This window comes from Chiloscyllium punctatum, chromosome 35, assembly GCF_047496795.1.
Source record: "Chiloscyllium punctatum isolate Juve2018m chromosome 35, sChiPun1.3, whole genome shotgun sequence".
NCBI lineage: Eukaryota > Metazoa > Chordata > Chondrichthyes > Orectolobiformes > Hemiscylliidae > Chiloscyllium > Chiloscyllium punctatum.
This window is the reverse complement of record NC_092773.1, coordinates 68,364,286-68,436,374: the sequence shown is the minus strand read 5'-3', so window position 1 is coordinate 68,436,374 and position 72,089 is coordinate 68,364,286.

Genomic DNA, 72,089 nt, shown 5'->3' with positions numbered 1-72,089 from the left:
GATGGAGAAGGATAAGTGTGCACTGCAGGGTAAGAGTGAGGCATGAATTAGGATGCGTGGCTTGGAAAAATAGTCTTCATGCAAGGGCATAATTGATATGTGGATCTTGTTCAAGGAGCAACTTCTGAGTGTCCTTGATAAGTATGTACCTGTCAGGCAGGGAGGAAAGGGTCGTGTGAGGGAGCTGTGGTTTAATAAGGAATTGGAATCCCTTGTTAAATGGAAGAGGGCGACCAATGTGAAGATGAGGCGTGAAGGTTCAATTGGGGCAATTGAGAGTTATAAGGTAGCCACGAAGGACCTGAAGAGAGATCTAAGAGCAGCAAGGAGTGGACATGAAATTTCCTTAGTTGGAAGGATTAGGGAAAACCCTAAGGCTTTCTATAGGTATGTCAGGAATAAAAGAATGACTAGTGTAGGAATAGGTCCAGTCAAGAATAGTAGTGGAAAGTTGCGTGTGGAGGCTGAAGGGATTGGGGAGACACTGAATGAATACATTTCGTCAGTGTTCACTCAGGAACAGGACATTTTTGACGATGTGAATACTGAGTCACAATTACGTAGAATGGATGGCTTTGAGGTATGTAGGGAAGAGGTGTTGGAAATTCTGGAAAGAGTGAAAATAGATAAGTCCCCTGGGCCTGATGGCATTTATCCTAGGATTCTCTGGGAAGCAAGGGAGGAGATTGCAGAGCCATTGGCCTTGATTTTTATGTCATTGTTGTCTACAGGAATAGTGCCAGAAGACTGGAGGCTAGCAAATGCGGTTCCCTTGTTCAAGAAGGGGAGTAGGGATAACCCTAGTAACTATAGGCCGGTGAGCCTCACTTCTGTTGTGGGCAAAGTCTTAGAGAGAATTGTAAGGGATAGGATTTATGAACATCTGGATAGGAATAATGTGATCAAGGATAGTCAGCATGGTTTTGTGAAGTGCAAGTCGTGCCTCACAAACCTTATTGAATTCTTTGAGAAGGTGACTAAGGAGGTGGATGAGTGGAAAGCGGTAGATATGGTGTAGATGGATTTTAGTAAGGCGTTTGATAAGGTTCCCCATGGTAGGCGACTGCAAAAAATACGGAGGTATGCCATTGAGGGTGAGTTGGAAGTTTGATTAGGAATTGGCTGGCTGGAAAAAGACAAAGGGTAGTAGTTGATGGTAAAGGTTCATCTTGGATTGCAGTTACTAGCGTTGTTCTGCAAGGATCTGTTTTGGGACCATTGCTGTTTGTCATTTTTATTGTCATTGGAGGAGGGGTTAGAAGGTTGGGTGAGCAAGTTTGCGGATGATACAAAAGTCGGAGGATTTGTTGACAGTGAGGAAGGATGTGTCAGGTCACAGCGGGATATAGATAAGCGGCAGAGCTGGGCAGAAAGGTGGCAAATGGAGTTCAATGTAGCCAAGTGAAAGGTGATTCACTTTGGTAAGAGGAACAAAAAGATGGGGTACTGGGCTAATTGTCGGATACTTGGTAATGTGGATGAGCAGAGGGATCTTGGTGTCCATGTACACAGATCTTTGAAAGTTGCCACCCAGGTAAATAGTGCGGTGAAGAAGGCATATGGCGTACTGGCTTTTATTGTTAGAGGAATTGAGTTCCGGAGTCCTGAGGTCATGTTGCAGTTGTATCGGACTCTGGTGAGGCCGCATCTGGAGTTTTGTGTGCAGTTTTGGTCGCCATACGAAAGGTAGGATGTGGAAGCACTGGAACGGGTGCACAGGAGGTTTACCAGGCTGTTGCCTGGTATGGTAGGAAGATCGTATGAGGAAAGGCTGAGGCACTTGGGGTTGTTTTCATTGGAGAAAAGAAGGTTTAGGGGTGACTTGACAGAGGTGTACAAGATGATTAGTGGTTTAGAAAGGGTTGACCGTGATAACCTTTTTCCACGTATGGAGTCAGCTATTAAAAGGGGGCATGGCTTTAAATTACGGGGTGGTAGGACTATAACAGATGTGAGGGGCAGGTTCTTTACTCAGCGAGTCGTGAGTTCATGGAATGCCCTGCCAGTAGCAGTGCTGGACTCGTCCTCTTTGTGGGCATTTAAGCGGGCATTGGATAGGCTTATGGAGGATAGTGGGATAGTGTAGGTTAGGTGGGTTTGGATCGGCCCAACATCGAGGGCAAAGGGCCTGTACTGCACTGTATTCTTCTATGTTCTATGTTCTATGACACTGGGAAGTGAAGTGAAAGAAAGTGCCAACCATGCATTTCAACTTTGTCTCTGTGCAACGCATCTGTGGAATTCAATGCTCAGGATGAGCAATATCGAACGCCTGGTGAAAATACAGCACAGTTATTCATATGAACATTGGGTGATTAGTTAATGGATCATAAGTGGCAGAAATAAAGTGGGTGACAGTGGGCAAGGGACTAGGTGGAGCAGTCAGACTTTGCCAGCCCAATCATGAGAATCAGAACATTAAATAAAGGCATTGCCAGATCACGTAATGGTTAGTTATATCACATTGTCAGATCATATTACAGAAGGAAACCAGACACCATAAACCCAGAGGTGATATATATTCACTAGGAAATCTGTGTCGACCAACTTAGTGTTCTGTTCAAAGTAACGCAGCAATATTCCGAGATTAAAACGTTGTGAAAACAACAATGGTGCATTGATTTGTAAACCCAGACCAGGTATCTGAACAGCATGGAGAGCTGTGTCCGCGACGTCAATGCATTGCTCGTTAACACAGCATTGAGTCACTGACCAGCGTGGGAAAAATATCAACCAATTGCTGCGAGTGACCAAATGTACAGATCCCATCCATTTACAGCTCCATATCTCCATTAAGCCATAACAAGGGGTTCTGAGGTTGTAAACATCAATGCCAGAGAGTTGTCATGGGAATCATTTTGAATATCGACAAATCAGAGGGTACAGAATATAGGGACAGAAGGGGAGACTGAGAAGCAATGTCATCGAAGGATGTATTCACAGGTTTAATAATGCTGAAAGGAAGTCATTTCGACAGCATCTTGCAACATGAGACACTATTTCTAGGATAGATTGGTGAACGGGGGATAGGTGTGAGTTCATATGATCGAGTTTTGTAAATTGTAGTGGGATCAGCAGAGACTCGAATTATTGTGCTAAATCGATCAATAATTTGTCACAGTGTCACTTTCATTGAGCGTGGCGGGGGATTGCCTTCACAAGGCCTAACTACTCTCTTCATTACATCATCTCGAACTCAACTTATTCACTAACTGTCTTACCCTGTCTTGTCCCACTCATTCAACACCATCCCGATTCTCCCACCCATCATGGCCGGAGCTAATGAATGTCGCCCGGATGCCCCTGAATATTCCGTGATCCATGTCACTGGTGCCATCTTAAAATGGTCAAAGTGTGGACGGTTGAACTTTCTTAGTTTGGAGTTGCCCTTACATCGCAGATAAGGGGCAATTACATTACAATTTGTCTGCAGGGACAAGGAGGACATGATGGATGGGCTAGTATAGAGGAGGACTATTCTCTTCCCAAATGGGGCCACGCCACGGTGCACACCAAGCATGGTTTCAGCTCAACACCAAGCTCAGTGCAGAATTTGGTATCTGCAGATTTATCCAGCAATACAGGGAAATGATCAATTATTCTCCCCACACTGCAATCATAATTGTCACCGTATTGTCTCTGCTCCCCAGCACTTGCTGTACTATTTTATTGTGGGAGAAAGGGAAATAATTTTGAGTTTGTAAGCTATTATTCCCAGCTAAGAAAGAACGTGCCAAACATAACAGAGATGACTCAAGATATACAGAAGTATTGACTGTGATCAAGTCATTTTCGAATCGGAGGAGGCACCAAACAATCAGCGAATGGGATGCTCTAACTCAAAATACACTTCACTTCCACATGCATTAGCAGCAATCCCAAGGGATTTCTTGTCCGGGGTAACCCTATCTAAACCAGTGCCTTCGCAGACAAGATTTCTACAAACAACGTAATATTGAAAACCATACACTATGAGACACTGTGCTCAGGCTGCGATGATTTCTCAACTGATCATGTGTATGATACCATTGGTATTATTCGCTTTTTGCGATATTATTAAACTATCGCTCATCGTTCGACCTGTATTGTCTTGTAGTCTTCTATTTGCGAGTTGTAACCGTTTATAAACTGCTTACGGAAGTATCTGAGTGGAGACGGTATGACTCATCAGTGAGGAGCGCCAACTCTCTGTCTGAGCAATGATTGACCTCTTCCCACAGATAAAGAGAAATAAACAACTGTCCCAGGCGTGGGCTGAAGAGGATCGGGACAACTTGTCCAATGTTTCTGAAACATCCACGTCCGACGACCCGAGTAAAGTGTAATGGTCAGTGAAGGGCAATTCTCAATTTAAACCAACCAACAGTTTATTGTGCCTTGGCACAACTTAGAAATTGTAGCCCCAATTCATTTTCTCTTTTGTGTTGAGGTAGGACGAATCGAATCTGCATGGTCATGATGAGCAGTCGGGTGGGCTCGGAACACATCGCCGCCACCACCTGCCAGAAAGTGAGTACGGATGCTCTCTCCTATTCCTCCTCCTGTGAACAGCTCAGATAATGAACCTAATTAGCGATACATACTGGTATCTCTCCACTTTACCTGACATCTTCAACATTCTGTGTTCATACACACCAACTGCCCTATGCTTCTGCATTCCCCTTATAACTGTGCAGACAAGTTACAATTGTCCTTCAAAATTCTTCCGACAAAATGCATGAGCTTACACGGCTCTGAATTAATCCTCATTTGCCATATGCACGAACACTGCACATACTTGTTACTGCCCTGTTGCAGTACCACACAGTCATCTGCAAACTTTACAATTCTTCCAGGTTTGGTATCTGCAAACATTGAAATACTAATACACGAGCTGGTGTGATCAGGCGCAATACTAAAACACTGCCCAAGGGCATATGCACAGACACACTCACATATTCAATGACACAAACACACAAATACAAACACACACAGACACACACAATCACGCACACGCGCGCACACAATCACACATATACACACGCGCACGCCATCAAGAGGATTTTCGTTTTGCTGGGGGCATCAGAGTGTAACATGCTCATGTGGATAAATGTCAATGCTCCCTCTGCAATGACGAAATTATTTGCCTTTGGGCAGACTTGCTGAATGCACAGATTAAACAGTATTTCCAATTCAATTATATCTCAGGAATGCAGAGAAAATCAAGTTGAATATAGATATGAATTTCATTGCATTTTCTGTTAATTCGCAATGTCTAGTGATAACGAATAGAAATAATGTTACATGTGGGAAAGCATTGAAAAGCCCAAAAACGGACCAGTAGAGGGTGGTATTGCCTCACATGAAATAAAATGGGCAGAGAGAAAGATAGAGGGGTAAAGTGAGACAGCCTTTCAACCCCATTTCAGTGACCCACCTCAACACAAAAGACTTCATATTGTACAGAGATGCAGAGACCGAGATACAAACGTAAATGCGCACAGTAATTCTGGAATACACATAATATGTACAGAGAGTGAGATACATACAGAGGGGTAGACAGAGACATGTGTAGGCACACATCAACAAACAAAGACGATACGAAATATACCGATAAGAATTTGGACACACAAACACACAATCAGTCACAGAGTTACAGATTTATCAGCCCATTTAAGTCAGTGCAAACCATAAACTCAAACTAATCCAGTCGTGGTTGCCTGCGATTGACCAAAAGTTAAATTTTGTTTTTGAAATTACTCTTATGCTTGTACATAATCAGATGTATTTTGAATGTTTTATCTTTACCCACATTCATTACTTCTGCCGGCACTTCATTCCACACATAAATCACGAGCTGGATAAAAAAAATGCATCTCTTGGGTCCTGATAAGTTGTACCTGAGAAGTCTTTGGAAGCTGGGGAACAGTTTAATTCACCTCTTGTTAAGTTTTTTTTTATCATCAATTGCTCCAGGTGAAGTGATGGAATGCATGAGGTCAGCTCAAGTAGTGCCGTTACTTAACAAACTGGGAAGGAAAAGCGAGTGAGGAATGGACCCGGGGAGCCTTGCATCAATGGTGTCCAAGTCGTTGGATCGAATGCTGAATAGCAGGATTTACATTTATTTGGAAAGTCACGAGCTGATAAGGGGTAGGAAACTAGGCTAGTTAAATGGGAAATCGCATCTCACTAAGTTGATTATATTTTTGACAAAGTAACAAGGAGGATTAGTGAGGGCATAGTGCTGGATGATATTTGTCAGGAGGTCAGTAATGCATTCGAACGCCTCCCTCATCATTGAATCCGATGCAATGTCAGATTAAAGGGAATAGACGGAGTACCAACCATTTGGATGCAGAACTGCTTTGAAGGTAGAAGAGCGAAGGTGATGGTGTAGTGTTGCTTTTCAGATTAATGGCCTGCAACCACTGGTGTGACGCAAGGAGGTGCAGGACTCACGACGTTTCGTCACTTATATCAAGTAATTGGATGTGAGCATAAGAGGTATAGTTAGTTCGTTTACAGACGACATCAGAATTGGAGATGCAAAGGACACGAAGTAAGATACCTCAGAGTACAACGGAAACGTTTTTAAATGGGCCAATGAGCCTAGGAGTTTCAAACTGATATTAATTAAGAGAATTGTGAGATTGAACTTTTCGAAACGGCAAAATCAGGGTCGGCCATATACAATTCATGTTAATGCCCTGGGGAGTGTTGCTGAACAAATAGACCTTGGAGTTCCTTGTATGTAGATTTGCAAATTGATAGAATAATGAACAAGGCGTTTGGTGTGCCTCCATTTCTTGGACAGTGCATTGAACATAAATGTTGGGTGTTCGTATTGCAACATTACAATATATTGGTTACGTTACATTTGGAATACTATGTGCAATTCTTACCTCCATACTGAAGGATGAAGCTAAGAAAGTTGAAATTGCTCAGATAAGATTTACAAGGATGTGACCAGTTTGAAAACTTTGAGCTAGGGAGAGGCTGAATAGGCTGCGGATGTTTTCACTGGAGGATTAGAGGTTGAGTACGCACGTTAGAAGTTTATGAAATCACGAGTGGCATAGTTGGAATGAATAGCTAAATTCTTTTCCCTGGGGTAGCACAGTCCAAAGCGAGAGGTCAAAGGTTGAAGTTGGGAGCAGAACGAATTTAAGGGGATCGAAGGGAGAACCATTTCACACAGAAAGTGGTGCATGTGTAACGAGCTGCCAGAAAACGTGGTGGAGGCTGGTACAATTTAAACATTCAAATGATATTTGGATAGGTACATGATTAGGAAGGGTTTAGAGGGTTATGGACCAAGGATTGGTAAGGGGGACTAAATTAATTTACGAAATCTGGTCGGCAAGGACGAGTTGGATAGAACGGTCTGTTTCCATGTAGTACACTCTATGACTCTATATGTTTTGGAAAACGTTTCTCCTCACAATATAAAACTGCCCTCCTCGTCTTGATATCTATTCCCGAGGGAAAAAGCTTCAGCAATTGAACAGTAACTATGCCCCTGATCATTTTATAGACCTCTATAAGGTCACCTCTCAACCTCGTACACTTCAGTTGACAAAGCCCCAGCCTATCCATCCTCTCCTTTTAATTCAAACACTCCATTCCGGGGAACAACTTTGTAAGTCTGTTTTCAAAATTTCCCAAACTTTATAATATCCTCCGTATAACAGGGCGACCAGAAATGAACACGGTAATCCAGGGGAAGCCTCACAAATTCACTACACTAGCTGAAAATAACTGTCCAACTGCTATACTCAATGATCTGATCAATGAAGTCAAGCATTCTAAAAGCTTTCTTGAACAATCTGTCTGCATTTACACAAACTTCAAGCCATTGTGTCTGATACCCAGGTCTCTCTGTTCTGCACATGACACAGCTGGTCCATTAACAAGGTTATGTTGTCCTTGGTCATTTTTTTACAGTGAGGTCGTAAAAGACACAGACTCTGAAAAATCTGAATTGATGGGTTTAAAGGCCATTTTGTTTGAAACGAATAGTCTTAAGCAACAGGCATTGACGTGTTTGAAAGAAAGACCTTTTCTCCACCGACAGGGATGTGGTGACCATTTCTCCCAGCTCAGCATTTGTCAGGTGTGGATTTCTTTATCACAGATGTTTTGAAGTTGCTGGGCCCAAACAAGCAGCTCCAGTCTGGTGCTCTCTCTCTCTGATTTCCCTTATGTAATGCCCCGCGTTTGGGTTTACATTTTGTACCAAGGGGTGTTTATGCGAATTGTCGTAAGTAATGGGAACAGCATCATTAACGTGGGATAATTTGTTCTGTTTTCGGATTAGTTCAGTTATTCTGTATTCTGTTCCCTTTTGTTTGTGCCTCATTCAGGAATGATGCAACAAATTATGTTTTGTTTCAAACCAGTTGCATGTCTTCTGCAATATCCACTCACACCTGCTTAAAAGAATGAGTGCCACACGGCACAGGCTCTCCCGTTTCGTACCACACTGCACCAATGTCCCCATTTATTCCTGCATTACCACAATTATACCGTTAGCTGACGTTTCCCATTGTTGTTTTCCTTGAAACAAATTAAAGTGGATAAATCTCCAGGAACCAATCAAGTGTACTGTAGAACTCTATGCGAAATCAGGGAAGTGATTGGTGGACTCCTTGTTGAGACATTTGTATATTTGATAGTCGCTGTTGAGGTGCCAGAAGTCTGCAGGTTGGCAAACATGCCACCGCTATTTCAGGAAAACGGTAAGGAAAAACCAGCGATCTGTGGAACTGTGAGCCTGACGTTGCTGGGCAAGTTGTTGGAGGAAATCCTGAGGAATAGTATTCAGATGTTTTCAGAAAGTCAAGGGCTGATTGGGGATTGTCTGCATGTTTTTATGCCTGGGAAAGCATTAACTTGATTGAGTTTTTGAAGAATTAACCAAAGAAGATTGCTGAGGGAAGAGCAGTGGATGTGATCTCTACGTAAATCATTAAGGTGTTCGAAAAGGTTCCTTATGTTAGACTGGTTACGAAGGTTGATTTCATGGAATACAGACAGAATGGCCATTCAAATGCAAAAGTGGCAGAGGGTAGTGGAGGAGGGTTGCATTTCAAATTGTACGCCTGTGACCAGTGGTGTTTCCGAAGAATCAGTCCTGTATCCACTGAACATAATTGATTTAGATTAAGTTTTGAAGATGACACCAAAATTGGTGGTGTAGTAGACATCGAAGAAGGTTAATGAGATGGACCAATCTGTCGATAAATGGTCGATGGAGATTAATTTAGTAAAAATGTGGGATGCTACACTTTGGAAAAGCATATCAGAGAAGGTCTTACAGTCTTTATGGTACGTTTCTCCGGTGTGTGCTGATCAAAGAGTCCTTTGTGCACAGGTTTGTAGTTCCTTGAAAAAGGAGTCGCAGGTATAAGGCAGTGAAGAACGAGTTTGGCATGCTATCCTTTATTGGTTAGACCACGAAGAATATGATTTGGGAGGCAACGTTGGAGCTGTTCAGGACATTGATGCGGTCACTTCTGAATTATTTCACAATATCAGATGGATATTGTGAACCTTGAATGGTTACAGAAAAGATTGACAACGATGTTGCCAAAGTTGAGGATTTGAGCTACAGTGAGATGCTAAATAGGTCGGGGTTGTTTTCCCTGGAGGGTTGGAGGCTGAGCGGAGAATTTACAGAGATTTATAATATCATGAGCGGTGTGGTTAGGATCAATAGACAAGGCATTTTCCTTGGTATGGTAAAGTCCAGCACGAGAGGGCATAGGTTTCGGGTGAGAGGGGACAGATTTCAAAGGAGTCTGAGGGGGAACTCAGACATGCAGAACGGAACGTCATGTGAGTGTGTAATGAGCTGCCAGATTAAGTGGTGGAGGCAGGTACAATTACAACATTGAAAGACATCTTGATGGGTATATGAATAGGAAGGTTTCGAATGATATTGGCCAAGTACCGTCAAATAAGACCAGATGACGTTCAGTTCTCTGGTCGGCATGGACGAGTTGAACCTTTTGTCAGTCCCATACTATGCATCTCTACGAAACTATCGTTGGAAACATTTCTTTCTGAAATCCCTGTCTCTATGGTGTAACAGGAGGACCTGGTATTTTTTGTTATGTTGAATAATAATGTTGGGTATCCATAGATCAAGTAATCCTTAGTTTAACCATAACGTTATTAAGATCGCAATCTAATCAACTGAACGAATTGGTTGCCCGAAGGGAGGCAGCTGTGGGTTTAAACCTCAGATGTAACAATTTGTATTTTAGTTTTTACACTATGGCACTGTGGCAAGAGTGGTAAATTCAGCATTCACCCAAACAATGGGCATATCATTGAAACATTGTTCATGAAACTGACAGGGAATTCTCAGGACTTATCCAAAGTAAATAGACAGAAGATTCTAATTTTTAAACATGCACAGAGAACTTACACTTTCGTGAAGTTAAACGCAGGGAGTTGAATGTTTATTAAACACCATGACATTAACGCAATTTGAAGATGAAATAGTCTACTCCGGCGTCAGACATTGGACCTTTGCGCTCCAAGCCCACACCTAATCTCTCACTGCTCTGCAGAATTAAGTGAAGTGATCGTACTACAATAATTTCAAATTATGACTGACAGCAGACGTCAAAAGCTTATGACTGCTCCGTATCTCTTTCTCTTCGTCCATCTCTGAATAACTTGCCCTTCTGTCTGTCTGCACATCATTCCGAATTTCTCAACTTCCCCCTTTCCCATCCTCCTCCATACATTTGCCTCAAGGTACTCTGACTCCAAACTTTAAGTCACAGGGTGCAACCGGGAATTCAGCAAACAGGATAAAAAGGACTTGTGAGGTGTTTTTTTAAAAAGAAAAACATGATTAGGTTCCATTCTCACTTTCAGGTTATTTTACAGTGAGTTTAGCAATCAGAACACAATGTTTCTCTAATTTCACCAAGGAAAGCGTCATGAATATCAGAAATAAAAGCGTAATACCAGGACAGTTGATTCACTTGAGGCCATTCGCCGAAATGCCTGTGACTATAAAGTATTAATGTAAATCCCTGGAGATGAAATAACATTCCACTGAACCTTTCAGTCCCACTGGACCCACGGCTAAGTCATGTTCATTGAATTGGCTGAAAAATCTCAGCAGGTCTGACGGAATCCCTGAAGAGAAATCAGAGTTAACATGTCGGGTCCGTTAACCCTTCCTCAGAACTTATAGTAGATGAATATGTATAGGTTTATGTGTAGAATATAGTGTGAAGTTCGGGAATTGGCCGCGAATGTGAGGAGGAAACAATAGCTGATGATAGAATCCAAAGAGACAGAAGAGCAGTTGGATCAACAAAGGAGTGATAATGCTCCAATAGAAAAGGGTGAATAGCTGTTAATGTGTTCGGTTCGAGGTTAACACTGAGATTTGTGTAACAGCGGGCTGTGTGATAACTAGGTTTGGCGGATGGGTTGGGAGCCAGGACATAGGAGATTTTAGATCGAAAATTATTGCAGTAAATATTGAAATCGGAGGGCTGCAAGGTTTCCAAGTGGAGAATGATTTGTTGTTCTTCCAAATTGTGCTGAGCTTTACTGGATCATTGCAGCAAGACTGACGCAGACATGTTGGCCAGGTAACAGAGAGTTGTGTTATATTGGCAGACAACTGGAAGCTCAGAACCTTTTCTGAGGACAGAGTGCAGATGTCCCGCGAAGCATTCACACAGTCGACGTTTAGTTTGCCCAGTACTGTTTGTGACAGGGTTCTTAATGGAGTCCAGCCCATCTCCCTCGGACCCCACACCCGCACTTATTATCAGACGTCATGGTGAGGCAGGAAGCCTCGGAGACTTCCCTGAGGGTGAGGCAGCCGTATACAGGGAACCATTGGATTGGTCAAGCCGTCTCCAAATTAAAAGCCCAGCGGCAATCCTCCAACCATTCTTTCTTTCTTTCTTTCTTTGTTTTTCTTTCAAGACACATTATCTCACAGATATATTTGGAAGCATTTCTTCCAGCTGCTGGTTAATTATTTCTGTGGAAACTTAGCTAAACTTTGTTCATGATGAGAAATAATGTCAGCAAGATTTGTAACCATTGGCTTTTTAAGCCCAGAACCAGAACGACTCGACCAATAGTTAACGCAATGATGGTGCTCCAAAGCTACAGCCATGATTACAACACAGGCAGACAATTTTCGGCTCGGCCTGAATGCGTTTCCAAAATGAAACGGAAGTGATTAAGTAAATGGCATAGAGGCTGCAGTATTGCTTTGTATGTATCCACACATCGGGCTGCTTCCTGGTGTAATGATGTGTTTCTATTGGTGGAGATCAGACTGCCGATATCTCTCGACAATGAAATTTCCAGCCTGTATTTTGGAATATGAAAACTGGTAAAGACAATCATCCTATTAGTAACTGAAATCTGAAGCTTGAACTCGCTAACACCCGCAATGCGGTGATCTTAGAAGCTTTGTGCACCTCTGTCTCTGTGGTTAATTTGCCGTTGGGTGTTGATTAAAATCATTGTGCCTTGACAATGGGAATAATCTGAGATTTAGGTCCAGACCACCCAGGAGTTGTGTTCGGAAGCACTTTAATTGACAGAGCTTGTCAACTATTTAGAACTCTCTTGCGTAAGCAGCAGTGGGCACAGGATCATTCCTTAAATTTAAATCTGAGATAGATAATAAAGGTGCTATGTGCCATGCGCTAAATACAGTTCGGCCACAGAACAGCCTTGATATTTTTGAATGTTAGAACAGGCACAAATGGGGTGAATGGCTTACTCCTGTTCCGATGCAGCCACAATATTAACTGATTTATTTTTCGAGATTTCCGTGCTGTAAATTGGGGCATTGATTGCAAGAAAATATCTTCAAATATTGACTGTTCTTTGAATATCTCATACAGATACACAACAGTATCTTACATATGCAACAGCGAAACAAGTAACTGACTGTTTTTCTACACATGAAGCATTGGAAAATGTTTATTTTTAGGTTCAAACAACCCGAATAATTCCTTCAGTTCCGTCTGCTCAAAGCTTCTACGACTGGGAATAGTTTTCGTGATCTGTTCTGAAAGGAAACGGATTTAAAATTTTCTGTCAGCCTTCCCCACTTTAAACTCATGGATGAAATGTGTCACTGCCGGAGTTTGTCGTATCGAGGTGTTTTCTCCAAATCTACCAATGCTCTGTCTGTTCTTCTTTTCCGCTTATACTCTATCATTTCTGGAGTTAATGTCGTGTGCACCCTGGTTTTTGATTATCTTCATAGTGACCAATTAACTCCAGTAATGACCGGGAAAAAATAAGTCACTGTTTCCAATCCCTGCTCCAAGGTTCATTCCTGCCTCTGCCACACCCACCCAGCTCCCAATCGCTCTCTCTTGTTGATCACTGAGAATCAACCCAGATGGTTAAGTCTGGGCTTGTTTAGGAACGTAAAACCTGAAGCTTTCTCGCGCTCAGAGCAAGCACAAAACCCTCTTACTTGGAGTTCTACGTCGCCACTGTGTAATTCTAAACTCCCCATTGTAATCGAGCGTGTGCATCAAGTCCGTATGGCTCCAGCTGACAGTTCGTGTCCTCCCTGCCGCAGTTTATCTCGGCCAGCCGCTTCACAGCTGCACAGCGCATGCACGTGATTGACAGCAGCACCTGCCCAATACGAATAGGCGGAGAAGAGAGCGAGACTCCAGCGAATGAGAGTAAATGAGGGACGGGCTGATTCTGCTAGTGGCATGGAGATGTGAGGGTGAATGTTATCTCTGTCCCCAGTCAGAAAAATGCAGAATGAAAATGAACTATTCATCTCAAGGACTGTCTCGGTCATTTCGAAGATGGGGGGATTCCAGCACAATCCGTGCAGATAGCAATGTGAAAGCACTACCAATAAATAGTCTTCAGTCAAAAGTGTGAAAGGTTGGTCGAAGCACAGACTCCATGAGTCACAACAAATGTTTGAGTGCGTTCGACGATTCTAAGATTAGCAGCAGATAAATAATGGAACAGATGGCGATTCTTTGACCCTTTGTGTCTACCCTGCCGTTCAATATGATAATGAATGGTCATCATACTCAGTGAAGCTGCTCTCGTGTAACTATAACATTGAGAATGACGAATACATTTTTAAAATATGTCTGTTATGTCGAGTCCACAAACGCTGAACAAATACAAACCCCACCGACTCAAGTCAATCAAGTCAGTGATGGAAGGTTGTCAGCTCCGAGGTTGTTCTCACTCAGCAATTAGCAACTCATTGATGCTGAGTTCTCCATTAGGACCACACCGCCTTTGTCTTCATCACAGAATTAGTACAACATGGATTAAACACTGAATTCCAGAGACAAGCTGAGACTGACCGCCGTTGATATTATAACAGCACCTTTGAGTAAGGCATAAAAGAGCTATTGCAGAACGGCTGCCAATTGAAATCAAAGGAAATTATCCACTGGTTGGAACCATACAGCTCAAACATTTGTAAATCTTGGTGAACCATCATCCCAAGCCCAGCACATCAAAGCAGGTGTTAATCAGGGTCGTGTCCAAGGCCAAGACATTCTGTGCTGCTGCAATGACTTTCAGGCATGAAAAATGTCACCGTTTTTCTCAGAGATCCATAAAATGATGGAATCTCTCCAGTGTGGAAACAGGCCATTCGACCCAGCAAGCCAATTCTGACTATCTGGAGGGCATCCCACCAATAGTCGCCACCCGTTCCCAACATCTGTAAACCCTACATTTCCCATGGCTAATCCATCAACTAGGCATCCTGGGTACTGTCCAGTTCTGCATGGCCAATAAACCAAAACTGCTCAACTTTGGAATGTCAGTGGAAACAATAGCACTTGAAGGAAACCAAAGTCGACATTGGAAAAGATTCATAACTCAACACAGACAGTTATACGTGTTTGGAAATGGACCCGGTTCCTAACTCTGTGAGACTATGATGACACAATTTACAGCACAATTTGGGACTCCTCAGATGAACAATCAATGCCTGTCCGAAAGTTAGTGAAGAAAATCTTTCACTTCTCTGATCGCTGTTTGAAGAATCTTATTTTGAACGAATTGGCTGTTAAATTAAAGGATCAACATGCCACTTGCTTCATGCAACCAAACTCCTCCAGTGCCTTCAGGAGAGTTTGCAAAATCGGTATCTGACAGACACATTTGATGATATTCCATTGAATGTCTGAAAAATGAGTACAATTGAACAAATAAAACTAATAAGGGGAGGGGCAGACAGATTTCGTGACGAAAGAGCAGAAAATCCTGCTGAAGCTAGGCTATAATGAACAATCTGAGATTCTAACGATTGCAGAATGATAGCTGTACAGGTATCTCAGGTGGGTTATTATAAATAACAGACGCAGGGAACAATACAGTCAAACGTGAAGATATCATAGAGAGTAAAGAACAGGAGATTACAAGCGTGATGAGGACATGGACGAGTTACAAATCAGATGCAAATTTTAACGTTTGTTATTTTCTTGAACGTGAGCTTGGGATTGACGTACAAGTTGAACCTGGAGCGAGCATGTGCATGCACGCCAGAGTTTTGTGTGATCTTATATTTATGGTTGAGCGAATGATATTTAAGGTTAGTATGAGAGGCTGACCAGGGACATGGAGAATTATCTGAGAAAAAAAATCCTTCCAGGGATGGGATGAAAGCACGCAATGATCCGGAGAATTGCAAACAGATTTCAGGATGGCGTGGAAATATGATGAGGAGCTCATTGTGTTTAAAACAGTGACACAGATTTTGAACTGATTGAGACTGGTGCAGTCTCGATGGCCATGGAGATGGATTGAACTCTCTTGTTATGGCACGGAATAAGTAGTGATTTTGACGATTTTTAACTGGAGCAAATAGCGTAAAGTAATCATCGCCAGGCAATTAATCCAGAGACATAAGTTACTTTCTGGGGATATGGTTTTGAATTCCACAATAACATGTAGAACCCGAGTTAAGTGTTGAAAAAAACCCACCTTATTCAGTGAAGTACGGTGGGAAGGATAACCGGTCCACAGTCAGTGTAGTCAACATGTTACACAGCAGAACAACAGCAATATGGTTGATTTAACTGCTTTTGATGGGCAGGAAACGCTGAATGAGCCAGTGACCCCACAGCCTTGTGACTAAATAAAACATCCAGTGGTGTGATATATGCAGTCTGATTATTTAGCAATCGTGGAGTAATGGAAACACCAGGAAGTGTTCCAAAATAGAATTGGGCCATGCCAATGGATGTGTGAAAACTAATGCCGGGATTTTGGCTGAGGTGATTTACTGATGTTGTGTCGGTGACAATAAGGGGAGCCTCGCGGCATCTTTGAGGGACACTAAGTACCAAAATTTTGGAGTTGGCTTTAACTGAATGAATGGTAAAGGTGGATATCGAACGAGAGGGACAAGACCAGACAAGAGGAAGAACTGTCACGAATGTCAGTGAATTAATAGAGGCTGGATGCTCAACGATTGAGTGGAAAAAGTTTAAGTAATTGTTGCTATTTCTTAAGGGAATGAAGCTCTGGATGTCGCAGAGGAACTGGAGAAAATTGAGAGTTCAGAGCTCAGAAAAAGTGGAACTTCAGAGACAGTTGCTGGGAAAGAAAGGACGTGGAAAAGACAATTGCTCGAACTGTCTCAATCTGAATGACAAAGATGCTGCATGAGCTTCTCAAAGGGTGGAGGACAAAGAAAGGGAAATCACTTCTAAATAAAGAGAGTCCATGAAATAATCTCGCATGGATTCATCTCACATACAATACCTCACCGAATGAATTTTGCAATTCCAAATATATTTCATCTATTGGTTTCCACATTATCTAAACTGTTGTTACCTTCTCTAAATATTTTAATATATTTGTCCCTTAGGATTTCATTTTCGCAAACCATGCTGATTCTGCTGGATTGTTTCATGCATTTCTAAATATTCTGTTATTCCAATTCGTGTAATAGATTGTTGGCTTTACACAATCACGGAACAGATAGTGAAATCCTGTTGAATTAATCGAGCATTTTCACGACCTGGACACACAGAAAAGGTGATAAATAACTGGTAATTACTATTTTAAAAAAACAACTGACTGTGATGTCTACCAGAACTGCCACGCAGTTTGCTTTTAGAGCCTTCATGTGAGAGGAGGGATTGAGCGGTGATGGGGCGGAGGTTTTCAACAAGGAGGCGGTGATGAATGAAAGGATTTATTAACCAACAGCACAACCATTACTTTTTTGCCTTCCCCAAAACCAGTCACTTGCACCATTAAAAAAGAGCATGAAAGCAGGAGTTTGTGCGTATAACCTCTCTAATTGTCCCCCCAAGTCACAATGTCCTGTCATCGAGTGCTGTATGAATGGAAATTTCCTCGAATCAAGTCTTTGCTTGAGCGATGGTTGGAATAATTTCAATAAAAAGTGCCGTAGAGCTTTAGAACTATGTTCAAAATGGCAGTTGGTGCGCAATCATTCAGCTGTTTAGCTTTAAATCTGAGATGGATGAATGTTTCACACCAGCCATGTTTTCATTCAATGGCACAAAACGAAATGGCATAATCCTAATCATTTTTTCTCTGAACGTTGCTGGCTTCAGTGTCCGTTACAAACATCCTCATTCCAATTGCCTCACTCGCTCCGAAAACTGTCAGACTCAAACCTTTCACAACTTTAGTAGAATGTATATATGAGCTTTTGTTGGCATTGCCAAGTCTTTACTGTGATGTTCCATTTTCAATTCAGTTACACCTTCCGACTTCAGCAAAGACTCCATCTGCTCTAAATCTCACCTAATCATTTGTTATCTCGAGACAGAATGGCCGTAACACACTCCTGATCTACTTCCCACTTTGAACCTTCTCTTTAACTTTCATCTCTCCGAACACTATAATGCCTGTGTGCTCACTCACACTGAGTATTGTACTCCCCACACTGAACTCAGTAACCTCGCCAGGTGAGAAATAACAATATTTTAAGACCTTGTTGTCGTTAATTTCAAATCTCTCTATGATAGCGGTCATTAAAGTCTTTGTACTCTCTGTAAGCGAAACACTTCTTCAGACGATCTGCACCCACCTAATTCTGGACTGCTGAGCATGCTCAATCACCACCAAAATTGTGGTTGCTATTTCAGTACGAAGCTCCAATAAAGCAAATAAAGTAGTAAATAATTAAAATACATATGCCACTCCAGGGGGTTTTGTGATTTCTCGATTAAATGGCAGCTCATAGACCCCACTGTCGTTCAAAGTGACCATAACCACAGCAACTGTTAATTGTTTGAGGAATCCAGGTTCACATTGACGAATTGGAGCATGATCTCCGAATCACTTCAGGAATCCGGAAATAACTTATGTGGACTCTCTGTTTCAACAGACAGTACCACTCCATAGATTAACTGCCTCTGTTGACTATGAGTGAGGCATGTCGAGAAAACCGGAGGGTGTTGCTGAAGTACAAACAATTTTGAGATTCTTTTTCCCTGTGTGAATGAGAGTGGTGGCTGTTAGGAGGATGAGCAAACTGAGCACTGCGGTAGAGGGAGACATTCAAGATGAAGAAGAAAAGTGAAGTCGTTATCAGGAAGAGACGAGTCACAGAAATGAACGGTGTACTCTGTTGCCAGAATCGAGAGCCCGAAGGCTGTTTTGGTTACCTTGTGTCCAGATTTAGGATCTCGTATCTGGACTGCAGAGGAACATTGGAGTGTGAGAAGATCTAACCCCTTTTCCTTCTAGAATAAAAGAGGGACGAGTTTATGATGAACGAATATGACTTGAATAGGGCTAAATTACAGAGGAGAACCAACAACATGAATGAACTCTGTGTTACTATCTGATCCAGTCGCGAATCGGGACAAGGGAAGCACGATTAAAAAGGCACATGAATGACTGAAAATTTTGTTTAGGTCGTGGTGGGGAGTTTGCAGGTTTGAATGCATTGGACAATGGCGTTCGTACTCACTTTCGCCAAGGAACTGTGCCTTAGGGACGTGATCTAACTCAATGATGCTCGGATTAGAGTTTAGATTAGATTAGATTACATTACAGTGTTGAAACAGGCCCTTCGGCCCAATAGGGCCACACCGACCCACCAAAGCGCAACCCACCCATACCCCTAACCTTCCACTATGAGCAATTTTGTATGGCCAATTCACCTAACCGAGCACATCTTTGGACTGTGGGAGGAAACCGGAGCAAACCCACGCAGACACGGGGATGAACGTGCAAACTCCACGCAGTCAGTCGCCTGAGGCAGGAATTGAACCCGGGTCTCTAGCGCTGTGAGGCAGCAGTGCTAACCACTGTGCCACCGTCTAGGGCTTGTGGATAGGACTTCAATATAAATTGTGCAAATAGTTTCACTTTAGCGGGAAACTACTGTAAAAATAAAAGTGAATGGATGGCTGAACACAGGTTAAAGTACCTGCAAAATCTTTAAAAATTTGGATGCGTTTTTAGCAAAAATTGAAATTGGCATGCACAATGTTGTAGGTGCTGTAGAGATGTGGCTGCAAGGGGAATGAAGTGAAGTAGAGAGGAAGAAGAAATTTGTAGAATGTCTGTAAGTTTTTTTTGAAGCAGCTTGTGGGAACGCCCAACAGGAATGGGCAATTCTGGATTTAGTGATGTGTAATGTGATTCGGAATCTGAAAGTGAAAGAAACCATTGGAATCAGTGACTTGAAAGAATAGAGTTTACTCAGCAGGTTGAGAGAGAAAAGACTCAATCAGATGCAACAAGATTGAAAATAACGGGAACCTCGCATGGCAGACAGTGCAGCAGAAAGGACAGGAGTTTCTTGGATGACTCAGAAGCCACTGCAGAAATTAATTCCACAGAAGAAGAAATAGACGGAGGAAATGATAAGGCAACCATGGCTAACAAAGGAAGGCAGGGACAGCATGAAAGCAAAAGAAAAAGAAAAAGCATGCAGTGTAATAAAATTTTGTTGCAGCCAGAGGTTTGGAAAGGCATTAGAAGCAGCATAAAATTAATCAAGAAGAGAAATTTGGGGACATAAGAAAGAGTATGAGAGTAAGCTCGCTAATGAATTTTCATGGAATATTTTAGATATCTAAATGTTTACAAAAGTGGACATTGGAATGCTAAAAATGAGGGTGGAGAAACAATGATGGGGAATAAAGAATCAGCAGAGGAACTGAATAGGCAATTTGCATCAGTTTTCAGAGTGGAGGACACCAGCAACGTAACGGAATTTCAAGAAAGACATGGGCAGAAGTGAGATTAATGGCCATCAACCGTAGGAAAGAGAGCTAGGTCAGTTGAAAGGTCCGAAGATGGATAAATCACTCAGACCGAATGGACTACAGACCAGAATGGTCAAGGAGGCAGCTGAGGGTCATGATGCATTAGAAATCTCTGGAGTTAGGAGGGTTCCCAGAGGACTGGAAATTAACAAATGCAACACCGCTGTTTAAGTAAGGAGGGAGACTGTGGTAGGGAACAATAGGCCGCGTACCTGACCTCAGTTGTTGGTCACGTTTTAGTGTCCCCTTTTAAATATGATTTTGCATGGTAGTTGGAAGCGCATGTTAAAATAGGACAGAGGTTTGTCGAGGGGAATTCATGCCTGACCTACCTGGTGGATTGCTTTGAGAAAGTAAAAATCTAGTTCTCCAAGGAAGAGTCAAAGGACGTAATCCATTTTGATTTCCTGAAGGCCACACAGCAGGATGTTAAATGTGATAAGAGATGGTGTTGGTGCCAAGGGAGAAGATTGGTTTATTGGCAGGAGACAGAGAATCGGGTAAAAGATGTCTTTTACAGAATGGAACAGGCGGTAACTTGCTGAGTTTCGCGGGGGTCAGTGGTCGGACCACAACTATTAATGGTTTACAATAACAATCTGAACAAAGTAATGTAGGGCATTACTGAGATGTGTGTGGATGACACAAAGATGTAGAGACAGGTCATTAAGTGGATAGGTTGCAGGAGGATTTGGATAGGCTCAGACAATGGAGAAGAATTGCAGATGGAATATTATTTGGGTAAGTGTAAATAATGCAGTTTGGTTGGATGAAGAAAGGCGTAGACCATTTTCTAACCGGGAAAGGCTTCAGAAATTTAAAGCACAAATGAAATTGCAAGTCCGAGTTCAGAAATGCTCATAAGGCTAACATGCAGGTTCAGTTGGCAGCGTGAGTCGGCGGGAGCAGACATGAAACTTTTGACGTGAAGTACTGAATTTGGCTGGTTGTGTTATCTGAAACAACAATTACATCATGTCTTCCAACTGTCGCCCTCCCGATTCGTAAGGTACCAGATGTGGTTTTTGTTTTTTATTTTCTTATGTCTCTTTGGGAAATTAGAATCGTGGGAATGGCGGTTCTGGCAGTTGAAAGTGACATTGGGAGCCAAATATTGATTTATGGACGAAGGCATAATCATCAGACCTTTCAGCTGCTATTCTTGCCATTATATGGCTCCTCTCTTACACGTGGGTTCTTATTACGGCAGCAAAGGAATTTGTGGACTCCCAAGTGCCAATTTCGAAAGTACAAACTCCCTCTGTTTCTATCTTTTCCTCTCTCTCCTTTTCCCTGTCTCCACTCTCATTTTTTCTCTTTTTTTCTCTCTACTTCGCACTCTCCTCTCTTTTTTCTCTTTCATTTGTTTTCCGTCATTATTTCATATCACTTTTATCTCTCCTTTGCTCACGGAAGGACACAGCTCCTGAAACAGTTTGTTGGCTAATTTCAGCAGCTTGGCTTTCGTCACCTTTAACAATACACCCAAGTCACTTCTTCCACTCCACCCCTTCTCCGATAACTCTTGGGGACTGAAAGAACCATGGCTATCCCAAGCACTGTTTAAAACCACCAAGATCAAAACACGGAACAAAAGTCACGAACGAAAAAACACTTGTTGCCTTCGACTCCAACAAACAAAATCCCAAATTGATCTTCAGAACAAGTCGCGAACGAGACCCCAGACTGTAATGTGCCAGACCAGGTCCCCAATAACACTTATAGAAGGTAGCACAGACTATAACTTTGCTATTTTTAAGCAGGTGTGAGTGGATATTGCAGAAGACATGCAACTGGTTTGAAACAAAACATAATTTGTTGCATCATTCCTGAATGAGTCACAAACAAATGGGAACAGAATGCAGAATAACTTAACTAAACCGAAAACAGCACAATTTATCCCACGTTAATGATGCTGTTCCTATTACTTACGACAATTCGCATCAATACCCCTTGGTACGAAATGTAAACCCAAACGCGGGGCATTACAGAAGGGAAATCAGAGAGAGAAAGCATGAGACTGGAGCTGCTTCTTTGGGCCCAGCAACTTCAAAACATCTGCGAAAAAGAAATCCACACCTGACAAATGCTGAGCTGGGTGAAATGGTCATCACATCCCTGTCGGTGTAGAAAAAGTCTTAATGGACCAGCTGTGTCATGTGCAGAATAGAGAGACCTGGGTGTCAGGCACAATGGCTTGAAGTTTGCGAAAATGCAGACAGGTTGTTCAAGAAAGCGTTTGGAATGCTTGACTTCATTGATCAGATCATTGGGTATAGCAGTTGGTCAGTTATTTTCAGCTTGTGTAGTGCATTTGTGAGGCTTCCCCTGGATTACCGTGTTCACTTCTGGTCGCCCTGTTATATGGAGGATATTATTAAGTTGGGGAAATTTTAAAAGAGACTTCCAAAGTTGTACCCCGGAATGGACTGTTTGAGTTAAAAGGAGAGGATGGATCGGCTGGGGCTTTGTCAACTGGAGTGTACGAGGTTGAGAGGTGACCTTATAGAGGTCTATAAAATGATCAGGGGCATAGTTACTGTTCAATTGCTGACTCCTTTTCCCTCGGGAATAGATATCAAGACGAGGGGGGCAGTTTTATATTGTGAGGAGAAACGTTTTCCAAAACATATAGAGTCATAGAGTGTACTACATGGAAACAGACCGTTCTATCCAACTCGTTCTATCCAACTCGGTAAGAATTGCACATAGTATTCCAAAAGTAACGTAACCAATATATTGTAATGTTGCAATACGAACATCCAACATTTATGTTCAATGCACTGTCCAAGAAATGGAGGCACACCAAACGCCTTCTTCATTATTCTATCAAATTGCAAATCCACATACAAGGAACTCCAAGTTCTATTTGTTCAGCAACACTCCCCAGGGCATTAACATGAATTGTATATGGCCGACCCTGATTTTGCCGTTTCGAAAGGTTCAATCTCACAATTCTCTTAATTAATATCAGTTTGAAACTCCTAGGCTCATTGGCCCATTTAAAAACGTTTCCGTTGTACTCTGAGGTATCTTACTTCGTGTCCTTTGCATCTCCAATTCTGATGTCGTCTGTAAACGAACTAACTATACCTCTTATGCTCACATCCAATTACTTGATATAAGTGACGAAACGTCGTGAGTCCTGCACCTCCTTGCGTCACACCAGTGGTCGCAGGCCATTAATCTGAAAAGCAACACTCCACCATCACCTTCGCTCTTCTACCTTCAAAGCAGTTCTGCATCCAAATGGTTGGTACTCCGTCTATTCCCTTTAATCTGACATTGCATCGGATTCAATGATGAGGGAGGCGTTCGAATGCATTACTGACCTCCTGACAAATATCATCCAGCACTATGCCCTCACTAATCCTCCTTGTTACTTTGTCAAAAATATAATCAACTTAGTGAGATGCGATTTCCCATATAACTAGCCTAGTTTCCTACCCCTTATCAGCTCGTGACTTTCCAAATAAATGTAAATCCTGCTATTCAGCATTCGATCCAACGCCTTGGACATCATTGATGCAAGGCTCCCCGGGTCCATTCCTCACTCGCTTTTCCTTCCCAGTTTGTTAAGTAACGGCACTACTTGAGCTGACCTCATGCATTCCAGCACTTCACCTGGAGCAATTGATGATAAAAAAAAACTTAACAAGAGGTGAATTAAACTGTTCCCCAGCTTCCAAAGACTTCTCAGGTACAACTTATCAGGACCCAAGAGACGCATTTTTTTTATCCAGCTCGTGATTTATGTGTGGAATGAAGTGCCGGCAGAAGTAATGAATGTGGGTAAAGATAAAACATTCAAAATACATCTGATTATGTACAAGCATAAGAGTAATTTCAAAAACAAAATTTAACTTTTGGTCAATCGCAGGCAACCGCGACTGGATTAGTTTGAGTTTATGGTTTGCACTGACTTAAATGGGCTGATAAATCTGTAACTCTGTGACTGATTGTGTGTTTGTGTGTCCAAATTCTTATCGGTATATTTCGTATCGTCTTTGTTTGTTGATGTGTGCCTACACATGTCTCTGTCTACCCCTCTGTATGTATCTCACTCTCTGTACATATTATGTGTATTCCAGAATTACTGTGTGCATTTACGTTTGTATCTCGGTCTCTGCATCTCTGTACAATATGAAGTCTTTTGTGTTGAGGTGGGTCACTGAAATGGGGTTGAAAGGCTCTCTCACTTTACCCCTCTATCTTTCTCTCTGCCCATTTTATTTCATGTGAGGCAATACCACCCTCTACTGGTCCGTTTTTGGGCTTTACAATGCTTTCCCACATGTAACATTATTTCTATTCGTTATCACTAGACATTGCGAATTAACAGAAAATGCAATGAAATTCATATCTATATTCAACTTGATTTTCTCTGCATTCCTGAGATATAATTGAATTGGAAATACTGTTTAATCTGTGCATTCAGCAAGTCTGCCCAAAGGCAAATAATTTCGTCATTGCAGAGGGAGCATTGACATTTATCCACATGAGCATGTTACACTCTGATGCCCCCAGCAAAACGAAAATCCTCTTGATGGCGTGCGCGTGTGTATATGTGTGTTTGTGTGCGCGCGTGTGCGTGATTGTGTGTGTCTGTGTGTGTTTGTATTTGTGTGTTTGTGTCATTGAATATGTGAGTGTGTCTGTGCATGTGCCCTTGGGCAGTGTTTTAGTATTGCGCCTGATCACACCAGCTCGTGTATTAGTATTTCAATGTTTGCAGATACCAAACCTGGAAGAATTGTAAAGTTTGCAGATGACTGTGTGGTACTGCAACAGGGCAGTAACAAGTATGTGCAGTGTTCGTGCATATGGCAAATGAGGATTAATTCAGAGCCGTGTAAGCTCATGCATTTTGTCGGAAGAATTTTGAAGGACAATTGTAACTTGTCTACACAGTTATAAAGGGAATGCAGAAGCATAGGGCAGTTGGTGTGTATGAACACAGAATGTTGAAGATGTCAGGTAAAGTGGAGAGATACCATTATATATCGCTAATTAGGTTCATTATCTGAGCTGTTCACAGGAGGAGGAATAGGAGAGAGCATCCGTACTCACTTTCTGGCAGGTGGTGGCGGCGATGTGTTCCGACCCCACCCGACTGCTCATCATGACCATGCAGATTCGATTCATCCTACGTCAACACAAAAGAGAAAATGAATTGGGGCTACAACTTCTAAGTTGTGCCAAGGCAAAATAAACTGTTGGTTGGTTTAAATTGAGAATTGCCCTTCACTGACCATTACACTTTACTCGGGTCGTCGGACGTGGACGTTTCAGAAACATTGGACAAGTTGTCCCGATCCTCTTCAGCCCACGCCTGGGACACTTGTTTATTTCTCTTTATCTGTGGGAAGAGGTCAATCATTGCTCAGACAGAGAGTTGGCGCTCCTCACTGATGAGTCATACCGTCTCCACTCAGATACTTCCGTAAGCAGTTTGTAAACGGTTACAACTCGCAAATAGAAGACTACAAGACAATACAGGTCGAACGATGAGCGATAGTTTAATAATATCGCAAAAAGCGAATAATACCAATGGTATCATACACATGATCAGTTGAGAAATCATCGCAGCCTGAGCACAGTGTCTCATAGTGTATGGTTTTCAATATTACGTTGTTTGTAGAAATCTTGTCTGCGAAGGCACTGGTTTAGATAGGGTTACCCCGGACAAGAAATCCCTTGGGATTGCTGCTAATGCATGTGGAAGTGAAGTGTATTTTGAGTTAGAGCATCCCATTCGCTGATTGTTTGGTGCCTCCTCCGATTCGAAAATGACTTGATCACAGTCAATACTTCTGTATATCTTGAGTCATCTCTGTTATGTTTGGCACGTTCTTTCTTAGCTGGGAATAATAGCTTACAAACTCAAAATTATTTCCCTTTCTCCCACAATAAAATAGTACAGCAAGTGCTGGGGAGCAGAGACAATACGGTGACAATTATGATTGCAGTGTGGGGAGAATAATTGATCATTTCCCTGTATTGCTGGATAAATCTGCAGATACCAAATTCTGCACTGAGCTTGGTGTTGAGCTGAAACCATGCTTGGTGTGCACCGTGGCGTGGCCCCATTTGGGAAGAGAATAGTCCTCCTCTATACTAGCCCATCCATCATGTCCTCCTTGTCCCTGCAGACAAATTGTAATGTAATTGCCCCTTATCTGCGATGTAAGGGCAACTCCAAACTAAGAAAGTTCAACCGTCCACACTTTGACCATTTTAAGATGGCACCAGTGACATGGATCACGGAATATTCAGGGGCATCCGGGCGACATTCATTAGCTCCGGCCATGATGGGTGGGAGAATCGGGATGGTGTTGAATGAGTGGGACAAGACAGGGTAAGACAGTTAGTGAATAAGTTGAGTTCGAGATGATGTAATGAAGAGAGTAGTTAGGCCTTGTGAAGGCAATCCCCCGCCACGCTCAATGAAAGTGACACTGTGACAAATTATTGATCGATTTAGCACAATAATTCGAGTCTCTGCTGATCCCACTACAATTTACAAAACTCGATCATATGAACTCACACCTATCCCCCGTTCACCAATCTATCCTAGAAATAGTGTCTCATGTTGCAAGATGCTGTCGAAATGACTTCCTTTCAGCATTATTAAACCTGTGAATACATACTTCGATGACATTGCTTCTCAGTCTCCCCTTCTGTCCCTATATTCTGTACCCTCTGATTTGTCGATATTCAAAATGATTCCCATGACAACTCTCTCTGGCATTGATGTTTACAACCTCAGAACCCCTTGTTATGGCTTAATGGAGATATGGAGCTGTAAATGGATGGGATCTGTACATTTGGTCACTCGCAGCAATGGGTTGATATTTTTCCCACGCTGGTCAGTGACTCAATGCTGTGTTAACGAGCAATGCATTGACGTCGCGGACACAGCTCTCCATGCTGTTCAGATACCTGGTCTGGGTTTACAAATCAATGCACCATTGTTGTTTTCACAACGTTTTAATCTCGGAAGATTGCTGCGTTACTTTGAACAGAACACTAAGTTGGTCGACACAGATTTCCTCGTGAATATATATCACCTCTGGGTTTATGGTGTCTGGTTTCCTTCTGTAATATGATCTGACAATGTGATATAACTAACCATTACGTGATCTGGCAATGCCTTTATTTAATGTTCTGATTCTCATGATTGGGCTGGCAAAGTCTGACTGCTCCACCTCGTCCCTTGCCCACTGTCACCCACTTTATTTCTGCCACTTATGATCCATTAACTAATCACCCAATGTTCATATGAATAACTGTGCTGTATTTTCACCAGGCGTTCGATATTGCTCATCCTGAGCATTGAATTCCACAGATGCGTTGCACAGAGACAAAGTTGAAATGCATGGTTGGCACTTTCTTTCACTTCACTTCCCAGTGTCATAGAACATAGAACATAGAAGAATACAGTGCAGTACAGGCCCTTTGCCCTCGATGTTGGGCCGATCCAAACCCACCTAACCTACACTATCCCACTATCCTCCATAAGCCTATCCAATGCCCGCTTAAATGCCCACAAAGAGGACGAGTCCAGCACTGCTACTGGCAGGGCATTCCATGAACTCACGACTCGCTGAGTAAAGAACCTGCCCCTCACATCTGTTATAGTCCTACCACCCCGTAATTTAAAGCCATGCCCCCTTTTAATAGCTGACTCCATACGTGGAAAAAGGTTATCACGGTCAACCCTTTCTAAACCCCTAATCATCTTGTACACCTCTGTCAAGTCACCCCTAAACCTTCTTTTCTCCAATGAAAACAACCCCAAGTGCCTCAGCCTTTCCTCATACGATCTTCCTACCATACCAGGCAACAGCCTGGTAAACCTCCTCTGCACCCGTTCCAGTGCTTCCACATCCTACCTTTCGTATGGCGACGAAAACTGCACACAAAACTCCAGATGCGGCCTCACCAGAGTCCGATACAACTGCAACATGACCTCAGGACTCCGGAACTCAATTCCTCTAACAATAAAAGCCAGTACACCATATGCCTTCTTCACCGCACTATTTACCTGGGTGGCAACTTTCAAAGATCTGTGTACATGGACACCAAGATCCCTCTGCTCATCCACATTACCAAGTATCCGACAATTAGCCCAGTACCCCATCTTTTTGTTCCTCTTACCAAAGTGAATCACCTTTCACTTGGCTACATTGAACTCCATTTGCCACCTTTCTGCCCAGCTCTGCCGCTTATCTATATCCCGCTGTGACCTGACACATCCTTCCTCACTGTCAACAAATCCTCCGACTTTTGTATCATCCGCAAACTTGCTCACCCAACCTTCTAACCCCTCCTCCAATGACAATAAAAATGACAAACAGCAATGGTCCCAAAACAGATCCTTGCAGAACAACGCTAGTAACTGCAATCCAAGATGAACCATTACCATCAACTACTACCCTTTGTCTTTTTCCAGCCAGCCAATTCCTAATCAAACTTCCAACTCACCCTCAATGGCATACCTCCGTATTTTTTGCAGTCGCCTACCAAGGGGAACCTTATCAAACGCCTTACTAAAATCCATCTACACCATATCTACCGCTTTCCCCTCATCCACCTCCTTAGTCACCTTCTCAAAGAATTCAATAAGGTTTGTGAGGCACGACTTGCCCTTCACAAAACCATGCTGACTATCCTTGATCACATTATTCCTATCCAGATGTTCATAAATCCTATCCCTTACAATTCTCTCTAAGACTTTGCCCACAACAGAAGTGAGGCTCACCGGCCTATAGTTACTAGGGTTATCCCTACTCCCCTTCTTGAACAAGGGAACCGCATTTGCTAGCCTCCAGTCTTCTGGCACTATTCCTGTAGACAACAATGACATAAAAATCAAGGCCAATGGCTCTGCAATCTCCTCCCTTGCTTCCCAGAGAATCCTAGGATAAATGCCATCAGGCCCAGGGGACTTATCTATTTTCACTCTTTCCAGAATTTCCAACACCTCTTCCCTACATACCTCAAAGCCATCCATTCTACTTAATTGTGACTCAGTATTCACATCGTCAAAAATGTCCTGTTCCTGAGTGAACACTGACGAAATGTATTCATTCAGTGTCTCCCCAATCCCTTCAGCCTCCACACGCAACTTTCCACTACTATTCTTGACTGGACCTATTCCTACACTAGACATTCTTTTATTCCTGACATACCTATAGAAAGCCTTAGGGTTTTCCCTAATCCTTCCAACTAAGGAAATTTCATGTCCACTCCTTGCTGCTCTTAGATCTCTCTTCAGGTCCTTCGTGGCTACCTTATAACTCTCAATTGCCCCAATTGAACCTTCACGCCTCATCTTCACATTGGTCGCCCTCTTCCATTTAACAAGGGATTCCAATTCCTTATTAAACCACAGCTCCCTCACACGACCCTTTCCTCCCTGCCTGACAGGTAAATACTTATCAAGGACACTCAGAAGTTGCTCCTTGAACAAGATCCACATATCAATTATGCCCTTGCATGAAGACTATTTTTCCAAGCCACGCATCCTAATTCATGCCTCACTCTTACCCTGCAGTGCACACTTATCCTTCTCCATCACTAAAGTAAAAGTCACCGAATTGTGGTCACTGTCCCCAAAGTGCTCACCTCCCTCCAATTCTAACACCTGGCCTGGTTCGTTACCAAGAACCAAATCCAGTTTGGCCTCACCTCTTGTTGGCCTATCTACATATTGTGTCAGGAAACCCTCCTGCACACATTGGACAAACACCGACACATCAAACGAACTTGAGCTATAGCTTTCCCAATCAATATCTGGAAAGTTAATATCCCATAACAACCACCCTATTACTTTCACTCTTCTCCTTAATCATCCTCGTAATTCTTTCTTTTACTTTTCTCGGACTATTAGAAGGCATGTAAAAGACTCCGAACAGGGTGACCTCAGCTTTCCTATTCCTAACCTTCAGCCCAAACTAACTCAGATAGCGAGTCTTCATCCATCGTCCTTTCCACCGCTCTAATTCTATCTTTGACAAGCAATACCACACCTCCCCCTCTTTTACCCCCACTTCTGACCCTCCTAAAACATTTAAACCCTGGACCCTGCAACAGCCAATTCTGTCCCTGCTCTACCCATGTCTCCGGAATAGCCACAACATCGAAGTCCCATGTACCAACCCACGCTGCTGGTTCACCTTCCTTATTTTGAATGCTTCTTGCATTGAAGTATACACACTTCAAGCCACTTTCCTGTTTACAGGAACCCTCCTTTGAGATTTATGCCATGTTCCTAACCTCCCTACACTCCACGTCCTGCACCCTAAAGCGACAGTCTAGGTTCCCATGCCCCTGCAGAGTTAGTTTAAACACCCCTCCCCCCCACCCCCAAGAGCACGAGCAAACCTCCCGCCAAGGATACTGGTGCCCCTCAGGTTCAGGTGTAGACCATCCTGTTTATAGAGGTCCCACCTTCCCCAGAAATAACCCCAGTTTTCCAGACACCGGAATCCCTCCCTCCTGCACCATCCCTGAAGCCACGCATTTAACTGTTCGCTCTCCCTATTCCTCGACTCTCTATCACGTGGCATGGGTAACAAACCAGAGACAACAACTCTATTCGTTCTAACTCTGAGCTTCCAACCTAGCTCCCTGAAAGCCTGCCTAACATGCTCAGCCCACCTAATTTCTATGTCATTGGTTCCAATGTGGACCACGACTTCGGGCTACTCGCCTTTTGTTTGTTTTGGATTCATTAAATTTGTCAAAAAGTCTTGTCCTCAGTTACTTAAGAACTTCGTGTAAATTTGTGTACTAAACTTATGTTCATTTATACAAAGAGCTAGTGTCCATTTTTGGAATAAACTTGCGTTCATTTATGCAGAAATGCCTTCAGTTGAATAGTATTGGAACCATGTGTGTGGTCTCTCTGGGTATGAAACTGCAGCATTGTGTCTGTGTGTATTCCAAGTTTGGGTCCAGTGTGAATTGGGCAGGGACATGAACAGACCTGAGCTAAAGCATTCGTTTGCTGCTTTCTCCCACACTCGGTCTCATCCCACAAAAGTGATTGCAGTTGTGTTTCATACCTGTGGGAGGTGTGTTCCAATAGAGGGTGCGAGGACCAGAGTGGATGAACTGGGATGTTGGAGGAGATGGGTGTTGAGCGACAAACCATAACTCATTTGGCAGGTGGACTGACCGAGGTCAGTATCTGATAGTCTCTGACTACCAGTGGATAAGGAATTATTCAGCATGTAGTGTCATCGAGACATTGCCGGAAAATGAAAGGAAGGATCTTTTCAAGTGGTTCCTCGAGCATGCTGTCAATATCAACAAACATTAAGACTTTCATTGGGTGGCAGTGAGAAGGACAATGCCTGTGAGATCCTCAGTGTCAACCTGAAATGGAGACAGAGACAGACGGGTAATAAAGTGTCCACTGCCGTCCACTGGAAAGCCACTGACGCTCATGGTTAATTTCCCTGCAGCCCCATATTCCCCATGTCCTTCAAGAACCCCATCACATCCTCCCAGTCCTTCCAACCAGAAAGCATCTGTTGAATGATGCCTCCTTCCATTCGCATTGTTATGGCATGGCTTGCTTATTCCATGACCGTGGTTTCCAACCCACTGTGATTGACTAACCTGTATTCGACCTATCACCCGTACTTAACCCCTTGTCCCTTCCCGTCACACAGAGCAGCGTGATCAAGTTCTCTTTGCCATCACGTTTCATCCCACAGGCTTCTGCATTCAAAAGATCATTCCTGATCATTTCAGACAAATCCAGCAGAGTGCCAGCACCAAGCATATCTTTCCCTCACTTCCACGATCTGCATTTCTCAGGCATCATTCCCTTTGAAACTTTCAAGACCATTCCACAACCACTAAATCCATCCACCTCTCCAAGGCACCTTCCGATGTAACTGCGGAAGGTGTGAAACCTGGCCCTTCACCTCTCCCCTGCTCACAATCCCAGTTTCTAAACACTCTTTCCAATGAAGCAGGATTTCATCTGTACCTTCTCCAATCTTGTGAGTTGTATTCGCTGCATCCAATGTGGCGTATTCCTCCTTGGAGATTCCAAAATCAGACTGGGTGACGGCCTTTTCGCAAACTTCTGATCTATACACAAGCATTATTCCAACAATCTCATAAACGATCATTTAAATGCAGGATCCTGCTCGTATGCCTGTATCTGTCCTTGGCATGCTGCAATGATCCTGTGAATCACAGCATAAACTGGAGGAAGAAAGCTCATCTTCAGACGAGGCACTTTTCAGATTTCTGAACTTAATAAGGTGTTCAAATTATAAACCATTTCTTCACTTTCATTTAGCTTGTGACCTTGCCCTCTCTCCCCACCCCTTATCCCAGTGTCTGCCCTTTCAGATCTGACAGTAAGACAGAGCATTGCTCTGTCTTTCTCACATCCTGATCGCTTCATCTGAGCAATCAGCATATTTTGTCCACCAGCAAACACTGCACCCACGAACCTCCCCCAAAATATCATATAAATGCTGCCCCCTCCACTCTTCTTTCCAGTGCTGATGAAAAGTGATCGTGACTTGAAACGTTCACTTCGTCTCTCTTCTGTGATGCTGCCTGTCCCACTGAAATCTCCAACATTTTTTCTCATTACAGATGTCAGCATCTGCAATAAATTTCTCGTGACATGATCAAGAAGTTTGCAAATCATATGAAATTCGTAGCATAGTCAATAGTGAGGGGGAGAGCATAAACTGGTGGAGAAAGTCAATAGATTAGTTAGATGTGCAGAGCAATAGGAAATGGAATTCAATTCGGAAAATAATGAGACATGATGTACTCAATGTGTTTGTGAACCCAGCGCTTTTAATTCAAAGTGGAAAATAGAGTTATTGCACAAAGAACATAGTTCCGTATAGCACAGTACAGACCTTTCAGTCCTCGATGTTGTGCCGACATTTTATGCTCCTCTAAGATCAAAGTAACTTGCATACCCTTCATGTTACTGTCATCCATGTTCCAATCCAAAAGTTGCTTAAGTGACTTCAAAGTATGTGACGCATTTACCACTGCAGTCAATGCATTCCACTCAACCACCCCTCTCTGTGCAAAGAACCGGCCTTTGACATCTCCCCTAAACCTTCGTCCAGTCAGCAAGAATTATGCACTCCGTGATAGTCATTTCCGCCTGAGGAAAAAAGTCTCTTGCTCGCCAAACTATCTATGACTCTCATCATCTTGTACATAACTATAAAATCACCTCTCATTATTCTTCGCTCCAATGAGAGAAGCCCTAACTCCATGAAACTTTCATCACAGGATATGCACTCCAGTCCAGGTACCATCCTGGTAATTCTCCTCTGCACCCTCTCTAAAGCTTCTACATTTTTCCTATAACGAGGCGAAAAGAACTGAATACAATATTTCAAGTGGGTTGTAACAAGAGGTCTACAGAGCTGCAGCACAACATTGCGTATCTGAAACTCAATATACCTGCATATGAAAGCCAGAACATCATACGTCTTCTTTCCAAATCTCTCAACTTGTTTGACATCTTTTAGGGATGGATGCATGGACGTGGACTCCAAGATCACTCTAATCGTACACACTGTCAAAAATTCGGCCTTTAACATTGTCATCTGCATTCAGATTCGACCATACAAAGTGAATTATTTCACACTTCTCTAGGTTGAACTGCATCTGCGGATTCTCAGCCCTGCTCTCCATTCCTTAAATGTCGCAACTCAACTTACAGTACCCCCCACACAATCCACAACTCCAAAAACCTTCGTGTCACAGGCAAATTTACTAAGCCACTCTTCCACTTCCACATTCATGTCATTCACGCAGAGCCACCAATGGTCACTGAGCTTCAGTCTGAATACTTTCCATCTCCTCTCACTCTCTTTCATTCAATGACCGAGGAAATTCTGTGTCCATGTGGCCAGATTTCCCTGTATCGCATCTCCCCTTACTGACTGAACCTCTTTGGTAATTTCCATATCTATAATATGCACTGCTCGACCTTCATTAATGTGTTTGTCATATCCTCTAAGAATTCAGTAAATCTTGTGAGGCATGACCCGCACCGCACGAAGCCATGCTGACTAACTATATTCAAGCCAATCTTTCCCAAATAATAAGAAATCCAGTCTCTCAGATTCCTCTGCAATAATATGCCCATCATTGAAGTAAGATTGTCTGTTCTGTAATGATTAGCATTAAACCTACTTCCTTTCATGTTCAAGGCAATAACATTGGCCATCTTCCAATCATCTGGTACTACTCCAGTGAACAGTGAAGATGCAAAGACAATCGCCAAAGGCGCAGAAATGTCTTCCCTCGCTTCCCGTAGTAAGGTTGGATATATTCCATTTGGACCAGGGGAATTATCTAACCTCATGCTGCCAAACTTTCCAGCATATTCCCGTTCTTAACATCAACCTGTTCAAGCATTACAGCCTTTCACGCTATCGTCACAAACGTCAAGATCCTCCACACTCGTGAATAATGAAGGAAAGCATTCATTAAGGAAATCGCTGTACTTATCCGACTCCAGGTACCAATTCCTTCCACTATCCCTGATCTGCACTGTCCTCACTCGGCCATCTTCCTTTTTCTAACGTAAATGTGGAATGCCTTGGGGTTTCCCTTAATCCGAATGGACAAACCGTTTTCATGACTCCTTCTTGCTTTCGTAAGTCCATTCTTCAGTGTTTTCGTGGTTACCTTTCATCCTTCTCAAGCCGTGTCTGATCCTTGCTTCCTCAGCCTTATGTAATCTTCCTTCTTCTTCTTGATGAGATGTTCCACATCTCTATCATCCAAGATTCTTTCACCTGATCATTTCTTCCTTGTCTCATTGGTACAAATCTATGCCAAACACACAGCAAGTTCTCCAAGAACAACCTTCACATTTATGTCATGAATTTCTCTGAGAATACAAGCTCCCAATTTATGATCGAACGTTCCTGTCTAATGGCATCATAATTTCCCCGCCCAAAATTTTTTTTTACCCCATACTGTCTGGTCTAATCCCTTTCCATAACTATAGTAATGTTAGGAGAGTTATGATCACTTTCGCCAAAATGCTCTCCCAATGAGAGGTATGACACCTGACCTGCTTCATTACAAATCTCCAAATCCAATATGCAGCCCCCCACCCCCCTTCCCCAGTCGGCCTTTCTACATATTGAGTCTGGACTCATTCCTGGGCACATCTGACAAAATATAATCCATGTTATGGAAGTTAGAGTTGACCTTGATTAGAACCCCTTTACTTCTGCACCTTTACAAAACTTGATCCTCCGAGTCACTGTTGCTGTTGTGGGCTGTGAGGAAAACACCCAGTAATGTGATTGCTCCTTTCATGTATCTGACTCAAACTCATACTGACTCAGTAGACAAACTATTCGCGATGGCCTCCCTTTCTGCAGCTCTGATACTATCCATGCAAGGCAATGCCACTCCCCCATCTCTTTGTAGTCATATATTTATTGACTGGAAGGGGCAAGTTGTTCTGAATATCTCCCGGCTGTGCAGTTCATGCTTCTGTGTCAATGTGTGAAACATGCTTCTCAATGTGACAAACAAATGCAGAAAGTGGTGTAAAAACGCAGTAGATCCGGTGGCATCTGTGGAGAAAAATCAGATTTACCGTTTCAGGTCCAGTGACCCTCACCATCAGTAACCAACAATTTCAGATTGTGTTTCGTATTGCCAGCATCTCCAATTCTTCAACTTTTTTTTTAATCTCTCCCACTGTTACTGGTCTGACGGAGGTTGGGGTTGGTTGGTGATTTCTGATTGGATAAAGCAGCCGCTGTACTGCCAATCTGATTGATTGCAAGTGCCAATGTCAGAGTTTGACTGCTCTGATTGCCTGAAAGGATGTGAGCCAAAGTGTGTTGTGATGTGATTATCGGATTGGTTAACATAACTGTCAGTCATGTGTAGGCTTAGTCTGATTTGTTGCTACAGCTCTCAGTAATGAGTCAGGCCTCCCAAAAAGTCTGTGCCGTCGTGCAGACGAAAGGCAGAGCTTTCTCAATGGTTCAGCTCGCCATTGCATGTCGGCAAAGCTCACTGATTGTCTACCACGGTTCTCTGGGTGGGGGAAAACCAAAAAAACAATCCGCAGAAGTGACAAACTGAACTCAATTTGGAGAATTGTGAAGTGATGTTTTTGGGAAGGGACCAGGCAATTACAGTTATACATAACGAACAAAAACAGAAATTGCTGTTAAAGCTCAGAGGTTCTGGCACTACCTGTGGAGAGAAATCAGTGCTATCCTTTCGGGTCGGAAGACCATTCCTCTGAAGTCGAAATTAACAACTCATCTGAGAAAAGGCAAAGTGACAGGTTGTCTCGAAAATGGAGGCTGATGCAGAAGACAATGGGTGAAGGCAGTTTTGTTTTTGGAAATTTGTTTCCAAAGCGTCTTCTCAGAGGTTGGTAGTGGTTCCTGTTTTTCCTGTTATTACAACAGACGCAATTAACACATGGCATAAAAAATAGCCAGATCTCTGATAGCGAGGATCAATTTCTAGCTTGGGCGACTTTCTGAGGAGAATTTGTACACATTTCTCGTGTCTGCTTTGGTTTAGTCCGGTTGCTGCGGTTTTCTGCCACAGTTCAATGTTGTGCATGCTAGGTGGATTGGCCATGCTAGATAATCCATCGTGTCTTGGGAATTACAAGCAAGGTAGATTAGTCTTAGTAAATGCAGGGTTATGTGGATTGGGTGGGTTGCTCTTCGGGTGGTCGGCGTTGTTCGGTAGGTAGAATGGCATGGTTCCACACTAAAATAATTCGATGATTCTGTGCAATGGTCACTCACATAGAGAAGAGGCAAATACAACTCTGTCTGGAGCTGTGTGAAGTGATGTGTTTGAGAAGAGAAAAAAAACAACACGTATTGCGGCTATGCAAGAATGGGGAAGCACAAATGTGGGGCAGTGCATAATTATTTTGGGCAGACAGAGTGCAAAATAGATAGCAATGGACAGAAATAAGAGGTAACGTCAAGTACACGGAATCGGAGACGGATATAGTAGGATATGCTTGCACAGAGGTAGAGGAAGAGGAACGAAAGACAAAGACCGAAAGAAACACAGTGAGAGGTGGCTGGCGGCACAAAAGGAGAGAAAGCTGCTTGACTGCTCTGTGAGGCCGCTTTTCGAACTTTGTCATCAACTCTAGGAAGACATTGTAGGTTCAACAGGTCTGTTTCTTGCTTTGTCTTTTCTGGCTTTGTCTTTTCTCTTGCCTAGGTCATGCTCAGCTGTCGGTGCCATTTCATTTGTTTTTTGAGACATTGTAGCGATTGATAGAACTGACTGCCTTCCTCTTTCAGAGGGCAGTTAAGGGTCTACCAACTTCCGTTGAGATTGGATTCAAATGTAGGCAGACCTGGTGGGGATGGCAGATTTCCTTCTCTGACGGACATCTGTGAGCCAGTTGGATATTTTTGGAAACCAACAATAGTTTCACAGTCATCAGTGTATTCTTAATTCAAATAATTTCTGTGTGAAAGATTCTGCAATCTGCCGTGGTGGGACTCGAATTTGAACATTACTTGAGTTCCTGGGTTAATCTGCAAATTAATCCAGATCAAAGCAGCCCATTAACCCGTCACTCACACCTCTATGACTTCTGACACCAGCTAAACCCCTCCTTATCTACTTAACCACCTCCAGCCCAGACACCCGTCCTCTCCCACCTCTTTGATTGCTCACCCACCAGTTATACCTTTCCATATCTCTGTAACCTTCCACAGCTCCAAGACCCCTCTCACCTCAATATCATCAGCTACACCCCTCCATATCTCTGTAACCCTCTCTAGCCCCAACACCTCTCCACTACCAACACTATGACCTCCAACACCAGCTGTACCTCTGCATATCCCTGTAATCTTCACCAGCCCCTCAATCCCGCCCCCCATTTCCATGGCCTCTGACACCAGTCTGACCCCTCAATATTTCTGCGACCCGCTCAAGTCCCTATACCCTGTCCCCTCGCTTTCTATGGCCTCTAACACCAGACACACCTCTTCATATCTCTGCAACCCTCGACAGATCCTCTTTCCCTCCCTCCAACCTCTATGATCTTTGACATCAGCTGCACCCCTCCATATCTCTTCACCCCGTCTCCATCCCCCACCCCACCACTCCTTCCTCTATGATGTCTAATACAAGCTATATCTCTCCATATATCTATAACCTTCTCGAGGTGCTTCACCGTTACCCCCTCACTTCTATGACGTCTTAAACCGTCTGCAACTCCCATATCGCTAAAATACTCTCCAGCCACTACACCAAACTCCACCAACTGCTATGACATCTCACACCAGTTGGACATCTTCATATCTCTATAGATATCTCCTGCTTTCTCCCCTACCTTCCTAACCGCTTGATCTCTGATACCAGCTACACCACATCGATACCTCTGCAACCATCTGCAGGCTCTACACCACTCCCCTCCCATCTTATGACTTCTGACACCAGCTACACAGCTCTATATCTGTATAACATTCACCAGCCTCTCCCACTCGCGCTTCCTACTACCATTACCTCTGACCCCAGCTACACCACTCCATATCGCTGTAACCATCTCCAGCCCCTACACCCCTCCCACCACTATGACCTAGGTACCTTCTCACACCAGCTACACCCCTCAAAACTCTGCACCCCTGTCCAGCCCCGATACCTCTGACCTCCCACATCTGTGATCTCCAACACTGGCTGTACCCCGGCATATGTCTGTAACTTCGTACAGCCCTTTGTTGACTCCACTACTACCCCATGACCTTTGACACTAGCTTGACCCCTCCATATCTCGGTAACCATCTCCAGCCCCGACACATCTCCCTATCTCTGCAACCCCCAATTACTCCAGCTCTCTACTTCTGTACAATCCTCCAGCATCTACATGCTTCCTTTTATTTGTAGCAACCTGTAGCCTAACATGCATCTTTGTCTCTGCCAACTGCTTCAGCACTTACTTGCCTCCGTTTGTCTGTAACGTTCTCCAATGCCTATAACTTGCCCCCTTTCTCTAAACTCAACCTGCCCGGACACGTTTCCCTTTCTTGAACCTCACTAACCCTTACACACATCCCTATCTCTGCACAATATTCACATCTTCATTTATCTATGCCTTCACCTACATCAGAGGAGAGGACGTTGAGAGGGTTGAGAACAACAAGTTCCTCAGAATGAAGATAACCAACAAACCTGTCCAGGACGGCTCGTGTTGATACAATGGTTAAGAAGGCACATCAACACCACTTCTTCCTCAGGCACCTTAGGAAGTCCGCCATGTCCATAAGAATCTCAAGATCTTTTACAGATGCACCATGGAAAGCATAGTATCATGGCGCATAACGGCTTCGGCCGGCAACCATACAGCTGAGGCCTTACTTAAACTACAGAAGCTTGTGTGCAGATCCGAGCTCATCACGAAAGTCACGGTTTCATCCATGGACTCCACTTACACAACTCATTACCAGTTGAAAGACTGCCAACAAAATCATGCTCCCTCCAACCTCAGTAATATCCTCCTGCAACATCTTCCGTCAACCAGAAGATGCAGAAGCATGATCAGGCACCATCAGTTTCAAGAACGGCTTCTTCTCTCTCCCGTTATTAGAATGTTGGATGGACTCCCTAACTTCAAATTGAGCTCATCTTGTTTATATTGATTTTGCTTCATGCATCGATGGGCAATGAAAACATTGTGCCTCGCTTTATCGAAGCACTCTATGATGCGTATGCTCGATTATTATGATCCAACAAATGCTGCTTGCAAACAAAGCACTGTACGGAGGTTCACCTGACTACAGTAAATCAAATTAAATCAGTCAGGCCCAAGGCGAAACCCGATCTCTGTAACACTTGCGAGCACAAACACCCAGCCGATCTCTGTTAACTCTGAGAGCACCTGCATCCTTTCCTATTTCCGTAACTTCTTCCAGCATTTTCATCTCTCTCTATCTCTGGTAACCACATGCACCCTGACATTTTTCCTTATCTCAGCAATGATCTCCAGCAGCTACACTCCTCCATATATAGGGAATTAACTCCACAATTTATGTCATTCTCTATTTCAGTGATATACTCGAACCCAACAATGCTTCGTTTTTTCATCATCTGCTCAAGTCCATTCACACCTACTGTTACACCCTCTGTTAGGTCCTCCAACCCAAGAGCCTCCTTTCTTGTGTAATTCCACGCAGCAGTAATGTCCATCTATGGAACTTCCGCCAACACCGACAAATGTCGAAATCTCTGAAAACTCCTCCAGCGGTCATACATCTCCCTATCACTGTCATCTCCTTCAGATAATCCTGCCCTCTCTATCTCTGCAAACTCCTCTCGTCCTTGCCACTCCGGTCATCGCTGGAACCTCCTACAGTCCCTATACCATTCAATATTACTGTTATCTGCTCCAATCCCCGTAAATCGACCTCGCACTGCTTCATCGTCCAGCCTGTGCAACGTTCCTTATCGTTGCAACCTCTTCCAGCTACGACATCCCTTCCTATTAAATGCAGAATGGTAGGCTGATCAATACTACAGGCGATGGCACGGTCCACGTGCCTGTTCTGGTGGTTGCAAACATGCTTATGGAGAAAATATTTAAACGTTAGTGCCCGGATGCTCCCCCCCCCCACAATCCCGCCAACACCCAACCCTCCCCCCTCCCCTCCACCCCCCCCTCCCCCAAACACACACACACCTTTGGCTGGGTTATTTGTAATGTTGCTTTTTTAAAATTCTGCTTTTGTAACCAAGTTGATACCTGAGAATGGGGACATAGTACACTGTTTACTGTTCTCACGTGTTTACATTCATCAGGATACGTGACAATACAGCCTAATTCTGGTTCTAATTCGAGCATTGAATCTCCAGGGAGCGAAATGCGTTAACTAAATGGTTCCATTATTTGTACTCTTTTAACAAGTATTATTAGTTTGTTTTATATGCTTCACTTTGAAAGAAAGTGTTGACAATATCATTACGTAATTCAGTAAGACAATGCTTCCAATTGGAAAGTGACATTTTGAAGAACTGGCAATGAGCCTATCTCCAAAGTACGAGCGATGGGAACTCTTCTCAGCCATATTGTCTTTAATCAGCTATTGACAGAAGTTTTGTTCCCTATCTCCTTCATAAAACTGTAGGATTCCTACAGTGTAGAAGTAGGCCTTTTATTCCCCACGACGTACACACCAACCGTCTGAAGGGTAACCCTACCAAATCCATTCCCCGACATTTACCCCTGACTATAGCACCTCACCTGCACATATTTGGATTGTGGGAGGAAATCGGGGCACCTGAAAGAAACATGGACAGACACTGGGAGAATGTGAAAACTCCACACGGACAGTCGCGCGATGGTGAAATCGATACTGAGGCCCTGACATGAGAGGCAGCAGTGCTTACCACTGAGTCATCATATCCTTGCACTAACAGTAATCATTCAATGTCGGTTTGAATGTAAAACCCCTCACTGGAAAATTTACTCTTCTCTCCCGATACTTCTGTCACCCAACATAGATAACAATACTTTTCTTATCCATCAGCAGCGTAAATGCTGATCACAGAACTTCATCATTTCAATAACAATACGCAATTTGACATGGATGCTATGTTTTATTACTCACGAGCACAAACACTGACCAATCTTAGATCACGAGAACGATATTTTCATCTGAGACACAAGGACTGCGCAAACATCAGATGATGATTTAGGATTATAAGGAGCTATTTCTGCGAATAGAAGCAGGAACGTTCTGTCGTGCGACATGTCCCAACCACTTTCGGACAGTCATGTATGAAAATGCTTCAAAGTGTCGAAAACGTTCAAAGAAAATTCAGTCAGCAGTGGTCTTTGCTCAATGTATTTCATCATAGTTAAAATGACATTGAACTGAGTTCAGCAATTGACATGCCATTTCTTTCTCGCACTATCTCTCTTACACTCTCACGCATATTCTCTTATTCAGTCTCAACCCGAAAAACATCTGCCAAATGTTTACATATCCAACGATTTTACTTGTGCATTAATCTGAATTTTCTGGTAATCATAATCTTGGCAATCAAAATGGTTTGTTCAGGCATGTTTCATCAATTAATTCAGCGGGATTGTTTTTTAATGTATCGACCAAAATTTATTTCCCTTCAGCATTTTATTGTAGCTGCTTTCCTGTGCCACTACAGTCGCGACAGTGTCGTAAAAAATAGTTGAAGGTATGATGGGGACAGGAGAGAGGGAATGTCCAGGAGTTTGACAATGGCACACCGAACGAATCATCCTAGATACGGAGGGCTGTTCTGTCAGACAGTGAGATAACTGGCAGCGATATTGAACAGAAGATTACCTCACCTCTCTATATCTCACAGCAGCTGTCAATCCAGCTGTGCTAACTGACCTCCTGCAGCTTTGCGAGCTGGACGGCTGTTTCTGCGATGTAGAGTAACACCAACAGTGTGGGTCACTTCCCACACTGGCTGATATCACCATAACGTTCCTAAATTCCCACCATCACCACTCACCTGGGACATGGTAACCCTCAGATTGAACTCACAACCAGTCGTTTATCATTAATAAGAGAGCAGCTTTATTGTCCATTGGGGTGATGACAATTTTTTTGAATGATGATACATAAAAGGCAGGCTGAGTAGGGAACATGCAGCGAGAGGTGTTCCCATGCATCTACTGCCTTTGTCTTTGGAAATGTGACAGTCACTATTTGGAAGATGCTACTGAACGAACATCAGCGATTTTCTGCAATGTGTATTGTCAATCATACATAATGCTTTCACTGAACATCGGTGGTGGATGGAATGCATGTATGCAGATATTTTACCAAATATGGCACCAATCAATTTGATTTGTGACTTGCACAGGAGGTGGTGGAAAGGCTTTCGGTGTTATGTGATGCATTGGCCATGGCAGCGTTCTTTCTCTCTGACCTGCCCTTGGAGCTACAGTATTCAATCAGTGAGTCCAATTCATTTTCCGCTCAATAGTAACTCCAGGTGTTTGATCACAATGATTCACAAAATCAAAGACTCTGATTGTCAAGAGGTGGTACTTTAATGATCTCGTATTCGAGGTCGTAATTGTTTGACATTTGTGTGGTACGCATTTTAATTGGCACTGATCAGCACAGCCTTGGATGTTTCTGAGATTTTGCATCATTGCGGCATGGAGTGCTGCAGTATTCAGGAATACTGCTGAGGATTGTGCAATTATTCGCAAACAGTGTACCTTATGGCTCTTTTAATTGACAAGAGGTAAGTTGTACAGTTACAAAAGACTGTTAGGTTCAGAACACAATCCTGAGGATCTTATGCAGTGTGGGCCTTGAGCTTATATGACTAACCTCCGAAAACAACATCAATTTCTTTGAGCATGGAACACGTGGAGCCCAGTTTGGCTGTGGACAGCAGTTTTCTTTCCCTAAAGGACATTTATGAATTCGATGGGTTGTTACTTCAATTGAACATAGCTTTATGTCAATATTAAAAGTCATAAAATGAATGGATTTAAAGCTGGCTTCCTGCCTGAATTTGAGACCAACCTAAAAGTTTTGTGCCAATTACTCAATAAAGATATAAGGTTTATTATTATTTAGCAAATTATTAACTTGTTTCTACTTGATCCCGAGAAAATGTGAATGCAGTCAAAATAAGACCAGGCAATGGCATTACCATTGACTGCGAACAATTAAGAGAAAATCAGGATGGCTTAGTGTATTTGCTCAGTGAGGAAAAAGTAACTGTTGATGATCAGAGGAATTGTTTCCCCATGCAATGGAAAGTGTTAAGTAATAAAAGTCGAATGTAAAAATACATTTTATGTGGGGTGTGTGTGTGTGTTTGTGTGCGAGAGAGAGAGAGAGTGTAAAACACCTAATTCATTCTTCTGAATTATGAGTGTTATATGCAGTGACTTAGTGTTTAGCACTTCTGCCTCGCAGCACCATGGACCTGGTTTACTTCCACTCTCTACGACTGTTTGTGTGGATTTCGCATGTCCCCGCAGTCTCTGTCTGGGTTTTGGATGATCCAGTTTCCTCCCAGAGTCCAGGGAAGTGCAGATTGAATGAACGAGACGTTCTGTCCTGCCCATAGTGTCCAGAGATGTGCAGGAAAGCTGGATTGGACAAGGGAAATGAGACGTTTCAACGATAGGGTAAAGGGTGGGTCAAGTGGGATGCTGTACAATAGGTCGGAGTGGAATCGTTTTACAAATGGCTTGCTTCCACAGTGTACAATTCTCTTTTTCTGAAATTAGCTTTTACTTAGTCTGAAAGGACTTTGCAATGTGTTTCTTAAAAAAAAAAGAATTCGGAAATCAAGATTCTTGGAACACATTTTGTCTTCCCTTTGTATGGTTGGGAAACTGAATGGGAAGTGAAAGAGTTAAAAAAAATGAAACTCGCTCAATCTCTCACCATTTATATGATGCGAGCAGATATTGCAGATTTTGGAGACCTTAAATGTGTAAAAGTTCTGATTTGCGTAGGATATATAACCAAAGGAACAATGGAAAAAATTAAAGGGTCTCTTACTGAAACTTTCAATTCCTCCTCAGCTACGGTGGGGAGGGGATGGCGGGGGGTGTGGGGGGGTGGGTGAGGGGCGGGGTGTGCCAGAGGACTGGAGGACAGCTGGTCTGTTTCCATTGTTCAAGAGGGGAGTTGGAGATCGAACAGGAATAACAGGCTACTGAGTTTGACATCAGTGTTCAGGACACGATTGGAGAAAAAAAACCAAAGGATAGAATTCACCTCCATTTAGTGCGGAATGTTTTCAGCATGGATAGTTCGGACGGTTTCGTCAGAGGGGGTCATGCCTCATAAATCTGGTGAAGTTTTTCGATGAGGTGGCCAGATCTCTAGATAAGGGTAGGGCAGTTGAAGTAGTTCATAGGAATTGATCATAGCCTTTGACATGTTCGCACATGGGGGACTGAGAATGTGTGTGCGTGAGTTTTACGGAGTGGGTGTGGCTGGGGAATAGGGAGATGCAGTTGAGGAGATTGGGAATGTGAAATAGGATTTTCGATGACACTAGCATTGTCTGGGTCATTGTCATGGAGGTATATATTCTTAGGTGACAGATAGAAATAGATAGATTGGTCAGATGGGCAGATGAGTGGTTGATGAAATGTAATCCTTCTGAAATGTTAGATGAAGCACTTTAAAAGAAACGCAGTCACCAGAAAAGGGTGTACTCAATGAATAGCCCGACATTAGGAATATCAGAGGATCCGAAAGGACTTGTGGTGCTGTTGACAGATCCCTGCAGGTGGAATGACAGGATACTGGGGTAGTTTAGAATGAGTATAGGACACTCGCCTTTTTCAGTCGATACATTGATAATAAGGAGAAAGTGATGATTGCAGATGCTGGAGATCAGAGTCAAACATTGTGGCGCTGGGAGAGCACAGCAGATCAGATGGCATCCGAGGACTTGGAAAGTCGAATTTTCGGGCATAATGCCTTCATCAGAAATGTAGGAGGATTATAAAAGGAGAGGGCATGTTGAAGCTGGACAGAACTTTGTTTAATCCACAGTTGGAGTATTGTGTGTAGTTCTGGAGACTGCACCATAGGAAGGGTGTGATTGCACTGGAAGAAGTGCAAAGGAGATTCACCAGAATGGTGCTCAGTTTGCAACAATTTAGCTGTGCAGAGGGAGGTTGGATAAGTTCGGAGTGACTTATCTCGAGCAGGTGTATAACTTATAAGGGGCATGGACAGTATGAATCCAAAGCAGCTTTTTCTCTCAGTCGAAATGTCAGGAACAAGGTTACATAATTCTATGTGAAAGGCAGTAGGTTCATAGTGGACATGAGGGAAATTCGTTTCTTCCAGAGGATGGTATTGACCTGAAATGCACTGTCTGGGAGGGTGCTTGAGATGGGAAAACATACACAACTTTAAAAATTACTTGGATGAGCGTTTGAAATGTCATAACATACAAGTCTATAGGCCAAGCGGTGGAAAGTGGGATTAATGTAGATTTAGATTCTTTTTTTTGGGATGAACACGACGGGTCGAAGGGTCACTTGTATTATGTATCATTCTGTCATTCTGGATACTGAAGTCAAAGGTCTCAATCTTTTCTGTTTCGTTTTTGCATTTGTTTTGCGAACGATATCACTTAGTACACGTTCCAGCTGTTGTGGTTTCTATCAGCTTCAGGTTCTGATTGAGAGTGCTCATTCACAGATAGAATTTCCCAAATGTTTTGTAAATTGGATTAAAAAGGAAAATAGGGATACAACAATATGCAGTACAACAGCTTTTAAAAAGGTCAACCGCGCGAACTATTGAATGACTTTAAAGCCTGATCAAAATGTATGCGGTCACTTAAAAGAATATCGAAAAATATTTTGGTATTGATGGGACGAACTAGACATGATTTTGTACAAGCATTGAAGTTTGAAGAAGATTTACAATTAATATAAGAGATCTAACAGGATCAGATTAATCTAGTCTTTGGGGTATTTCAATTACAGGCTTAAATCTCAATTACATCACAAATTTAAAATAAACCTTCTGTCATAAGTTGTTTGTTAAAACTGTTGGATAAAAATTCAATATTTCCCAGTGGAGCACCACATGATATAAAATAATATCTTTTGAACTGTGTCAGCGCCAGATAATTCTCCAATTCACACGGACTGTTAGCAGCAGGACATCAAAGGCTATTTCACAAACAGCAAAATGTATTTTCCAAGGATAATGATCGCAAAACTATACTATACCATCATAGCCATTTTTGGTATTCCTGGTAAGTCTTGAAACAATTTAGTTTTAACAATCTCTGCATTAAATCATACTTACTTCCACTCTATGATTAATAGTTATTTCCTTTCCATTTAGCATGGCAAATACCGATGGCAGATGACAATGTCCCCACTTACTGATTTTAATGTGAATAGTTTATTGATGAGGACGCTCCTCAGTAATGTGCAGCATTACCTGTTTCTCTATACCGCGCAGAATGGGTTTGGCACTGAGGCCACACCGATGGAATTTGAATGAGCACTGGCCCTGGCTGGTCGAGAGAGTGTTGAAGAAGACCAATCTCGCTCCGTGGTAGCTCAAACCCTACCATCAGTCAGATGGTTTTTGTCACGACCGACATCTTAGTAACCTCTGAGTAAGGTGTTTCGATTTCCTTGATGAAAAGGTATTTTGTTGGTGGATCTCTCTCAGATATCTTGTTCCAAATGGGAGAGCAGATACCAGGTGGGCAATGTTTGGAGTGTGTAGGTCATTGCGGAGTGATAAGTGAGTGTCAGCACAGATGGCTTTGAACATCTTGTGTGTTTTCGTCAATCAGTGGGTGTGTGGGACCACGGTATATGTGAGGACCGATTGCTGGGAGGGATTTTGAGCACAGGGTACCAAATATGATGTGTATTTCTCGATTGTTTCTTTCCATAAAAAAACATGTGAGTAGTGCCATTTGGAAAAAGATGGACAATACTGTCGGGAGGAATTGAATATGAAAAATAATGAGATCTTGAATCTTGTGGCAGCAGCAAAACAACAGTGGTGAAACAGGTTTGTCAAACAAGATATTTCCCGACTTTCCCTTTGTTGTGTTATATTTCGATATTCCCCAAACGATACTGGTCTATATGAATGGTATATAAGGGCTTTTGATTGGGATTGTTACTCCGTATTTGGATCTGAATTTAAGTTTATATTTATGATTATTTTTATTCTCGTCGCTGTTATTTTTCCGGTTCTGACATTTTGGAGATGAACATCTTGGATATAATTTAGACTAATTCACTGTGAAACTGTTGTGTTTTCGTTGGACTTTGTCAATTTTGAGACATTCCTGTTATTGTACGATAGAGGACTCAGACCGTTGGAGATTGTGTGGTACAACAGATTTTCCCTGATGGAAGAGAAGTCGGTTTGGGGTGACTGAAGTACAATTTAAGATATTTCAGATTATCTTACTGCTCCAAGGTTCCAATAGGCTCAAGAACATCGGGCAAAATGGAGTAAAATTTAGCCCTGCTGCGTGTGCCGATGTTCAGAATTGAAGGGATTGGTGACTTAGACAACCTACTAGGGTCACTAATTGATTTCTAATCCATCAGCAGCACACTGCTCAAATAATATGTACTGTTTTGTGGACCCTGCTTTGAATGACGCACTTTGCCACATGGTGTGGGGCATCAATACAATTTTCATGCGCCGTGTCTGTCCAAGCAGTGATTTTGATTAACATCACACAGACAAATTTATATAGGGGTATAAATGCCAACAATTATAATTGCTTTGCTATATTGATGCCATATCGATGTATTTCAAGATCTTGTTGGCCGATTTGAGCTAATCTACTTCTTAATAACGTCACATGTTCCTTGTTTTCTGAATGATCGGAAAGCAGAGGTGAGTGGGAATGAATACTCACCTGTGTTTACTATGTGGGAACTTGTTTATGACTAAACCTATGCTGGGTGTGGATGACCATTCTGGGCATTGACCCCACGCAAGGCAGTTCAGCACGTTCAGCTCCTTCTGCTTCGATGAAATGTTTCATATTTTTCGAATCACTGTTAAAAGTGAGGTGATTTATTGAAGATCACATTTAGGTGCTGAACTATCCTTGGATGTTTTGAGGCAATTGAGGGTTGAGATTATCTGGATGGTGAGAGTGAAGTAAGAATACAGGGACCTGCTGTTTTGTCCAATTGTCAGGGTTGCCACATCAACACTGCTTGCTGGGATATATCTGGCACTGCGTTTGTTGCCTCACGGGAGTTGATCAGGCAACTTGATGCAATAATTGCCTGTCTTCTTCCATTCCAAAGTGGTTCACGTGAAGGAAAATGGAGACTTGTCAGTCAAATAAATACTATTTCGTACCCAATAAGCCTCTGTAAGTTTCAGAGAACACAGATTACATTCATCATGCCAGAGGTTAGTACAACACAGCACACTGAGTGTTCTGGGGCAAAAACATTCTTTGATGGGCTATTGGAGTATAATCGTGTCTTGAAGTTTGGTCTTTCCTTCGCCAGAGCATCTTACACCGTGATATGGAGTGCTGCCTGAATGCTGATCCATCGACATGCATAATGGTTATATTTATCCCTCCACTTAATGGGCACTGGACTGGGGCGGTACGTGTTCTTCATGCGTGATATTAATGTTTGCGGTTAATATTTCCAAACCATCTCTGTCGTGTCGCTTCTCAATTGAAATAAAGAAAACCATTTGTCTGCAGCTTTTAGGCACTATATTATCCCGCGATCGACTGGAATGTTGTGTCCAATTGGTCTAGATCTCCAGGAATGAATCTGTTTGAAATGCTTATTGATTGTGTAATTGTACTGAACAAGGATCACGAACTTCAGTCCAGATCCCCTGGCTCCAATGGCCACATGGTACGAGGATGATATTCCATTGTCGAATTGCACTGAGAGTGGTTAATAGCTCAAATAGAAATTTCTGACACAGCATTCTTGCGTTTCTGTGGAGACCTGTAAATGCAGCATTGTCGTAAGTGTGGAGCACTGAGAGGAGACGACCTGTGACTCCAATTTTAAGTTTTGCTAAGAGTATCTTTTACTGTCGATCTATATTGCATGTGGTTCAATAAATTGACACCCAGTTCCAGTGACAGAGTGATTCAGTGAGCTTCTTCAAATAGAATTTTACCGAAAGTGATTTCCTAACTTAAGAGGAACAAATGACCGGAGTGTGAAAGCGTAACTGGGAGCATCACTCAAAGGAAAATTATGCTGAGTTGGAATTATTAAATGGAGCGGAATAATTTACCGCAGCGTTCTTCAGCATGCAGAAGTATCTCTGACTGCGAATTTAGCTGTTTGTGGGGAAAAGAATGATTTATAATTTCAGACAGCAAAGGCAGTTATGACCAGAAGAATATGAAACAGTGAGTGCTTCGTTTGGATGACCTTCCTCATTTCTGTACTGTCCAGTGATGAAGTTCTTAATGCAGTTTGTAAATATACAATAGTTTGCTACAAGGAAAATATTCGCAACTGGTAAATTATGTTTGATTCTAAGTTTACAAAGTGAAATGTCCCATTGAAGATAAATAGATGCAATATTTTCCGAGAGCAATAACGATCATTCAACAAAATGCCATTATGACATATCATGTTGATTCAAGCAATGTTGCTGCTGCTGATTAATCTTCCAGTAAATTAGGACAAGTTGTGAAACAATGGCGATACTAATGTCTTGTCTGAACATTAATAAGTATGTATGTAGAGTTGGAAATGTTGTCACGACTTGCCATCTGTATCTGGTTAGAAGAAGATTATCAGTTGTTAAATCTGCAATTCATAATCTGCCTACAGTTAATTGTTCAGAGATCGCTGCCCTGCACTTTGTGATGTGTGGCTTCATTCGGAGGAAGAGCTCTCGATGAGAGCTGTTCATCAATCAGTTTTAAGGCAACATATAAAAATAAAAATAGGAATAGCAATAGGAAAAAAGTCTGTTTCAACAAATAACTAAAATTCCGTAATTACATCACAAAGCGCTGTGTATTCTCTAAGGTAAAAACAATGACTGCAGATGCTGAAAACCAAATACTGGATTAGTGGTGCTGGAAGAGATGAAGGGCTTTTGCCCGAAACGTCGAATTCGCTGCTCGTTGGATGCTGCCTGAAATGCTGTGCTCTTCCAGCACCACTAATCCAGCTGTGTATTCTCTACCCATCTGCCAGACTCCATGTCACTTCACAGCTAACAAATCCAATTTCCTGATTTATAAACATTTCCCTTCTTTTAGCGTCATAATGGCAAACATTCCGACTCTCTTGGAGTCAAACTCTGTCACTTGCTTGTTGCATTTTGACCTCTGACCTTCCCAATATTCTCATGTTAAATCTGTCGTACGCCACACTTGGGACTGTTTGCCTTGCATTTACAGTAGGATTGGCTGTCTGTTTATCAATGAATTGTGCCTATTTTTACAGTATAATTTTAGTTCCTGAAAAAAGATTCAATTCTTTCACATACAAATCACAAATAGTGATTCACAATATGGCAGCCCTCAAAAACAAACTAAATGAGATTACATTCTAGTAATCTCATTCTCCCAGGTTTCATCCTGACCACAGGTGAAAAAGGTTTTGGCTTTTGGAACGCAATCATCTCAACTGTCGAACATCGCTGCAGCAAATATTCAGGGTCATATACTAGGCACCAAAATATGTATCTGCCTCAGCAATGCCTTTCCTTACACCATCGTTTCCAAATAAAATATATTTTCTTGTGATTGCACAATTGTTAGCACCATGTATGATGCATTAGGTAAGGAAGAGGTCTGTGCCAATATACAGTAAGATAAAATTTCGTTTAATCTGATAAGTGACAAACGTTGGCTTCAAAACGAAATGCTAAATTTTGCAATCCTATATGTATGTAGGGTGTCTCCAATTCTTTGCTTAACTGATCCAAGGTGTCTTTGTGGTGGATGTTGTGGTCATATGGGAAACCACAGCCTGTCTGTTTAGTCGATGAAGCATATGAAATCAACCACTGCCGACATCCAAAAGAGAATACCTTATCGTGTTTTCATGAGCAATCCGCTGATCATGTTCTTCCCCATGTCTTTTACAAGTGCAAATGATCCATTTAGAACGTGTTTTCTGTTATATGGTTCAGATCCTTTAAACTTTACATTACAGAGTACAACAATCATCTCTGTGTCATAATGTACAATCTGCATGAATAATGCTCAATCAGCAACTTGAAATCTCTTCTTGTCCTTTCTCTTACAGTTAGTCTCGTGGTGATTGTAATTTTAGCTCGGGGCAAATGTGGTCTTTCCACATGCAGCAATATCTATCTGGTGGCCATGGCAATGTCTGATCTACTGTTCATTGTCTTTTATGTCGTACTTATCCGATTTCAAACATTTTATTATCCACTTTGTTTCCTGAGCATCACTCCGGTTTGCAGTCTTATCAATGTCCTCCACCACCTGACCATTGACTGTTCTGTCTGGTTCACTGTTGCCTTTTCTTTCGATCGATTTGTCGCCATTTGTTTTCATCAGATGAAAACTACATATTGCACAAAGAAAACTGCAATGAGGGTTCTCGCAATCATCTCTATTTTCTTCTCGTTAAAGAACATTCCTACGTACTTTGGACATAAACCTGGAACGATTATCAACAACATTGAATGGTATTGTCATGTCTGGTCCAGTTATTATTACGACCGTCGGTGGATAAGTTTCAGATATTTGGAACAATTTTTAACACCAATGTTCCCATTCATTTTTATTCTCTTTCTGAATGTTCTGACTGTCAGACACATCTTCCAGGCTATTAAGGTGCGTGAGGGATTGGGGAATCAGAGAAAAATAGAGAACGATCCAGAGGTAGAGAGCAGAAAGAAGTCTGTGATTTTACTCTTTGCCATATCAGCCAGCTTCATACTACTCTGGTTGGGCTGTATTTTATATCATTTTAATGTTGGTTATTCATTGGATTATGCTGTTCGTCCTTTGTTTGAACTAATTGTATTTATGCTGCGGAACTTAAGCTGCTGCACAAATGCATTTATTTATGTGGTGACACAGAAAATGTTCAGAGACCAGATAAAGTATGCTGCTAAATATCCAGTTATAAAAATAATTCAATTAATGAATAAATCCAAGTAATTGAGAAACAAGATTAGATGCAGCAAATAATGGAACGAGGAGTCCACGTGAGGAAAGGACTGAAAGGATAAGAAGGAGTAGAAACACGACAATACTCCTTTTCTAATGGGCACGGAATGGCTCCTGCTGTTTTCCTGCATCTGTTCTCTCCATCCAGCTGAGGCTATCCACAGTTTCGTGTTCATTTTTAAACGAAAAGCCTGCAAGAAAGTAAACAATCTGAACTAAAATAAAATTGCCAAACAGGCAATGAGTAACCACAAGGAGCAGATGTGCGCTCAACATTTAGGGAGAAAAAACTTGCTGTGCAGCTGCATCACAGCTACAAATTCCCTGTATTACTCCACCGGTATTAGCAGAGAATACCATAGACAAGTTACACACCAGATATTCCATACAAATCAACTTCTGAACACACAGCACTTTTCTCGAGAATGTAAAGCTAATCAGATAAATAGGAAACACCTCAGTTGAAAATTTCACATCAAAACACTCACCCCCCTGGTTTGAACAAACATTTGGTTTCAAAAGGTGCCAATTTTTGAAAATCCTGGAAGTCCTTCCTTTACAGCACTTTGTATTTAACTGCACAAAATGGAATCCAGCCGTTCAAGAAGGCAACTCCCCACCGCTTCCACCAGACCTGCTACGTATGGGGAACAAAAGCCAGCAGACAGCCAGAAATGCCAAAACCCCATGAATAAATTATAAAATAATTTCACTATTTGCTGCCAAGATTGCATGCCATGTGTCCATATCCTCAGTTATCAGAAAATTGAGAAACGATTCCATTGAAATATATAAGATCCTGAATGACAGAGGCTTGATAGGGGAGATGCTGAGAAATTATTCCCGCGGGTGTGGCAATCTTAAACACGTGGACGCAATCTCGAGATAAGGAAAAGCTTTTTTAGGAGTGACAGGAGGTAACGCCTTTTTTCCTCAAATCATCTCGGAGTCTTTGGTATTTGATATCACTGAGGATTGTGGGTGCTCCCTCACTTAGTTCATTTCAGACTGAAATCGACAACTTCATGGTGTCTCAAAGCATCATGGAAAATGGGGAGGACGCTGAATTTGAAGTCTGAAATCAGCCACAATCATATTGACTGATGGAACAGATCGAATAAACACGTCTTCTCCTGCTCGTTTCCTGGGCTCTTGTTTTCCTTGCTGACCCAGTCAGCAATCCGTTTAGATTTGTTTCCATGAAATCTTTTGTCGTTTAAAGTTTGCAGCTTCCACCCTATCACAGACCGTTTCATTTCTTCTTCAGCACCACTCCTGGTCCAATTGCTAAAAAGAACTTTTCTAACTTCCGTTAGTTCTGCTGAAATACCCCATAAATCAAATATTATCCTCTCCCTTCCACATTTCCATCACGCAATTCCCCGCGCTCTTTGGATGCTGCCCCACCTTGTCAGTTTTCTCATCATGGCCCTTTGAGAGGCAATGGGTCCACCTTTCACTCTTTTTGTGACAGGATGCATTCTCCAGTTCAACTCCTTAATATTCTGTTCCTTCGGAGATCACATTGGTGCAATAAAGGAATATGAGAGACGTTGTTATCACACAATACATGGGATGGGACATGCCTTACAAAGGGGAAAGGCCAAAATAAGGAGTCAACGTCCTTGAGCGCTCCGTTTATGCAATCTCCTGGCAGAGACTTATTGAATCTGCAGTCTACAGGCAGACCTGTGAAATGTATGTACAAAAAAGAAGTAGAAAAACGGATGAATGCATTGCAATCCCCGCCACGGACAACAGGCTATATAATATGAAAGGGCAAAAATAGTTGTGTGGAGGTTATTTGGAAATGGGTGCACCAGTACAATCGTTGTAGGTTGGCTTTTCACTTGCCTCACCCACACCACATAATTCTTCCTCTGAAGAAGTCCGAGGGAATCAGAAATGTCCAATCCCAACAGAAACCGGTTCATGGAATAGTAATATTAAACATAGGTGAGAGGTATTGGCCCGGTTCTGAGCTTCCTCCACCGGCAAATACCAACCACGTGACGTCTGGATGAAGAACGGCTCACCTTCCGACTCGGGATCCGCCTACCCGACAGTATCAACGTGGACTTCTCAGGTTTCCTACTCTCCCTCCCCTCACTGAATTCCAGGTGCAACCCTTCGAACTCAGTCACTAATCCATCTTCCTTCCAACATATCCGCTCCAACCTTTGCTCCGACCTATCGACATCACCTCCAGCTCCATCTTCCTATTTCCTTCTAAGATACTTTACCATAGCTCCACAACGCCCTCCCATTTACCTTTAAGCTCCGTTCTCCATCCTCACATTCCAACTGAAGCGCTTCTGCCCGAAACGTCGAATGTGTTGCTACTCAGATGCTACTTCACCTGCAGTGCTTTTACAGCTTCACACTTTTTGACAAAGGTGAGATGTCAAATGATAACGTAAAGCATTCAAACGCCAGAACATTTCTCGTTCGATTGAAACAAATGTAACACATGTTAACCAATGCCGTGGTGCACAAAGCATTTGATGCCACAGGGGCCACTAAATGTGGGGAATGCCATAATATCACTCGACACCAGAAGGATGACGCTGTCACAAGGGTCAATGCTATGCGGTTCCTCGTCAATTTTTATTGAACCTACAGGGTATGAATGAGAACATGCAGAGGGTTAGACAAATCATGAAAGAAGTAACAGTTTAAAGTGAGGAAACTCTCAAAAACCAGGCAGGGCTAGTTCAGAAAGTTGTGGAGATACAGTTCGAGGGGCTGTTGGCAAAGGAGGAACTTGCTAAAACTATCAATCATTTAATCGATAGGGAATAAGAGTGTACTAAGATATACACCATCCCATCACACACCTCAATTTCTGCTTCAGCCCCCAACATTAGTATTGATCAATCTCGAAAGATGCTCATCAAACAACGTCAGCGAAAATTGCTCATGGTATCTGACATGTGTCATGACGATTTCATGAATTATGAAGCGATCATATAAAACAGTATTCTAGGTAAAAACAATGACTGCAGATGCTGGAAACCAGATTCTGGATTAGTGGTGCTGGAAGCAGTTCCGGCAGCATCCGAGGAGCTGTAAAATCAACGTTTTGGGCAAAAGACCTTCATCAAGAATACAGGCAGAGTGCCTGAAGGGTGGAGAGATAAAATAGAGGAGGGTGGCGTTGGGGAGAAAGTAGCATAGATTACAATAGGTGAATGGGGAGGGGAAGAAGGTGATCGGTCGGGGAGGAGGGTGGACTGGATAGTTGGAAAAGAAGATTTGCAGGTAGGACAAGTCATGGGGACAGTGATGAGCTGGACGTTTGGAACTGGGGTGAGGTGGGGAAGGGGAAATGAAGAAACTGTTGATGTCCAAATTGATGCTCTGGGGATGAATTGTTCCGGTTCTGCAGGGATCAGTTATGGAACCTCTGCTCTTTATGAGTTTTCTAAATGAGTTGGACGAGGAAGTGGAAGCGTAAGGTTCGTAAGTTATCAGATGACCCGAGTGGTGGTGAAATTGTGGATAGTTTGGAGATTTGTTTTCGGTAGCCACGAAACATTAACAGGATTCAGAACTGAGAAAATAACAGGCAGATGGAGTTAAATCTGGAATAATATGAATTCATTCACATTCGACGATAAAATTTGAACGCAGAATACAGGATTGGTAGGATGTCTCTTGGCAGTGAGGAGGAAAAGAGGGCTCTTGGGATCCATGTCCACAGATCCCTAAAGGTTGCCACCAAATTTGGTGGGGCTGTTAAGAAGACGTTTCGTTTGTTGACTTTTATTAGGAGGGGTATTGTGTTTTCGAAACGCGAGGTTATGCTGCATCTCTATAGAGTCCAGGTTAGATCGCACTTGGAATTTTGTGTTCAGTTCTGGTCAGCTTATTATCAGAAAGATGTAGAAGCTTCAGAGTGGGCGGAAATGAGATTTGCCAGGATGCTGCCTGGACTGGAGGGAGTGTTTTACCAAGAAACGTTGATAGAGTTAGGTCTTTGTTCATTGGAGCGAAGAAAAATTAGAACTGACTTGATCGAGGTGTACGAGATGTTGAGTGGCATAGATAGAGTGGATGAACAGAGGGTTTTTTTTCCCATGATGGAAATGTGTATCACGAGGAGGCACAATTTTAAGGTAATTGGAGGAAGGTTTAGTGGAGATGACAGAGGTAGATTTTTTTCTCAGGGTGGTGACTGCGTTAGATGCACTGCCAGCAGTGGTAGTAGAGTCAGATACATCAGTGCTAGTTTATCAACTCTTGGATCATCACGTGGAATTAAGTACAATGAATGTTATGTAAGTTAGACTGATCTCAGAGTAGGATAGAAGGCCAGCACGGCATTGAGGGCCGAATACTTATATTTTACAACACGGTTATATGTTGTGTCACTTACTGATCACACTGCAATATCTTTCCTGGGAATTGGAGATCGATTACAGCAGAGAAAGACGTCACTTGGTTTGGGTGAGTGAAACAAAATGGATGTGTTGCGAAAGCCAGCATTGAAACTGGTTAGATCCTCAAACTAACAATGTCTAAACGGAACTATTTCAGTCAGGTACATGGGCACTAAGCTTATAATTCATTTGCCCAACCATCACAAGCTGACCTTCCTTCGGACATCATCGTCCTTCAAACTAAATCTGTCAAGATCATCAGGCATGTCTATCGTTCAATAACCCCTGCTGCCTCTCCTGGGTTATTGAATCAATTTTGGAATAAAAAAACAAAAGAACTGATGATGTTGTAAATCAGAAAGAGGAACATATGTTGCGGGGAACGATCAGTAGGTCTGAAGAACAATTACTGGAGACAAAATGTTCAGTCTGCTTTTTTCCGAACATATGCTGGCAGAGATGTTGAGTTTCACCAAGAATTTCTGCGCAGTCGTTCAGATCTCTGGTATCCGAAGTTCTTTGTTTAAGGAGACCTGATGTTGAACAATTCAAGTGGATATGGCATCAGGTGATAGTATATTTCATCCCTTGAGGCAGATGTGAAGAGTCATAGGATCTTAAAATCCCAAAAATGTGGAAATGGGTCTTTCATTCCATCAAGTCCACACCGACTCTCTGAACTGTATTCTGCCCAGTCTGAACTCTCTTATCTCGTAACGTTATATTTTCCAACGGTAAACCATCAACCCTGCACATCCCTCAACATTATGGGCAAAGTAGCCTGGCCAATCCACACAACCTGCACATCTTTGGACTTAAAGAGGAAACCGGAACAGCCGGAGGTAACTCACACGGACATCATAGAAAATGTGCAAACTCCATACAAATAAATCAGTCTTAAACCAGAAACTGGGTATCTGGGTAATTGGAAGGGTTTCGAGATGGAGAACAAAAGTTTCGACCACCGTGTGAATCATACGCTGAACAGCCTAATTTTAGTGCTGTAAAACTTCTAAACGATGATGACAGAATACAACAGGATCTTGACCAGATGGGCCAATGAGCAGAGAAGTGTCAGATGGAGTTTAATTCAGATAAATGTGAGGTGCTGCATTTGGGAAAGCAAGTCTGAACAGGACTTATCCACTTTAGGATAAGTTCCTAGAGAGTGGAGCAGAACAAAGATACCTTGGAGTGCAGGTTCATAGCTCCTTGATAATATCGTCGCTGCTGGATAGGATAGTGAACAAGGTGTTGGTATACTTTCTTCTATTGGTCAGAGTATTGCAGACAGGAGTTGGGAGGTCATGTTGCAGCTGTACAGGACATTGGTGAGGCCAAAGTTGGAATATTGCATGCAATTCTGGTCTCCTTTCTAACGGAATTATGTTGTGAAACTCGACCAGATATCACACCCCAATCTAGTCCCACCTTCTAGCACCTGGCACATATTCCTCCAAACCTTTCCTATTCATACACCCAGCAAATTCCTCTTAAAATTTGCAATTGTACCAGCTTCCGATACTTCCTCGGTAAGCTGATTCCAATGACATACCATCCACTCACTGTGTGAAAAAACTGCTCTTATGTCTCTTCTATATCTTTCCCCTCTCACCCTAAACCTATGCCCTCTCGTCCTGGACTCCCTGACCACAGGGAAAATATTTGCTCCATTTACACTATTCATGCCCCTCTTAATTTTGTAAGCATCTATAAGGACGCCCCTCAGCATCCGACGCTCGAGTGAAAAGAGCCCCAGCCTGTTCAGCATCTCCTTATAGCTCAAATCCTCCAACACTGGCAACATCCTTGGAAATCGTTTCTGAACCCTTTCAGGTTTTCCATGCTGTATTTAACTATGACATTATGACTCTATGACTCCGTATATTCATTTTCATTGCAGTTTCCCTTTCATTTTGATTCTGTTTATGATTAACCTCATTCTGAATGTAATACTGTCACAGGGTCATCGAGATGGGCAGCATGGAAACAAACCATTCGGTCCAACACGTCCATGCCGACCAGATATCCCAACACAATCTTGTCCCACCTGCCAGCACCCGGCCCAATTCCCTCCAAACACTTCCTATTCACATACCCATCAAAATGCCTCTTAAATGTTGCAATTACGACCATAAGACATAGGAGCAGAAGTAAGGCCATTCAGCCCATCGAGTCCATTCCGCCATTCAATCATGGCTGATGGGCATTTCAACTCCACTTTCCTGCATTCTCCCCGTAGCCCTAAATTCCTTGTGACATCAAGAATTTATCAATTTCTGCCTTGAAGATATTTAGCGTCCCAGCCTCCACTGCACTTGCAGCAATGAATTCCACAGGCCTACGACTCTCTGGCTGAAGAAATTTCTGCGCATTTCAGTTCTGAATTTACCCCCTCGCATTCTAAGGCAGTGTCTACGAGTCCTAGTCTTCTCGCCTAACGGAAGCAATTTCCTAGCCTCCACCCTGTCCAAGCCATGTATTATCTTGTAAGTTTCTATTAGATTCCCCTTAATCTTCTAAACTCCAATGAACGCAGTCCCAGGATCCTCAGCCGTTCCTCATATGTTAGACCTACCATTCCAGGGATCATCCGTGTGAATCTCCGCTGGACACAATCCAGTGCTTGTGTGTCCTTCGTGAGGTGTTGGGACCAAAACCGGACACAGTTCTCCAAATGGGGCCTAACCAGAACTTTATAATGTCTCAGTAGTACAACGGTGCTTTTATATTCCAACCCTCTTGAGATAATTGAAAACATTGCATTTACTTTTTTAATCACTGACTCAACCTGCATGTTTACATTTAGAGAATCCTCGACTAGCACTCTCAGATCCCTTTGTACTTTGGCTTTATGAATTTTCTCACCGTTTAGAAAGTAGTTCATGCTTGTATTCTTTTTTCCAAAGTGCAAGACCTCGCATTTGCTCACATTGAATTCCATCAGCCATTTCTTGGACCACTCTTCCAAACTGTCTAGATACTCTGCAGCCTCCCCACTTCCTCAGTACAACCTGCCTGCCCACCAAACTTTGTATCATCGGCAAACTTCGCGAGAATGCCCCCGGTCCCTTCATCCAGATCACTAATATACAATGTGAACAGTTTCGGCCCCAACACTGAACCCTGAGGGACACCGCTTGTCACCGGCTGCCATTCCGAAAAAGAACATTTTATCCGAACTCTCTGCCTTCTCTCAGACAGCCAATCCTCAATCCATACCAGTAGCTCACCTCGAACACCATGGCTTCTCACCTTGCTGAGCGGCCTCCCGTGTAGCACCTAATCAATGGCCTTTTGGAAGTCTCGGTTAACCACATCTACTAGGTTTCCCGGTCGAACCTACTTGTCACCTCTTCAAAGAACTCCAACAGTTTTGTCAGGCACGACCTCCCCTTACTAAATCCATGTTGACTTGTTCTCATCCGACTCTGTTCTTCCAAGAATTTAGAAAACTTATCCTTAATTATGGATTCTAGAATTTTACCAACAACCGAGATTAGGCTAATTGGCCTATAATTTTCCATCTTTTGCTTTGATAATTTGTTTCACAAGGGGGTTACGACAGCGATCTTCCAATTATCCGGGACATTCCCTGACTCCAGTGACTTTTGAAAGATTTCAACCAATGCCGCCGCTATTTCCTCAGCTACCTCGCTCAGACTTCTAGGATGTAGCCCATCTGGGCCAGGAGGTTTATCAATTTTAAGACCTTTTAGCTTTTCTAGCACTTTCCCTTTTGTAATGGCAACCCACACTCAACTCAGCCCCCTGACTCCCTTTAATTGGTGGGATATTACTCATGTCTTCCACTGTGAAGGCTGATGCAACGTACTTATTAAGTTCTCCTGCTATTTCCTTATCTCCCATCACTAGGCTTCCAGCATCAGTTTGAAATGGCCAAATGTCTACTCTTGCCTGTTGTTTATTTCTTATGTATTGAAAGAAACTTTTACTATCAATTCTAATATTACTGGCTTGCCTACCTTCATAATTAATCCTCTGCTTCCTTATTTTTCTCTTTGTTATCGTCTGGTTTTTTTTTTGTAGCCTTCCCAATCTTCTGATTTCCCAGTGCTCTTGGCCACTTTATAGGATCTCTCTTTTCCTTTGATACATTTCCTAACTTTCTTTCTCAGCCATGGCTGTCTAATCCCTCCTCAGATAATCCTTCTCTTCTTGGGGATGAACCTCTATGCAGTGTCCTCAATTTTACCCACAAACTCCTGCCATTTTTGCTCTACTGTCTTCCCTGCAAGGCTCTGCTTCCAGTCTATTTTCGTCAGTTCCTCTATCATGCCCACATAATTACCTTTATTTAACTGTAACACCATTACATCCGATTTTGCCTTCTCTCATTCAAACTGCAGACTGAACTCTGCCATGTTATGATCGCAGCTTCCTTAAGTGTTCACTTACTATAATATTTTTTATAAAATCTGGTTCATTACATAGCACTAGGTCCAGAATAGCCTGCTCCCTTGTGGACTCCATGACAAGCTGTACCAAAAAGCCATCCTGCAAGCATTCCATGAATTCCCTTTCTTTGGATCCATGGCAACATTATTTACCCAGTCCACCTGCATATTGAAGTCTCCCATGATCACCGTGACCTTGCCTTTCTGACATGCCTTCTCTATTTCCTGGTACATGTTGCGCCCCTGGTTCTGACCACTGTGAGGAGGTCTGTACATAACTCCCACTATAATTTTTTTGCCTTCGTGGTTCCTCAGTTCCACCCACACAGACTCCACATCATCCGACGCTCTTTCATTCAGTGCCATAGATTTAATTTGTTGTTAATTAGCAGGGAAACCCCGCCCCCTCTGCCCACCTCCCAGTATTTTCGATAAGTTTAAAACCCTTGGATATTTAACTGCCAATCCTGACCACCCTGTAGTCACGTCTCTGTGATGCCAACCACATCATAATAATTCACGATGATCTGTGCCATTCGTTCATCTGCTTTGTTATGAATGAACATTCAGGTAAAGTGCCTTAATGCTACCTTTCTTATCATTAGAGATATTGGAAGTCATAAGATGTCCTAAGTTATCCTTCCTTTTTGCTGCATTCCCAGTCTATCTCAAGTTTAAATCTGCCAGCACATATGGTATCCTGCCGCTTATCTTTCCATTTTACTACACTCTCCCTGTTGCTTTCACTTTTCCTTCCCCCCCAACTCAGAAGTTTAAAGTCCTACTGACCACCCCATTTATCCTCTTCACTAGAAAATTGGTACCTGATCGGTTCAGGTGGAGACCGTCCCAACGGTACAGATCCCCCCGGTTGCAAAACTGATGTCATTGCCCCATGAAGTGGAATCTCTCTTTCCCATACCAATCTCTTCGCTACGTGTTTACTTCCCTAATTTTCTCATCCCTATGCCAACTATCACGTGGCTCAGGCAGTAATCCAGAGATTATGACCCTTGAGGACCTGGACTTCAAATTCCTTCCTCGTGCTCGATAATCCCCAAACAGGTCCTCCACCCTCGCTTTGCCTATATTGTTAGTCCCAACGTGGACCACAACAACTGGATCCTCCCTTTCCCGCTCCAATATCCTTTCAAGCCGGTCAGCAATGTCCCGAACCTTTGCACCGTGTAGGCAACACCCCATGCGAGACTCCCGATCCAGCTTGCAAATAATACTATCTGTCCCCCTAATTGTAGAATCCCCTAAAACAACTCCTTGTCTTTTTGCTCCCCTCTCTTGAATGGCCTTCTGCACCATTGTGCCGTGGTCAGCTGGCTCATCCAGTCCAGAGCACTTTTCCTCATCCGGACAGGGAGTAAGAATCTCATACCTGTTGGACAAGGTCAAGGGCTGAGGCTCCTGCACTCCTGAAATCACGTTCCCCGTACCTGCTTCACTTACAGTCACATTCTGATGTCTCTGATCTCGAACTGAATGTGAATTACTTAATCTCACAGGTGTGACTGCCTCCTGAAACAAAGCGTCCAGGTCACTCTCCCCCTCCCGGATGTGCCGCAGTGTTTGAAGCTCAGATTCCAGATCATCAACTCTGATCCGGAATTCTTCCAGCAACCAACACTTGCTGCAGAAGTGGTCACTGCTGTTCACAATGGGATCAGCCAGCTCCCACATCCAGCCTCCACCACATCCACTGCCAGCTCATTCCATACTGAAAATGTGTTGCTGGAAAAGCGCAGCAGTTCAGGCAGCATCCAAGTAGCAGGGGAATTGACATTTCGGGCATGAGCCCTTCTTCAGCGCTCAGTTGCGAAACGTCAATTCTCCTGCTCATTGGATGCTGCCTGACCTGCTGAGGTTTTCCAGCAACATATTTTTAGCTCTGATCTCCAGCATCTGCAGTCCTCACTTTCTCCCAGCTCATTCCATACCTGTACCACCCTGTGCGTGAAAACGTTGCCCCTGAGGTCTCTTTTATATCTTTCCCCTCTCACCTTAAATCTATGCACTCTAGTTCTGGACTCCCCGACACCATGGAAAAGACTTTACCGATTGACCATATCCATGAACCTCATAATTATGAAAACGTCTGTAAGGTCACCCCACAGTCACCAACGCTGTAGGGAAAACAGATACAATCTGTTCAGCCTTTCCCGGTAGCTCAGATTCTCCAAACCTCGCAACATCCTTGTAAATCTTTTCTAAACCCTTTCAATATTCACAACATCTTTCCAATAGGAAGGACACCAGAATTGCCCGCAATATTCCAACAGTGGCCTAACCAATGCCCTGTACAACCACAACATGACCTCCCAACTCCTGCACTCAATACTCTGACCAATAAAGGAAAGCATACCAAACGCCTTCTTCACTATCCTATCTACCTGTGACTCCACTTTGAAGGAACTACGAACCTGCACTCCAAGGTCTCTTCGTTCTGCAACACTCCCTAGGACCTTACCGTTAAGTATATAAGTCCTGCTAAGATTTGCTTTCCCGAATTGGAGAACCTCGCATTTGTTTGAACTAAACTCCATCTGTCACTTCTCAGCCGATTGGCCCATCTGGTCCAGATCCTGTAGTAATCTGAAGTAAGATTACAGAAGAATGGAAGAAAATTAGGACGGTAATGAAGTCTGAGCAATTGGAATGGGGCTGTTACTGCAGTAAAAATGAGATCATTAGTAAAAGTTTGGAGACTGCCAAGACTTAATAACAAATAGTCTCATGGAACTATATCGCAATGATTGTTCATGCGTTCATAATAGTCATGAAAGCTCAGGAAACTGGAGCAGGCGGAGACTGTGCAGCCTGTTCAAACCATTTAGGCTACTCTGGCAGTAAATCCAATCATTGCTGGATTTATTTTTCGAATTCAGTTTCCTGTCCACTCCACATGTCCGCTGATTCTCTGTGAAACCGCCAATTTGTCTATTCCAATCCGAAATGTACTCAATCAGGAAACACGCTTTGTCCTCAGTGATAGAGAATATGAAAGAATCAGTGTTGACTCCTCATCTCAGTCAGAAATAATCTGTCTCTTTTGCCGACGTTGTATCAGTGAAACCGAAGGAACTGAACCTGGTGTAAATAAGAGACAAAACCATAAGTTGGTCGAAAAGGTCAACATATCTGACAGCATCTCTGATGACAAATGAAAGGTAATGTTTCGTGTCCGGTGACCTTTCAATTACCAGACCTGAAACGTTAACTCTGATTTGTCATGACAGAAGCTGCATGATCTGCTGAGTTTTTCCAACAGCTCCGTGGATTGTGCCCTTGTATTTCAGATTCCAAAATTCACAGGAATACGTTCTTAGCAGAGACCGTTTCAATTTCTGCCTCTTCACAATCTGAGACATTCCAAGGAAATTGATTTTCAATTTTCTAGAATATATTCAGAAACTCAGCAACCGAGATATTTTTTCTGAGCAAGGGTAGCGAGTTGCTTGATGTTGAATTGGCAACAGGTGGTGTTCCTGTCTATATGCTGTGCCTTGCGTTCTGGACTATCGATCCAGAGATCTGGAAGCTGTTCTGAAAGGAACCTTGGCGAATTTCTGCAGTGCGTTTTGATCAACGCACAGCTGCTACAGACTGTCGTTGGTGGAGACAGGGGATGTTTCTGGCTGTGGTACAGAACACTAGTGCTCTCCATCATCATCAATCCATTAGAAAAAAGGACATCCACTGTTTACACGGATCTGCTGTACGACCTGGTTAATTGTAAAAATGACCATGGAATGTTAAAGATGTTCACCTCTTTCCCTGACATTTGGGGCATCACGCGACTGTTCGAGCTACTTAACTGCATTTCATCTGTAAAGGTTGTGAATGAGATGATTGACATATGGTGTAATAGATGGTAAAATCAAGGATCAATCGGTTATTGCTACCTATCCTATGTATTTCTCTGGGTCTGCACGGAGCTGTGAGTATTCATGTGTTTTCTTGTTCTATGTCTCTGTTTCGGTGTTTCTTTCTATCCGACTCTCCGTGTCTGTGTCAGTATGTGTGTATGTTAGTAGGTGTCAGTGTGCATATTAGTATGTGTCCCTTTGTTTGTGAGTATGTGTGTCTGTATCGCTGCAATGAGCTCTCTGTTGTTCTGATGGTTGCATCAACTGAAATGTCTGTCGACCCATTCTTCGGGTGTTTCAAGTGTTATAGACTTGGGGAGACAACTCAAAGCATTCTCGAGAAGGCAGACCGTGACCTAACTTTGCAACTTGTTTTGGTAATTCCACAGTGAAAATTACCAGGCGCAAGATAACTAGGTTGTCCACTGTATTTTAAAATAGACAAAATTACACAAAAGTACACAATGTAACACAAAGGACAGAATAAATAACCCCTACAGAACTCAATGCATCCAACTGAGTCCAAATAAGCAAACTCCCATAAAACGCTAGTATAAATGGGACTCATACTTACAGGATGAAGTTGAAGGGCAGAAAAGTGAGAGTGTTTCCATGCAGCTCCCTGTTGAACTTCCCAATTCAAACTGAACTAAACCTGCTCAGCTCAGCTAGTTCGAGAGCTGACAATTCCCCTCTATTTAAACAGGTCTCTGCTAAAGCATGACGACGTTGACATGAAATCTCATCCATTTATATAGAAATGAAAGGTCTCAAAAATCCTTTTTATTTCATTTATAAAACAGGCTGACCGGAGGCTGAAAAATGTGTTGCTGGAAAACAGCAGCCAGTAAGACACCATCCAAGGAGCAGTAGAATCGAAGTTTCGGGCATAAGCACGGAGGAGCAGATGCAGTGGAGGCGAAGGAATAGCTCCCAGGAGGAACAATTCCAATACCGTACAACCCAGATGGCCTCCATTTTCAGAGACCGCAATTTGCCCTCAGACGTGCTTGATGATGCTCCGCACCACATCACCTCCACTTCCCGCACCTCTCCCCTTGTACCTCACCCCTCCCATCGCCAACAGACCCGAACCCCACTGGTCCTCACCTACCACCCAACAACCTCCAGATACATGGTATCATCCTTCATCATTTCCGCCACCTCCAAACAGACCCCACCACCAATGATATATTTTCCTCCCCCCCTATCAGCGTTCCAGAAAGACCACTCCATCCACGACTCCCTCGTCAGGTCCACACCGCCCACCAATCCAACCTCCACTCCCGGCACCCTCCTCTGCAAACGCAAGAAATGCAAACCTTGCGCCAACACATCCCCCTCTCTTCCCTCCAAGGGCCCAAGGGATCCCTCCATATCCATCACAAATTCACCAGCACCTCCACACACATCATTTACTGCATCCGCTGCACCCGATGTGGCCTCCTATACATTGGAGATACAGGCTGCATACTTGTGGAACGTTTCAGAGAACAACTCTGGGACACCGGCACCAAGCAACCCAACTGCCCTGTGGCTGAACAATTTAAATCCCCCGACCACTCCGCCAAGGATATGCAGGTCCTTGGCATCCTCCATTGCCAGACCATGGCAATACAACTCCTGGAGGAAGAGAGCCTCATCTTCCGCCTAGGAACCTTCCAACAACAAAGGATGAATGCAGACTTCTCCATCTTCCTCATTTCCCCTCTCCCCACCTTAACTCAGTCCCAACCCTCAGACTCAGCAACGCCTTCTTGACCTGAAATCCTCTTCCCGACCTCTCCGCCCAACCCCCTCTCCAGCCTATCACCCTCACCTTAACGTCTTTCCACCTATCGCATTCCCAACGCCCCTCCCCAAGTCCCTCCTCCCCACCTTTTATCTTAGCCTGTTTGGCACACTCTCCTTATTACTGAAGAAGGAATTATGCCCGAAACATCGATTCTCCTGCTCCTTGGATGCTGCCTGACCGGCTGCGCTTTTCCAGCAACACATGTTTTAACTCTGATCTCCAGCATCTGTAGTCCTCACATTCTCCTGACCGAAATCTGCCTGGTTTATTGCCCTTCTGTCAAGAAAAATCAAGGACAGAGTGTCTGTAAGTCAGGAACCGCTTTTTTGAGGAAATAGGGACTAGCTTTGTGTCTCCTACCCCCTTTAAAATTGAACTACCAATGCCAAAAGATGACTTCCTTTTAAAACCTTCAAAACCCATTTCGTAGTCTAAACACACACATACATGCACTAACTATAAACATGCAAACATGCACATCCACATTGAAAGTCAAGGCACGGCACACCCACTCCATGACTCATTTGCATTTTGATAACGCATCAGTAATGACATTTCTGCGACTTGTCACATACACAATTGTGAAATTGAATGGTTGCAACAACAACAAATTCATCTGAAAAGTCTGGAATCTTTGTCCTTAAATTTCTTCCAAAATATCAATGAGTTGCGATCAGTGTATACAATTGTGTTAGATGCATTGTTGATAAAATAAACACTGAAATATTGTAATACCAACAACAAGCTTAATGTCTCTTTTATTCACCGTTGAATGTTTCTGTTTATGAACTTTCAACTTCATGGAAAACCACGCGATGGGTCTTTTTATTCCTTTGTGATTCCCCTCCAGGAGCACAGCACCAACCCCCACATTACTGTCATCGACAGCCACCTTGAAATGCTTTGAGTGATCTGGTGTGGCTAATAATTGGGCAGTGGTTAACACACATGTTAGGCGATCAAATGACTTGTGACAGTCCGTTGTCCACTGCAACTTCTTGCCCTATTTAAAACATTTTGATGACAGGTGTAGCCATACTGTTACGTTTCGGCACAAACTTTCCGTAAAATCCATTTAATCCCAGTAAACTTAATACCTCTTTTATTTTGTCGACGCTGTGGGAAATTCCCACATTACTTTTTTTATGACGTGGGTCCACTTGTCCATGTCCGATAACATGGCCCAGGAAGAATTCACTTTTAGCTAGGTTTACAAACCAAGCCAGACTTGCCAAGTCGAATAAAGAAGTCTGACAGATTCTATAAATATTCGTTTCATGAATGACTAAAAATCACCACGTCATCAATGTACACCACACAGTTGGGTAATTGAGCAGTGCGCTTGATAGTCACTCTCTGAAATATGGCTGGAGTGTTTTACAAACAAAATGGCATGACGTTGATTTGACATCATCCATTTGGCGTTACGAAAGCCAAAATTCCTTTTGTTCTCGATGAAAGTGGTAGTTGCCAGTAGCTCTGAGCAAGTCCAACTTAGAAATGTAAGTTGCTTTACCCGCTTCTTTGACATAGTCCACCAATCGTGGAATTGGATATGCATCAGTTTTCGTCACGGCGTTGACTTTGCGATAGTTCACGCATTACCATTGGCTAGCATCTGGATTTGGCACCATGACTGTGGGTGAGCTGGAGTAACTATAACTCATTTCAATTATGACATCCTGGAGCATGCGCTCTATCTTCTTCTGAACCTGTGCTAATTTTAGAGGGATATACCTATCAGTATGATGTTGAATTGGAAAAGCATCTCTTTTAACTACATCATGCATAAGTAGATTAATACTTCCCAGTTTATTTCCACATGTCTCCCCATGTGATAGTACTAATGCATTCAGGTAATTTGGGTTTTCTTTTGGAAGGTAAGTCAATAACGTATCCCAATTTTTGATAACGTCCTCAATGTCCAATATGATTTGAAGAATGTCTAATCCAGAATCCTCTGAAAATGTTTCTTCCTTATGTGCTGTAATCATTAACACCTTCACCTCTTGCTTTCATTCCCGATCAAAATATTGTTTGAGCATATTCACATGGCACACCCTGTGAGATTTCTTCCTGTCGGGATTCCTTATCAAGTATTTAACTCCCTTCAATTTCTTATCAATTTGATAAGGTTCATAAATATTGTCTTTAAAGGCGACTTGTTACTGTAAATAACACAAATACCTTATCCCCAATTGCAATATCGAGCTTTTGTGATTACTCATCCCCATCTTGTTTGATTGTATGCCGTGGTACTTTCGAGTGCTGTCTAACCAACTCTCCAGCTCTATTTTATCTTTCTCTACAGATAGTCCAATAGGGTGGTCTCTGATTCCTGATTTATTCATTTCTCCTGAATCAATTTTCACGGTTCAATTCATGCTCAAAAACTAATTCAAACGGAGTAAATTTGTTCGATTCCTTCGGTGCATATCTGTTCCCAAAAAGTACAAACGGAATTCCTGGGAAAATCTTTTCGACACCGAGATGTGGGTGTTCAGGTCCATGGGTCCCTGAAGGTGGCAAAGTAGACCAGTAGTCAAAAAGGAATAAAACATCCTTTCCTTCATTGGACGGGTGCTGAGTAGAAGAGTTGGCATGTTACATTGCAGATGCATAAGACATTGTTTCGGGCACAACTGGAATATTGCTTCACTTTATCTTCCCGCATCACCAAAAGGATGCGGATGCTTTGGCAAGGATACCGAGGAGTTTCACTCATGCATTACCTGGTATGGAGTGCGCAAGCTATGGAGAAAGTTTGATTCAAGGACTCCTTTCATTGGAAAGACGGAGGTTGAGGCAGGATCTAATTGAGGTCGACAAAACCATGAGTGGTAAAGACAGTTTGGATGTAAGAAGCTTTTTCCTCGAGAGGTGAGTCAATTATTCGGGGTCACGAGATCAAAGTCAACATGTAACTGGTAAGTGGAGATATCATTGGAAAGTTCTTTCCATAGTGGTTGGTGGGTGCCTGGAGCACGTTGCCAGCGGAGGTGGTAGAGGCGGGCACGTTTGCATCACTTTAGCTGTATCTCGACAGATACATGAATGGGCACAGAGCAAAGAATAAAGCCCTTGAGAAAATACGCAACAGGTTTAGATTGCGGTTCTGCTTCGGTGCAGGCTTGGAGGGGAGAATATTTCAGACAGTTCTCATGCTGAATCTTCCTTTATTCTTTGTTCTTTCACCCCGGAGGCTTATATGTCAATATGCGTGAATGAGAGATAGATCAAGTTTCGCCTGTGTGTGTGCGTGTGAGTGTGAGTGCGCGTGAGAGAGTGCGTGTTTCCGTGTGTGTATACTTGCTAAAGAGTGTGCGTGTGTGTGCATGTGATGGGGTACATGCGCGTGTGCGAGTGTGGTGGTTTTTGTATGTGTGCATGAGAGACAGCGTGTGTTAGAGAGATGTTGCGTGAGTGTGAGCATATGTATGTGTGTATGTGTGTGTGTGAGAGAGAAATAGAGTAGTTGGTTCATCCAGAATGTGTCATGAACCCATGTTCCCGGTTGAGGCCATCCTCATTGATTTCGAACTTGGCTGCCAGCCTTCGCTCGATCCCTCTCATTGTTGCATCTCCCAAAGTCCACCCTGGAGGATGTTCCTAACCGCTGAAGTGTTCACCAAAGGGGAAGAAACGCCCCTGTACCACGTTTGTTGCTTGGCTTCCTGTCATTCATTTTCATAATGTCTGCTTGACCTCGCTACAGAATCCTTGCCTGTTGCATATACTTGCTTCACAATCTCATACATTCTTCATTAAGCATGTAAACACACAACACACACTCTCTCATGTGCACTCGTACTCAAGTGCACACACTCACGTACATACACAAACTCTCTCTCACGTGCACTTGTACATGCACATTGGAGCATGGGGAGAATTTGTATTCGCAGAATTATATTTGCATACTCTTTCTAATTTGCTCAAAAATGCACAAACTGCAGGCAGTCAATGCATATAATATATGTAAATTCCACATTGGAAGTGGAAACAGTCTGACTCTATATTGGAATACAAACGGATCTGAACCTGATATCATTAATGCATTGTCTGAGCTGAGAAATCACCTTTTTTGTGAGCAAAACATTATGTTATATCGAGAATGTGACTGAAAAGACTCTCAAATTTACATGTCAATGAAACAAATCCTGAAACCCATTCCAAAATATGAAGGACATAACAAGAGTTGAGGTTTATTTAAAGTAAAATTGCAGTTGTGTGACACTGTAATCCTTTGCTATAACTTCTGAGTCTTACGTTCCTGCTCCACAACTTCCTGTGAAAATCGCAGCGTTTCAAAATCTAGTGCTTCCAAATTACTTGTTGGACTGTAATATGATATTGTGTGATTTGCAGTTATTATTTCTGACACTTTCACAAAGACCTGGGTGGCGCCAAGTGGGAAAGGTCTACGCGGTGACGTCGTCCCAAGATGCCCGCCCCAGTGTGGGAATGCCGAACAAGGAGGAAACGAAAGGACAAACGGAAGGGGCCAGGACTATGAGGCATGGAATATCCATGCCTCAGGTGGTCATGAGGATGAATCAGCAGCGTCGATCGGAATGTTCTATTCCACAGAAATATCCCACTGGTCCTCTATTTTCCTTTAATATTCCTTAGAGAATCCACCCACGAACATATCAGCATGAATTACGTCAATGTTATAACACAAGGCA